The sequence below is a fragment of the Bombina bombina genome, chromosome 4, assembly GCF_027579735.1.
Source record: "Bombina bombina isolate aBomBom1 chromosome 4, aBomBom1.pri, whole genome shotgun sequence".
NCBI lineage: Eukaryota > Metazoa > Chordata > Amphibia > Anura > Bombinatoridae > Bombina > Bombina bombina.
The window spans coordinates 578,945,172-579,017,260 of NC_069502.1; positions in this window are offsets into that span (position 1 = coordinate 578,945,172).

Genomic DNA, 72,089 nt, shown 5'->3' on the forward strand with positions numbered 1-72,089 from the left:
AGGACTGTCTTTCACTTATGAACTAAGTAAAGAAAAAATTTATTTTCTTGATCTTGACATTATATTGGAAACAGATAAATTTACTACAAAAACCTTTTTTAAGAAAGTTGACTCAAACAATTTCATACATGCAGATAGCTGCCATTTGCCAAAATGGAAAAACAATATCCCTAGAGCGCAGTTCCTACGAATAAGAAAGAACTGTTCAAGTATAATAGACTATGAGGAACAAGCAAAAATCTTGAGTTTAAAATGTGGTGAAAAAGGATATGAAGATAAACTAATAGAAGACAATCTTGAGGAAATTAGGCTTACAGATAGAAATCAGCTATTAAAATATAAAAACAAGACTATAACAGAAACTAAAGATACTGACGAGATAATAGTCCCCTTTATAACACAATACAATGGAGAACATAAAAGAATAGAGAAAATTATTAGAAAACATTGGCATCATGTCAGAGAGGACCCCATTATAGGAGACAAAATTTCTAAAAATCCTAAATTCATCTACAAAAAAGCTAGAAATTTAAAAACCTTATTAGCACCAAGTGAATTCAAAACAAAACACAATTTGAAAGAACAGGATCTATCAGGTAACCCACTATATGGATTTTTTCCATGCTATTGCTGTAGATCTTGCAATTATAGCAGCAAAACTAAACAATATGAGTCAACGCAAACTGGTGAGACATTCCCTATCAGAGACACCATACGCTTCACCGATAAGGGCATAATCTATTTACTACAATGTAGCTGTAAAAAACAATACTTAGGGGAGACCTCAAGAACACTAAGGGAACGAATAAGAGAACATCTTTGCAAAATAGAAAAAGGGAAAATGGATACACACTTGTATAAACATTTTAGAGATATACACAACAACAGAATTAAAGACCTTTCCTTTTGGGGTATAATGAAAGTGAAACCTGATTGGAGAGGAGGCAATTTTGAGACTAAGCTACTTAAAAAAGAGGCAGAACTAATATACAACATGAAGACCCTATATCCCTTAGGGCTCAATTCAGAATTAGATGTAACACCATTCATGTTTGATTAATAGGGTAATTATTTGAGCCTACTAACATATGCTTATAGGGTTAACATTATTTCTCTTCACACCTAGTGATAAATATTTTAATTCTAATCTATATATATATTTTTTTTATATGTTATATATTATATATATTTTCTATATACTTCATATATAATGCCTGTGTCTTTAGATGTCTACACTCTGCAAGCTATATATATATATATATATATATTTACAGACTCAAGAAAAAATAGAAAAAGAACTTCTTGGCAATAGGAATTGCCTGTATACATTGCAATAGTCCTCTCTGTTTGTATTACCCATATGAGTGATAATAGACAGTTTGAGGCTTATTAATACTGTTATATATGCAGAACAATTGTCTGTGTTTTAATATTAATATTCTTATTCTTAAATAAAGGACCTTTACTACTGTGTCTTTATGAAAAATACTGGCACCACCTTAAGAAGACCACACCCCTTATTTAAGCTCTACCAATCACAAATAAGAGGAGGGGTATTTAATAGCACCCAAGACTAACATCCAATACTTTTTGAAAAAGCCCCAAGGAAGGGGGGAAACGCGTTGAAGTTGGCCCACTGCTTTATTACCAAAAGGCAAAGAACTTTGTTTTCCCAAGCGTTAATTAAAATATGTTTGGTGAGCCCTGCATCTGAATCGGACCCTTCTTGGATACAGTCCAAACCTGAGCCCAGCTGTTGACGACCGCACGTAAACCCCTATGACGTAAGCGGATAGGTCACTCACACAGCCAAGGGAACCGGAACAGCTCCAGCAATCTGCACCGCACCCGCTATCAGAAAGGACAGCGGTAAAGCAAGCGATCTGCGATAGGAGGAAAAAGACCCAGAGGATTAGAGTTCCAACAAGGGGATTTCCCACAGCACTCGATTACTGTTGAGAGTGCACGGCTCCTGGTAGCCGCCCCCACCAACGGATATTACGCCGGCCATCTACAGGTACCCCTCTCATATGCCTGATTGATCCAATACTCGCAGAGCAAGATCAACAGCATACGAGAGTGAACTGTTTACATTTTCCAGCAACTCTCGCTGATCGTATACAACTTGCCTTATAACCGGATAATCGTCTGGTTATTCCCAGTCTTTCAGATAGACTCTTATTTAATGTGCAGCTACTACTTGTGTAATAATTGGTTTTAAACTGTGTTTATTTTACTATTCACTGGACGTCCAGTCTGCTAGTAATTTTATGTATTTTTATCTGTAATAATATTATTCATAGTTCTAGTAGAGCTCTGTGACCACACTGCTACTACTGTCAATATTGCTCTTATTTATAATTTAGCAGTCACCAGTGTATAGGATAGTTTTATTACAATTACCTATTGTAATTTGCTTGTTCGAGCTCATCTTTAGAGCTAGGTTATTTAATATTATCCATTACACACCAGACACCTCCTGTGCAGTCCTATTTAGGTTTTATCCCTCTTTTAAATAAACATTGATGTTTTATTAATATTTTGACATCTGTCTCTTTTACTATTACCTGTGGAAAAAATCAATATTATATACACTATTGCTATTGACTGTAGAAAATTCCATTTTATATACATTATTGTTACCTTTTAATTTTACTTGGAAAGTATATACTTTCCCTTTCTTTCAATTTTTTTTTTGGGTGTAACCACTCCCTCATGTTTACTCTGAGAATTACTCATTTATTTGTTTGATCACTGACCTAGCTGTTAGCGCCAGTACTTTTTTTCTCTTCAATTTCTAACTACCTATTGGTCTCTGTGAGAGGGACCATTCTGTATTTGGCTGGTAGAAATAAGCGCTGATTCATACATCTTTCCTAAAACTGTCTGATATATCTTCCTTTGCCATTTTATAGAATTCCCAGGTAGACCATCCGGTCCCGGGGTTTTCTCTAGGGGCATAGCTTCAATAGATCTAATTACCTCTTGGGGGTGAATTGGGGCATTTAATTTGTCTCGTTGCTCTACATCTAACTGTGGAAGGGTGACACTTTGAGCTCCATATAAGTTGGAGTAATAGTCTGTGAATGCTTTGTGTATTTCTGGTTCCTGTGTAAGTAGCCTTTCATTTTCTCTTATGGCAGTAATAACATTAGGTTTCCTATCTAGCTTTGTAATTTTTGCCAATAGTTTCCCTGTACGATTACCATAACAATAAAACTTGGCTTGTAGGCGGTTCTGAGCAGAAACTGAGGTTTGTATTAAATAGGAATCTCTGAGGCCTTTAACTTCTTTGTATTTAGTCCTATTGTGTTCTGTTGGATGTCGCAAGTATCGGTTTCTGGCATTCAAGAGCTGCCGTAAAAGTAGTTCACCCCTTACTTTTCGTGATTTAGTCAGTCGTGCAACATATTCTGTCACCACCCCTCTCAAGACAGCCTTTGCTGATTCCCAAAACAGTGATATGTCATTCAAGTGTTCTATGTTCAACTCTTTATATGCTAACCACTCTCCTATCAGGTATTTCCTGAGATTTAGGTCATGATAAAGGTATGTGGGAAACCTCCATCTGCGAGCCTGTCCATTTACTCGGTCAGTGTCTAACTCCAGTGTAACTGGCGCGTGGTCTGAAATGGCTATGGGGTCTATGCGTATCGCTTTAACTTTAGGGCAGAGGTGTCTGGATATCAAAAAATAATCAATACTGGAGAGGGTAGTTTTAAAGGGGTGTAGACATGTGTAGTCTCTTGTGTCTGGGTTTTTTTCTCTCCAAACATCTGCAAGAGCAAGTGTATTTCTAAAGTTTTGCAGTATTAAAGTTTCTCTTTTCGAATCTGCCCATGGTTGTGATTGGTGCGTGACTGTGCTTGGATTACGAAACCTGTCTGCTGGCGTGTACGGAGCTATGTTATAATCACTACCTGCTACTATGGGGAGATCTGAGAACTGTAACAGCTGACTTTGTAGGTGTCTAAAAAACTCCCTTTTTCTTGTGTGGGGTCCGTACACTCCACAGAGTATCAAACATTGTGTATTTAGTTGTATCTTAACAATTAAATATCGTCCCTCAGTATCCTCAACTGTCTGTAAAATTTTATATTGTAGGTTTTTACGCAGCAGAATTGCTACTCCTCTTGCTCTCTTTGCCTCAAAGGAAGTAAAAAGTACTTCTCCTACCCAACTCTGAGTTTTTTATGTTCTGCTTGTGAGAGGTGTGTCTCCTCCAGTATTGCTATGTCAGTTTTTTTTGTGTTGAGCTGTCGTAGTATGGTTTTTCTCTTGATTGGGGATGTTATCCCTCCTACATTCCAGGAAGTTATCCTCATTCTACCTTCCTCCTTGGAGCACAAATCTGACCACCAGCTGTATGTCTATGTGTCAATGAATAATGTTGTTGTGTGTATGGCTCTGTGAGTCTACCAAACTCCCTTTCTTTTACTTACTTGCATGGTAGTCAGAGTTTATCCTCTATATATTTTCCTGTCCTCCCCCAGGGGAGCGCCTGAAGGTTGGGGGTTCACTCTGGTTATAGACAAAACAGTTAGAAAACAGTGGTATAACTATTAACTTACCCTTTCTGTCCACCCCACCCTGCCGATCAACAATAAAATACTTCTAAAGACAAGAAAGGAAAAAACCCCTCCCCCCCACTTGAAAAGGATATGGCTCTACATAGCCTATGCTGTAAAACGTTCAAAGTTCTGTGTTTAAAGCTCTGAGGTCCATTCTCAGGTTTCTGAGGTGGAGGGCGAACCCTCCTGATCCGTTCTTGACTGACGACTCTCCTCTCTTTGTAGATGCAGCTTGAGTTGCTGAGGGGACTCAAAAAACAGTGGTCCCTTCTTTGTGTGCAGGCGTAATCTCGCTGGGTAAAGCAAAGCTGCTGTTCTGCCCTGTTCCATTAGTTGCCTGCAGTAGGGTGAGAATTCCTTCCTTCTAGCTGCTACCGCCGCAGAGTAATCTTGGAACAAGTAGATTTTTTTGCCCTCGTATTCTAAGGATGGGATTTTTCTGTATGCCTGTAGTATGGTGATCTTCGCCTTAAAGTTGAGGTACTTCACCATTACTTGTCTCGGCTGTTGATTCTTGTCTCCTTGTCTTCTTGGATCTCCTATTCTGTGCGCCCTTTCTACTGTGCATGGCAAGCATGATCTAGGGACATGTAGTAAGTTGGGCAAGGTGTTTTCAGCAAACTCTATGAGCTGTGTCCCTGGGAGAGACTCTGGAATACCCCCTTTTCAAATGTTATTTCATCTCAACCTGTTTTCCAGGTCATCTATCTTTGCCCACAAACGGTCAGTCTGCTGTTGTAATGTTTGGATGTTAGATGCAGCTTCTCTGTGGCGGGTTTCCCCTTCTGCTACTTTCATTTCAACTTGTGTTAGCCTGCCATTGAAAGATTTTACGTCAGCAGTGAGGGAATCCATTCCAGTTTGGAGCTGGTCTATCTTCGGCAAAAATAGGGCTGATATCTGTGACACTATAGGGTGGGTGTCAATATGATTTGTATTCACCATATCTTCTGCACTTATTGCAATCTGTGTAGTTTCTAAGTGGGTCTTTTTCTTTTCTGCATTTTTGAGTCTGCTCGCCATAGTGTCCGTTGTTTTAGTGTAGGATTGATAATAGTTTTGCATACAGGTCCCAGAGTCTCTCAGTCAAGAATCCCAAGTGGATTAGTGTAACAGTCTTTGTTGGATTACTCAGGGCTTCCAAGTGTTGAACTGATCAGGGCTAGTAGAGAGGTCAGTATGCAGTGGGTGTGAGGGGAGGCATGGGGTCTAGCACCTAGCCTTGCATAGTATTAGTGCACACACCGCTATTGCAAAAGTAATATTTCCTGATGTAAGGTGTACTGGCAGTTCTAAGCGCTCTATGCGAGGCTCCTCAAGCTGTGCTCCCCCCCTCGCTCTGTTTAAAATGTACTGTTGCAACTGGGGGTTTATCTGTTTAGTTTGCTTGAATGAGGCAGCTAGATGAAGGCAGCAGGCCCAGGTAAGCTGATTATATCCAGTTTGTATTGTTTCAGGACGTGCTTGCTACTTCTCTGCTCTATGTGGTAGCTGGCTAGCTAGTGTGATCAGTCCGGCCACTCTAATGTCCCACTGCCTCAGTGTCGCTTGTGACTATAGAGTAGTATTCCCCTGGATTACCTTTGAGGGTAAGTGGAGCTAAGTGATAACCCCAAGGCCCCCAGTTACAATCTGTTTTGCAGTCTTTCTTATAGAAGGTGGAGGGGCGCTGCGACGCACTTATATTTGAGAGTAATGGCGGCTTTTCCCGCCAGTAGCTAAAGTCAGTTTGTTAGCTAGAGAGATGTGTAGGTGAGGTGAGCGTTTGTCTCCTATCCCCTTATGTAGTTGTGGGAAGTGACTTGCTTTATTTTGTGGTAAGTTGGGAGACAGTTACCTCTCTCTGGTAGCAGGGCTGCAGCTGCAGCTAGTCTCTACTTCTTCTTCCGTCTTGCGACTTGCGGCGGGGTAATCAGTTGGTAGATTCCTTGCTGTCCGATGTCCAGGCAGGTTAATACCTCTCCTGCCAAGGAATATAGCACTGTTTGGGGATGGTCGCTACAGGTAAATTGCAGTTTTAAGCCTCAAAGCTCTGGAGCTCTCTGTGTTGCGTCCAACACTTTCACCCGCCCACCGGAAGTCCAATAGTTTGGTATTTTATATGAATAAAACTAAAAAATAAGACCAAAAAATAGTCATAATGGCAACTAGGAACCAATTGATATGAAAACTTTATAAATTATAAAAAAGAAGAAACAGGGCTGTGTTAGTAGATCTAGTAAAAAAGGTGATAAAAAGTGGAATTAATAAAAGGGAAAGAGTGAATATTACTAATCTCAGCTGATGGGGCAACATGTTGGTGATAGCACTAATAAAACTAAGTTGTTAAAATGATAGCTATAGTTTCTGATGGGAATTTGGTAAAACGTTGTATGTATAAAAGTTATGTATAAAAAGGGAATTTGCTATTAATTGGTTTACATAAAAAAAAAAGGTATTAAAAAAGGGAGTGCTATTTAATGGTTTACATAAATGCCTGTAGATCCAGTTCTAAATTGAGACCAGCAGGGTGCATGGCATCCAGTTGGTATATCCAAAAGGATTCCCTGTGTCTTAGTGTCAGTAACCTATTTGGATATTTGTTTGGAGGGATCCAATCAATAACTTGGATTTTTAGACACTTAGGATCAGAATTGTGGTGTAATCTGAAATGTTCAGGAACACTGTGTGTTTTTAGACCATTTTTGATGTTATTAATGTGTTCATTCAGTCTAGTACGTATGTTCCTTTTGGTTCTCCATATGTACATCATCTTGCAGCTGCAGCTTAAAAGATACACTACATATGTAGTGTTGCAGTTGCATTTATATTTCTGTTTGAAGGTTTTAGTGCCTCCTGAACTGGTGAAATTGATATTCTTATCTACGTGTTTGCACATCCCACATCTTGCTGCCCCACATTTATATGTGCCAGGTTTTTGTTGTAACCATTGTAAAGTGGTAGTGGTTTTCTTTTGTTTCCCTAGTTCACGTAATTTGGTGGGTGCTAATATGTTTTTAAAATCAGTATTTTTCCTAAAAGTAACCAATGGTTTTTCTGATAACATGTTCCCTAGGATGGGATCTGCTTTTAATACCCCCCAATGTTTGCTTAGTATATTTTGGATATCTCTAGAACCCTGATTGTAGGTTGTTACAAATCTGATGTTATCTTTGTTAATATGTTGTTTTTCTAATTTGCGTGGTTGTAATAATGTTTTCCTGTCCATCAATTGTACCTTTTCTTTGGCCTGTTTGATAATACCTGCCTCATAACCTTTTTCTAAGAATCTGGCATCTAAAATGGTCGCTTCATGATTGTAATCGCTGACCCTAGTGCAGTTCCTTTTGATTCTCTGGTATTGACCCAAGGGAATGTTAGTTTTCCACCTGGGTAAATGACCACTTTTCGCATTAAGAAAGACATTTTTGTCTGTTGGCTTGCGAAAATTCTTAACTGCCACTTTATTATTGTCGTCTATGAAGAGTACTAGGTCAAGGAACTCGATCTATTTCTTATCAACCTTATAGACGAATTTGAGATTGAAAGTGTTGGAATTCATATGATTTATGAATTCTTTACTAGTCGTTTCACTACCTTTCCATACTATTATTACGTCATCTATATATCTGTAATAATGGATAAGACTATCAGTGTATGGATTATTAGACCAAATATATTGTTCTTCGAAATTATGCATATAAAGATTTGCATAAGATGGGGCAAAAGTCGTCCCCATCGCGGTTCCCTGTATCTGTTTAAAAAATTGGTCATTAAAAACAAAATAATTGTGCGAGAGTATAAAATTGATGCTTTCTAAAATAAATTCTAAATGTATTTGAGACGTAAAGTCTCTATTGAAGGTCTCATTTATTGCTTTTATGCCCAGATCATGTGGAACGCATGTGTATAATGAGGATACGTCACATGCAATCCATAAATAATCACTTTCCCAATTCATGCATTCTAAGATATTAATGGTGTGTATGGTGTCTCTGAGATATGTTCAAAATATGTTCAAAAGAAAAAAGAAAAAAGACTGTCAAATAATGTTCAAAAGAAAAAAGACTGATCTGATTTCACGGTTGGTAGACAGAGGCTACAATCCAGGTGACTTAAAGGAAATAGCTACTTTAGTTTCTGGATTTGACAGAAATAAATTACTTAGGGATAAACATAAACCAAGAAATAATGCTGGGAGTCAGCGTAACAGTGGTGTTAACTTTATAACAAAATTCAGCAATCAATATGATGCCATATGTAACATCATTAAGAAAAGGTCTTTTGGAAATGGATGAAGATCTCAAGTCATTATCAAAAAATGTTAAGTTTATCTCCTACAGATCAGACACTATAGGAGATAAAATCAATAAGAACTCAAACACTCATACCAATGTTAAAACTACAATAGTACCTGGAAATTGGCTTTCTAAAAAATGTGGCTTCTATAAATGTGGTGTGAGGCCATGTAAGAGTTGCGATTTTGCTTTGGTTGGAGACACTTTCCATTCAACAAACACCAATAAAACATATAACATCAGGGGACGTATTAATTGTAACTCCAATTTTGTTGTTTACCTTATCACCTGTTTACACTGTAATTTTCAATATGTGGGTCTCACCTCTAGGGGCTTAAAGGACAGGGTTAGGGAATATCTTTTGTCCCTAGAGGCTGAGGTACCAAAAACTCCAGTGGCTAAACACTTTTTTGAACATGTTGATAAATGCAGGTATTTCCGGTTTCAAGGTATTGAACAGGTTAAAATGAATACTAGAGGTGGGGACAGATATAAGGCTCTTAGCAAAAGAGAAATTTATTGGATCTACACTCTTAAAACAGGTTCCCCACTAGGGATCAACAAAATAAGTGACATTAAATTGTTTATTGATGCTTGAGTTTTTAATGTCCTATATCTGGTTTGTATAACTATATCGTATACATTATTTTTCAATTCATACACTTCTTATAGTTCCACAATTTCTTAATGTATTACAGTGTATTACTCTTTATGTCAAGTTGTTCCATTGTAACTTATCCCCATTATTGCCGTAATTTAATAATGTTTGCATTTGACTTTTATACTAATATGGCTACATATGTGTGGAGATTTGTTACTTTATTGCAATAGCAGTGACATAACATCTTAGCTTTAGGGTTCCGTTTTTCTAAACTTTGATTAAATTCATTTTTAGAATAAGTGCTTTATTCAGTTTTAACATGTATTGTTATTGTGTAATGTATATAGAGAATTTGTGACATCCTTTTGTTACTCTTATAGTCAGTTAAAACTTGTAAGCTCATGGAGTGTGAAAGGTTAAGTCGAAGGTGAGACCAGTGTTTGCTTATTGGCTATTCAACTGTGTTACCTGAGATTTAACAGCTGCTTGTAACACTTGTTCTCCCAGCTCTGATGAACCGCTTGTGAAGCGGGAAACACGTCAGCGGGGTTTGTTTGCTGTGCCTGTCATTATGTGTACGCTTTGGATATGAAATAAATAACTATTTTACTTGCAAATCTCTCCTGGTCATCATTTATACCACTGTTGCGATCCCTGTTTCGTCTCTGAGATATGCCCTGGTCTTTTGTACCACTGGTTGTAAATAATGGTCAATGTAAATCGAGAGGTTATTAGTCAGGGAACCTATTCCAGAAATTATTGGCCTGCCTGCTGGTGAGATTAAGGTCTTGTGGACCTTAGGCAGGTGATAAAATGTAGGTATAGATGGAAAGTTTTCAGATAAAACATCTGAAAGGGTTTTTCTTTCATCCATGGAAAGATTATCATTATATTTATTTATATTTATTAATAAATATAATGATAATCTTTCCATGGATGAAAGAAAAACCCTAAAAAACCTACAAAACAATCAAGACTTTGTGATCAGGGCGGCAGATAAGGGAGGGGGGGTGGTTATACAGAACAGAGGGGATTATCTAGTAGAGGCCTACAATATCCTCAATGATCCAACCACATATAAAAAACTTAATTTTAATCCCACTCTCAAGTACAAAAAGGAACTCAACACTATTTTGAAAGAAGCAAAAAATAATAACATCCTTAATAGTGATGAATTCCATTTTTATCTGAAAACTTTCCATCTATACCTACATTTTATCACCTGCCTAAGGTCCACAAGACCTTAATCTCACCACCAGGCAGGCCAATAATTTCTGGAAAAGGTTCCCTGACTAATAACCTCTTGATTTACATTGACCATTATTTACAACCAGTGGTACAAAAGATCAGGGCATATCTCAGAGACACCATACACACCATTAGTATCTTCGAAGTCATGAATTGGGAAAGTGATTATTTATGGATTGCATGTGACGTATCCTCGTTATACACATGCATTCCACATGATCTGGGCATAAAAGCAATAAATGAGACCCTCAATAGAGACTTTACGTCTCAAATACATTTAGAATTTATTTAAGAAAGCATCAATTTTATACTCTCGCACAATTATTTTGTTTTTAATGACCAAGTTTTTAAACAGATACAGGGAACCGCGATGGGGACGACTTTCGCCCCATCTTTTGCGAATCTTTATATGCATAATTTCGAAGAACAATATATTTGGTTTTATAATCCATACACTGATAGTCTTATCCGTTATTACAGATATATAGATGACGTAATAATAGTATGGAAAGGTAGTGAAATGACTAGTAAAGAATTCATAAATCATATGAATTCAAACACTTTCAATCTCAAATTCGTCTCTAAGGTTGATAAGAAACTGATCAAGTTCCTTGACCTAGTACTCTTCATAGACGACAATAATAAAGTGGCAGTTAAGAATTTTCGCTAGCTAACAGACAAAAATGGCTTTCTTAATGCGAAAAGTGGTCATTTACCCAGGTGGAAAACTAACATTCCCTTGGGTCAATACCAGAGAATAAAAAGGAACTGCACTATGGTCAGCGATTACAATCATGAAGCGACCATTTTAGATGCCAGATTCTTAGAAAAAGGTTTTGAGGCAGGTATCATCAAACAGGCCAAAGAAAAGGTACAATTGATGGACAGGAAAACATTATTACAACCAAGCAAATTAGAAAAACAACATATTAACAAAGATAACATCAGATTTGTAACAACCTACAATCAGGGTTCTAGAGATATCCAAAATATACTAAGCAAACATTGGGGGGGTATTAAAAGCAGATCCCATCCTGGGGAACATGTTATCAGATAAACCATTGGTTACTTTTAGGAAAAATACTGATTTTAAAAACATATTAGCACCCACCAAATTATGTGAACTAGGGAAACAAAAGAAAACCACTACCACTTTACAATGGTTACAACAAAAACTTGGCACATATAAATGTGGGGCAGCAAGATGTGGGATGTGCAAACACGTAGATAAGAATATCAATTTCACCAGTTCAGGAGGCACTAAAACCTTCAAACAGAAATATAAATGCAACTGCAACACTACGGCCTAGATTTAGAGTTGGGCGGTAGCCGTCAAAACCAGCGTTAGAGGCTCCTAATGCTGGTTTTTACCGCCCGCTGGTATTTGGAGTCAGTCAGGAAAGGGTCTAACACTCACTTTGCAGCCGCGACTTTTCCATACCGCAGATCCCCCTACGCCATTTGCGTATCCTATCTTTTCAATGGGATCTTTCTAAGGCCGGTATTTAGAGTCGTGGCTGAAGTGAGCGTTAGAAATCTAACGACAAAACTCCAGCCGCAGAAAAAAGTCAGTAGTTAAGAGCTTTCTGTGCTAACGCCGGTTTATAAAGCTCTTAACTACTGTGCTCTAAAGTACACTAACACCCATAAACTACTATGTACCCCTAAACCGAGGCCCCCCCACATCGTCGCCACTCTATTAAATTTTTTTAACCCCTAATCTGCCGCTCCGTACACCGCCGCCACTTACGTTATCCCTATGTACCCCTAATCTGCTGCCCCTAATACCGCCGACACCTACATAATATTTATTAACCCCTAATCTGACGCCCCCGCTATCGCTGACACCTGCATATTTTTTTAACCCCTAATCTGCCGCTCCGTACACCGCCGCCACTTACGTTATCCCTATGTACCCCTAATCTGCTGCCCCTAACACAGCCGACCCCTATATGATATTTATTAACCCCTAATCTGCCCCCCACAACGTCGCCGCCAGCTACCTACAATAATTAACCCCTAATCTGCCGACCGGATCTCGCCGCTACTCTAATAAATGGATTAACCCCTAAAGCTAAGTCTAACCCTAACCCTAACACCCCCCTAAGTTAAATATAATTTAAATCTAACAAAATAAATTAACTCTTATTATATAAATTATTCCTATTTAAAGCTAAATACTTACCTGTAAAATAAACCCTAATATAGCTACAATATAAATTATAATTATATTGTAGCTATTTTAGGATTAATATTTATTTTACAGGCAACTTTGTAATTATTTTAACCAGGTACAATAGCTATTAAATAGTTATTAACTATTTAATAGCTAAAATAGTTAAAATAATTACAAAATTACCTGTAAAATAAAGCCTAACCTAAGTTACAATTAAACCTAGCACTACACTATCAATAAATAAATTAAATAAACTACCTACAATTATCTACAATTAAACCTAACACTACACTATCAATAAATTAATTAAATACAATACCTACAAATAACTACAATTAAATAAACTAACTAAAGTACAAAAAATAAGAAAGAACTACGTTACAAAAAATAAAAAAATATTTACAAACATTAGAAAAATATTACAACAATTTTAAACTAATTACACCTACTCTAAGCCCCCTAATAAAATAACAAAGACCCCCAAAATAAAAAAATGCCCTACCCTATTCTAAATTAAAAAAGTTCAAAGCTCTTTTACCTTACCAGCCCTGAAAAGGGCCATTTGGGGGGCATGCCCCAAATAATTCAGCTCTTTTGCCTGTAAAAAAAAACATACAATACCCCCCCAACATTACAACCCACCACCCACATACCCCTAATCTAACCCAAACCCCCTTAAATAAACCTAACACTAAGCCCCTGAAGATCTTCCTACCTTATCTTCACCATGCCAGGTTCACCGATCCGTCCTCCGAAGTCTTGATCCAAACCCAAGCTGGCGATCCATAATCCGGCTGAAGTCTTCTATCAAGCCGCGGCTGAAGAGGTCCAGAAGAGGCTCCAAAGTCTTCATCCTATCCGGGAAGAAGAGGAGATCCAGACCTGCAACCATCTTGATCCAAGCGGCATCTTCTATCTTCATCCGATGGCGAACGGCTCCATTTTGAAGACCTTCAGCGCGGATCCATCTTCTTCTTCAGACGTCCAACTGAAGAATGAAGTTTCCTTTAAGGGACGTCATCCAAGATGGCGTCCCTCAAATTCCGATTGGCTGATAGGATTCTATCAGCCAATCAGAATTAAGGTAGGAAAATTCTGATTGGCTGATAGAATCAGCCAATCAGATTCAAGTTCAATCCGATTGGCTGATTGGATCAGCCAATCAGATTGAGCTTGCATTCTATTGGCTGTTCCGATCAGCCAATAGAATGCGAGCTCAATCTGATTGGCTGATCTTGGATGACGTCCCTTAAAGGAACCTTCATTCTTCAGTTGGACGTCGGAAGAAGAAGATGGATCCGCGCTGAAGGTCTTCAAGATGGAGCCGTTCATCATTGGGTGAAGATAGAAGATGCCGCTTGGATCAAGATGGTTGCCGGTCTGGATCTCCTCTTCTTCCCGGATAGGATGAAGACTTTGGAGCCTCTTCTGGACCTCTTCAGCCGTGGCTTGATAGAAGACTTCAGCTGGATTATGGATCGCCAACCCCCGCTTGGGCTTGGATCAAGACTTCGGAGGACGGATCGGTGAACCTGGCATGGTGAAGATAAGGTAGGAAGATATTCAGGGGATTAGTGTTAGGTTTATTTAAGGGGGGTTTGGGTTAGATTAGGGGTATGTGGGTGCTGGGTTGTAATGTTGGGGGGGGTATGTTGGGGGGGGGCATTTGCCCCGCAAATGGCCCTTTTCAGGGCTGGTAAGGTAAAAGAGCTTTGAACTTTTTTAATTTAGAATAGGGTAGGGCATTTTTTTATTTTGGGGTCTTTGTTATTTTATTAGGGGGCGTAGAGTAGGTGTAATTAGTTTAAAATTGTTGTAATATTTTTCTAATGTTTGTAAATATTTTTTTATTTTTTGTAACTTAGTTCTTTTTTATTTTTTGTACTTTAGTTAGTTTATTTAATTGTAGTTATTTGTAGGTATTGTATTTAATTAATTTATTGATAGTGTAGTGTTAGGTTTAATTGTAACTTAGGTTAGGATTTATTTTACAGGTAATTTTATAATTATTTTAACTATTTTAGCTATTAAATAGTTATTAACTATTTAATAGCTATTGTACCTGGTTAAAATAATTACAAAGTTGCCTGTAAAATAAATATTAATCCTAAAATAGCTACAATATAATTATTATTTATATTGTAGCTATATTAGGGTTTATTTTACAGGTAAGTATTTAGCTTTAAATAGGAATAATTTATATAATAAGAGTTAATTTATTTTGTTAGATTTAAATTATATTTAACTTAGGGGGGTGTTAGTGTTAGGGTTAGACTTAGCTTTAGGGGTTAATCCATTTATTAGAGTAGCGGCGAGATCCGGTCGGCAGATTAGGGGTTAATTATTGTAGGTAGCTGTCGGCGACGTTGTGGGGGGCAGATTAGGGGTTAATAAATATAATATATGGGTCTGCGGTGTTAGGGGCAGCAGATTAGGGGTACATAGGTATAATGTAGGTTGCGGCGGTGTACGGAGCGGCAGATTAGGGGTTAATAATAATATGCAGGGGTCAGCGATAGCAGGGGTGGCAGATTAGGGGTTAATACATATAATATAGGGGTCAGCTGTGTTAGGGGCAGCAGATTAGGGGTACATAGGTATAATGTAGGTTGCGGCGGTGTACGGAGCGGCAGATTAGGGGTTAAAAAAAATATGCAGGGGTCAGCGATAGCGGGGGCGGCAGATTAGGGGTTAATAAGTGTAAGGTTAGGGGTGTTTAGACTCGGGGTACATGTTAGAGTGTTAGGTGCAGACGTAGGAAGTGTTTCCCCATAGAAAACAATGGGGCTGCGTTAGGAGCTGAACGCTGCTTTTTTGCAGGTGTTAGGTTTTTTTTCAACTCAAATGGCCCCATTGTTTTCTATGGGGGAATCGTGCACGAGCACGTTTTTGAAGCTGGCCTCGTCCGTAAGCAACGCTGGTATTTAGAGTTGCAGTGGCGGTAAATATGCTCTACGCTCCCTTTTTTGGAGCCTAACGCAGCCATTCTGTGAATTCTAAATACCAGCGGTATTTAAAAGGTGCGGGGGGAAAAAAGCATGCGTAGCTAACGCACCCCTTTGGCCGCAGAACTCTAAATCTAGCCGTACATATGTAGTGTGTCTTTTAAGCTGCAGCTGCAAGATGATCTACATAGGGAGAACCAAAAGGAACATACGTACTAGACTAAATGAACACATTAATAACATCAAAAATGGTCTAAAAACACACAGTGTTTCTGAACATTTCAGATTACAACACAATTCTTATCCTAAGTGTCTAAAAAATCCAAGTTATTGATTGGATCCCTCCAAACAAATATCCCAATAGGTTACTGACACTAAGACGCAGGGAATCCTTTTGGATATACCAACTGGATGTCATGCACCCTGTTGGTCTCAATTTAGTACTGGATCTACAGGCATTTATGTAAACCATTAAATAGCACTCCCTTTTTTAATACCTTTTTTTTTTTTTTTTTTTTTTATGTAAACCAATAAATAGCAAATTCGCTTTTTATACATACCTTTTATACATACAACTTTTTACCAAATTCCCATCAGAAACTATAGCTATCATTTTAACAACTTAGTTTTATTAGTGCTATCACCAACATGTTGCCCCATCAGCTGAGATTAGTAATATTCACTCTTTCCATTTTATTAATTCCACTTTCTATCAACTTTTTTACTAGATCTACTGAAACAGCCCTGTTTCTTCTTTTTTAGAATTTATAAAGTTTTCATATCAATTGGTTCCTAGTTGCCATTATGACTATTTTTTGGTCTTATTTTTTAGTTTTATTCATATAAAATTCCAAACTATTAAGTCTGACATGCCTTTCTAGATCTAATGTAAGCAGGCTGACACCACGATGAAGCATTCTGTTTTTACCTAAATGTGATTTTTCTTTTTTTGTACATATTTTAAATGTTCACTTTCGAACAATGTTTTTTAATTACTTGCAACCAAGTACATTTTCTATGTAGCAAAGTTATATTGTTAGGCATATGATTACAGGTTATAGCACAGGTGGCACCTGATTGGTTGACATCTGAACCTCACCTGCACTAGCTCCTTTAAAAGCCGGTTGGAGCACCTAACACATTCACTTTTGACAAAGTCTGGGCGAACCCAGACGAAACGCGTAGAGACTCTTTTTTCAAGTTTTATGACTTTCTGCACATAAGTTCATCCACTGACATAACTTTGAAGGTGTCTTACCAGTAATTACCGCACTTGGTTACAAACTACGGCTGAGGTGGATGTTACAAGTTGGACTACACCCGTGGATTGTGGGCTTTTGCAGTGGTCTCCAGTTTGGAATTTGATTCCATAAATGCACAATATGTTTTTAAGTTTGTAAGTAGCCATCTGTTTTGCGCACTTACTGTATTTCACTTGAGTCAGGCTGCGCCTGTCCCATTCTTTTTTTTTCAGTACTTTCTAAGTCTGCACCTAACACCCTAACATGTACCCCGAGTCTAAACACCCCTAACCTTACACTTATTAACCCCTAATCTGCCGCCCCCGCTATCGCTGACCCCTGCATATTATTATTAACCCCTAATCTGCCGCTCAGTACACCGCCGCAAGCTACATTATCCCTATGAACCCCTAATCTGCTGCCCCTAACATCGCCGACACCTATATTATATTTATTAACCCCTAATCTGTCCCCCCCCAACGTCGCCGCCACCTACCTACACTTATTAACCCCTAATCTGCCGACTGGATCTCGCCACCACTATAATAAATGTATTAACCCCTAAACCGCCGCATTCCCGCCTCGCAAACCCTATAATAAATTGTATTAACCCCTAATCTGTCCTCCCTAACACCGCCGCCACCTAACTTCAAATATTAACCCCTAATCTGCCGACCAGACCTCGCCGCTACTCTAATAAATGTATTAACCCTAAAGCTAAATCTAATCCTAACCCTAACACCCCCCTAAATTAAATATAATTTTAATCTAACGAAATAAAGTAAATCTTATTAACTAAAGAATTCCTATTTAAAACTAAATACTTAAATGTAAAATAAACCCTAATATAGCTACAATATAACGAATAATTATATTGTAGCTATTTTAGGATTTATATTTATTTTACAGGCAACTTTGTATTTATTTTAACTAGGTACAATAGCTATTAAATAGTTATTTACTATTTAATAGCTACCTAGTTAAAATAATTACAAAATTACCTGTAAAATAAATCCTAACCTAAGTTACAATTAAACCTAACACTACACTATCAATAAATTAATTAAATAAATTACCTACAATTAAATAAACTAAACTAAATTACAAAAAATAAAAAACGATTACAAGAATATTAGGCTAATTACACCTACTCTAAGCCCCCTAATAAAATAAAAAAGACCCCCAAAATAATAAGGGTCCCTACCCTATTCTAAATTAAAAAGTAATCAGCTCTTTTACCAGCCCTTAAAAGGGCTTTTTGTGGGGCATGCCCCAAAGTAATCAGCTCTTTTGCCTGTAAAAAAAAATACAACCCCCCCAACATTAAAACCCACCACCCACATACCCCTACTCTAACCCAAACCCCGCTTAAATAAACACTACCCCCCTGACAATCTCCCTACCTTGAGTTGTCGTCACCCATCCGGGCCGAAGTCTTCATCCGATGGGGCAGAAGAGGACATCCAGACCGGCAGAAGTCTTCATCCTATCCGGGCAGAAGAGGACATCCGGACCGGCAGACATCTTCATCCAAGCGGCATCTTCTATCTTCATTCATCCGACGAGGAGCGGAGCCATCTTCTTCCCGCCGACACGGATCCATACTCTTCAACTGACGCCTACACGCTGAATGAAGGTTCCTTTAAATGATGTCATCCAAGCTGGCGTCCCTCGAATTCTGATTGGCTGATAGGATTCTATCAGCCAATCTGAATTAAGGTAGGAAAAATCTGATTGGCTGATTGAATCTGCCAATCAGATTCAAGTTCAATCCGATTGGCTGATCCAATCAGCCAATCAGATTGAGCTCACATTCTATTGGCTATTCCGATCAGCCAATAGAATGCAAGCTCAATCAGAATGGCTGATTGGATCAGCCAATCGGATTGAACTTGAATCTGATTGTCTGATTCAATTAGCCAATCAAATTTTTCCTACCTTAATTCAGATTGGTTGATAGAATCCTATCAGCCAATCGAAATTCGAGGGATGCCATCTTGGATGACGTCATTTAAATGAACCTTCATTCGGCAAGTAGGCGTTGGTTGAAGAGGATGGATCCGCGTCGGCTGGAAGAAGATGGCTCCACTCCGCTCTGGATGGATGACGATAGAAGATGCCGCTTGGATGAAGATGTCTGCTGGTCCGGATGTCCTCTTCTGCCCGGATAGGATGAAGACTTCTGCCGGTCTGGATATCCTCTTCAGCCCCATCGGATGAAGACTTTGGCCCGGCTGGGTGAAGACGACTCAAGGTAGGGAGATCTTCAGTAGTGTTAGGTTTATTTAAGGGGGGTTTGGGTTAGAGTAGGGGTATGTGGGTAGTGGATTTTAATGTTGGGGGGGTTGTATTTTTTTTTGCAGGCAAAAGAGCTAATTACTTTGGGGCATGCCCCGCAAAAAGCCTTTTTAAGGGCTGGTAAAAGAGCTGATTACTTTTTAATTTAGAATAGGGTAGGGACCTTTATTATTTTGGGGGGCTTTTATATTTTATTAGGGGGGTTAGATTAGGTGTAATTAGCCTAATATTCTTGTAATCGTTTTTTATTTATTTTTATTTAGTGTTAGTTTTTTTTTGTAATTTAGTTTAGTTTATTTAATTGTAGGTAATTTATTTAATTAATTTATTGATAGTGTAGTGTTAGCTTTAATTGTTACTTAGGTTAGGATTTATTTTACAGGTAATTTTGTAATTATTTTAACTAGGTAGCTATTAAATAGTAAATAACTATTTAATAGCTATTGTACCTAGTTAAAATAAATACAAAGTTGCCTGTAAAATAAATATAAATCCTAAAATAACTACAATATAATTATTCTTTATATTGTAGCTATATTAGGGTTTATTTTACAGGTAAGTATTTAGTTTTAAATAGGAATACTTTAGTTAATAAGATTTAATTTATTTTGTTAGATTAAAATTATATTTAATTTAGGGGGGTGTTAGGGTTAGACTTAGCTTTAGGGGTTAATACATTTATTAGAGTAGCGGCGAGGTCCGGTCGGCAGATTAGGGGTTAATACCTGTAGTTAGGTGGAGGCGACGTTGGGGGGGCATATTAGGGGTTAATAAATATTATGTAGGTGGCGGCGATGTTAGGGGCAGCAGATTAGGGGTTCATAGGGATAATGTAGGTGGCGGCGATGTGCGGTCGCCAGATTAGGGGTTAAAAATATTTATTATAGTGGCGGCGATGTGGGGGGACCTCGGTTTAGGGGTACATAGGTAGTTTATGGGTGTTAGTGTACTTTAGAGCACTGTAGTTAAGAGTTTTATAAACCGGCGTTAGCCCAGAAAGATCTTAACTACAGCCTTTCCATGGGCGGTAAGAGTCTTGTCGATAGAGGGTGTACTGCTTACTTCAGCCAAGACTCTAAATACCGGTGTTAGGAAGATCCCATTGAAAAGATAGAATACGCAATTGGCGTAAGGGGATCTGCGGTATGGAAAAGTTGCGGCTTGAAAGTGAGCGTTAGACCCTTTCCTGCCTGACTCTAAATACCAGCTGGGGGCCAAAAGCAGCGTTAGGACCCCTTAACGCTGCTTTTGACGGCTAACGCAGAACTCTAAATCTAGGCGATAATTTCTTCCTTCTCTTGGTATCTTTATTTGAAAAATGGAAATGTAAGCTTAAAGGGACATTAAACCCAAAATTTTTCTTTCATAATTCAGATAGAGATTGCAATTTTAAGCAACATTCCAATTTACTTCTATTATCTAATTTGCTTCAATCTTTAGATATCCTTTGTTAAAGAAATATCAATGCACATGGGTTAGCCAATCACATGAGGCAAATATGTGCAGCCACCAATCAGAAGCTATTGAGCCTATCTAGATATGCTGTTCAGGAAAAATTATCAAGATAATGAAGCAAATTAGATAATAGAAGTAAATTAGAAAGTTGAAAAACTGGGTTTAATGTCCCTTTAAGAGCCGACCCATTTTTGGTTCAGAGCCTGGGTTGCACTTGCTTTTCGGTGGCTAAATGTAGCCACCTATCACTAAACAATAGCCAGTGTGCTGAACCAAAATGGGCTGGCTCCTAAGCTTTACATTCCTACTTTTTAAAAATAAAAATCCACCTATCACTAAACAATAGCCAGTGTGCTGAACCAAAATGAGCTGGCTCCTAAGCTTTACATTCCTGCTTTTTAAAAATAAAAATAGCAAGGGAACAAAGAAAAATTGTTAACTTGAGTAAATTAGAAAGTTGCTTAAAATTGCATACTCTATCTCTGCCATTAAAGGGATAGTGAATTATTTTTTTATATCATGATTCAAATAGAGCATGTCATTTTAATCAACTTTATAATTTACTCCTATTATCAGTTGTTTTTCATTCTCTTGATATCTTAATTTGAAAAAGCAGATACGTAAGCTTAAGAGCCGGCCCATTTTTTATTCAGAACCTGGGTTGCACTTGCTTATTGGTGGCTAAATGTAGCCACCAACCAGCAAGCACTAGCCAGTGTGCTGAACCAAAATGGGCTGGCTCCTAAGCTTTACATTCCTGCTTTTTAAATAAAGATAGCAGTAGAACGAAGAAAAATTGATAATTTGAGTAAATTAGAAAGTTGCTTAAAATTGCATGTTCTGTCTGAATCATGAAAAAAAAATTGTGTTTAGTATTCCTTTAACCCGTAAGTGACCAGGCCACTTTTCAATTTGTTGACCATCTGGGACCAAGGCTATTTTTGCATTTCTGCGATGTTTGTGTTTAACTGTTATTTTCCTCTTACTCATTTACTGTACCCACACATATTATATACCGTTTTTCTCGCCATTAAATGGACTTTCTAAAGATACCATTATTTTCATCATATCTTATAATTTACTATAAAAAATTATAAAATATTAGGAAAAAATGAAAAAAAACACACTTTTTCTAACTTTGAGCCCCAAAATCTCTAACACATCTACAACCACCATAAAATACCAATGCTAAACAGTTTCTAAATTTTGTCTTGAGTTTAGAAATACCCAATGTTTACATGTTCTTTGTTTTTTTTGCAAGTTATAGGGCAATAAGTACAAGTAGCACTTTGCTATTTCAAAACCATGTTTTTTCAAAATTGGCGATAGTTACATTGTAACACCAATATCTGTCAGGAATCCCTGAATAACCCTTCAAATGTATATATTTTTTAAAAGAAGACAACCTAAGGTATTAAACTTGGGGTATTTTGACTTTTTTCATGCAACCATTTTACCACCAATCTATGGCAAAGTTTGGGGGGGGGAAAAATAATTAGATTTTTTGACAAATAGCAATTTAAGAATACATTTACTGATAAAATGGTAAGGGTTACTGCCAAATAACACCCTAATATGTCTTCAGTAGCATCTCCTGGGTACAGTGATACCACCCATGTATAGGTGTGTCGGGTTCTCTGTGGGCTAAAAGCCCTTATTTTTAGAGAGCGCATTCCAGTTTTTCAACTTGGAATTTTCACATCGGTCATCATGCACCCATGTCCTATTTGGGACATTTCTGAAGCTGGCCAATGGAATTTACCCCCATCAAACCATATATTTTTGAAAAGTAGACACCCTAGGGTATTTCAAATGCTGATATTTTAACACTTTCCATGCACTAATTCAACCACCAGTCTTTGTCAAACTTTTGGGTAGTCATTTTTTTGCATTATTTTTCACACACATTGTACTTTAGGCATGTATTTTCAGTTCCTGTTATGTGTTACTGCCAAAAACCACCTCAATATGTGTTCAACAATATCTCCTGAGTACAGTGATACCACCTATGTATAGGTGTGTCGGGTTCTCTAGGGGCTAAATGGCCTTATTTTTAGGTAGCACATTCCAGTTTTTCAACTTGGAATTTTCACATTGGTCATCATGCACCCATGTCCTATTTGGGACATTTCTGAAGCTGGCCAATGGAGTTTACCCCCATCAAACCATATATTTTTTAAAAGTAGACACCCTAGGGTATTTCAAATGCTGGTATTTTAACACTTTCCATGCACTAATTCAACCACTAGTCTTTGTCAAACTTTTGGGTAGTCATTTTTTTTGTGTTATTTTTCACGCACATTGTACTTTAGGCATGTATTTTCAGTTCCTGCTATGTGTTACTGCCAAAAACCACCTCAATATGTGTTCAACAACATCTCCTGAGTACAGTGATACCACCTATGTATAGGTGTGTCGGGTTCTATGGGGGCTAAAGGCCTTATTTTTAGGTAGCGCATTCCAGTTTTTCAACTTGGAATTTTCACATCTGTAATTATGCACCCATGTCCTATTTGGGACATTTCTGAAGCTGGCCAATGGAATTTACCCCATCAAACCATATATTTTTGAAAAGTAGACACCCTAGGGTATTTCAAATGCTGGTATTTTAACACTTTCCATGCACTAATTCAACCACTAGTCTTTGTCAAACTTTTGTGTAGTCATTTTTTTGTGTCATTTTTCACACACATTGTACTTTAGGCATGTATTTTCAGTTCCTGTTATGTGTTACTGCCAAAAACCACCTCAATATGTGTTCAACAACATCTCCTGAGTACAGTGATACCACCTATGTATAGGTGTGTCGGGTTCTCTGGGGGCTAAATGGCCTTATTTTTAGGTAGCGCATTCCAGTTTTTCAACTTGGAATTTTCACATCGGTCATCATGCACCCATGTCCTATTTGGGACATTTCTGAAGCTGGCCAATGGAATTTACCCCCATCAAACCATATATTTTTGAAAAGTAGACACCCTAGGGGTTTTCAAATGCTGATATTTTAACACTTTCCATGCACTAATTCAACCACCAGTCTTTGTCAAACTTTTGGGTAGTCATTTTTTTGTGTTATTTTTCACACACATTGTACTTTAGGCATGTATTTTCAGTTCCTGTTATGTGTTACTGCCAAAAACCACCTCAATATGTGTTCAACAACATCTCCTGAGTACAGTGATACCACCTATGTATAGGTGTGTCGGGTTCTCTGGGGGCTAAATGGCCTTATTTGTAGGTAGCGCATTCCAGTTTTTCAACTTGGAATTTTCAAATCGGTCATCATGCACCCATGTCCTATTTGGGACATTTCTGAAGCTGGCCAATGGAATTTACCCCCATCAAACCATATATTTTTGAAAAGTAGACACCCTAGGGTTTTTCAAATGCTGATATTTTAACACTTTCCATGCACTAATTCAACCAGCAGTCTTTGTCAAACTTTTGGGTAGTCATTTTTTGTGTGTTATTTTTCACACACATTGTACTTTAGGCATGGATTTTCAGTTCCTGTTATGTGTTACTGCCAAAACCCACCTCAATATGTGTTCAACAACATCTCCTGAGTACAGTGATACCACCTATGTATAGGTGTGTCGGTTCTCTGGGGGCTAAATGGCCTTATTTGTAGGTAGCGCATTCCAGTTTTTCAACTTGGAATTTTCACATCGGTCATCATGCACCCATGTCCTATTTGAGACATTTCTGAAGCTGGCCAATGGAATTTACCCCCATCAAACCATATATTTTTGAAAAGTAGACACCCTAGGGTTTTTCAAATGCTGATATTTTAACACTTTCCATGCACTAATCCAACCACCAGTCTTTGTCAAACTTTTGGGTAGTCATTTTTTTGTGTTATTTTTCACACACTCACACACATTGTACTTTAGGCATGGATTTTCAGTTCCTGTTATGTGTTACTGCCAAAATCCACCTCAATATGTGTTCAACAACATCTCCTGAGTACAGTGATACCACCTATGTATAGGTGTGTCGGGTTCTCTGGGGGCTAAATGGCCTTATTTTTAGGTAGAGCATTCCAGTTTTTCAACTTGGAATTTTCACATCGGTCATCATGCACCCATGTCCTATTTGGGACATTTCTGAAGCTGGCCAATGGAATTTACCCCCATCAAACCATATATTTTTGAAAAGTAGACACCCTAGGGTTTTTCAAATGTTGATATTTTAACACTTTCCATGCACTAATTCAACCACCAGTCTTTGTCAAACTTTTGGGTAGTCATTTTTTTGTGTTATTTTTCACACACATTGTACTTTAGGCATGGATTTTCAGTTCCTGTTATGTGTTACTGCCAAAAACCACCTCAATATGTGTTCAACAACATCTCCTGAGTACAGTGATACCACCTATGTATAGGTGTGTCGGGTTCTCTGGGGGCTAAATGGCCTTATTTTTAGGTAGCGCATTCCAGTTTTTCAACTTGGAATTTTCACATCGGTCATCATGCACCCATGTCCTATTTGGGACATTTCTGAAGCTGGCCAATGGAATTTACCCCCATCAAACCATATATTTTTGAAAAGTAGACACCCTAGGGTTTTTCAAATGCTGATATTTTAACACTTTCCATGCACTAATTCAACCACCAGTCTTTGTCAAACTTTTGGGTAGTCATTTTTTTGTGTTATTTTTCACACACATTGTATTTTAGGCATGGATTTTCAGTTCCTGTTATGTGTTACTGCCAAAAAACACCTCAATATGTGTTCAACAACCTCTCCTGAGTACAGTGATACCACCCATGTATAGGTGTGTTGGGTTCTCTGGGGGCTAAAAGGCCTTATTTTTAGGAAGCCCATTCCATTTTTTCCACTTTGAATTTTCACATCCCATGCACCCATGTCCTATTTAAGACATTTCTGAAGCCGGCCAATGTAATTTACCTCAATCAAACCATATATTTTTGAAAAGTAGACTTCCTAGGGTATTTCAAATGCAGGTATTTTAACACTTTCCATGCACTAATTTAACCACTAGTCTTTGTCAAACTATTGGGCATTCATATTTTTGTGTTATTGTTCACATACATTGTACTTTAGACATGGATTCACAGCTCCTGTTATGTGTTACTACCAAAGAAGACACCAATATGTGGTCACCAACATCTCCTGAGTTCAGTGATACCACCTATGCATAGGTTTGGTGGCTTGTTTGGGGGGTGCAATGCCAAATGTCTGACATGCGTTTGTGATTTTTTTTCACATTTAACATATTTTCTTTGCCTATCGTCTTTTTGGGGGGTCTTTTAACATACCCTAATTTATTTGTTTTCCATGAATGTGCATATATTTGAAAAGTTGACACCCCAAGGTGTATATGGTGTGCTTTGATGCCTTTGAAGCAACCGTTTTAGCCCAAAAAATTGGAGAAAGTGTATGGTGGTTATTTTTCAATTTTCATTTTTACAGATACATTGCTTTTTGACTATGATTTAGGAGAGACTGTTGTAAGTTATTGCAAAAGAATACTTCAGGTTGTTTTCTGCAAGGCACCCTGAGTACACCTATGCCCCCCATGCATAGGTTTGCCAGGATTTTGGGAAGGTTATGTTACAATTTTATGACTTGTGATTTTAGTTATTAACAATGAGAGTATTTCTTCTGATAGGCCTATCTTTAGTTTGTGGCCTATTGCATACCCCAATTTTATTTATTGCCATGAAAGTGTATATTTTTTAAATGTTGACACCCCAAGGTATTGTATATGGTGTGCTTTGATGCCTTTGAAGCAACCGTTTTAGCCCAAAAAATTGGAGAAAGTGTATGGTGGTTATTTTTCAATTTTCATTTTTACAGACACATTGCTTTTTGACTATGATTTAGGAGAGACTGTTGTAAGTTATTGCAAAAGAATACTTCAGGTTGTTTTCTGCAAGGCACCCTGAGTACACCTATGCCCCCCATGCATAGGTTTGCCAGGATTTTGGGAAGGTTATGTTACAAATTTATGACTTGTGATTTTAGTTATTAACAATGAGAGTATTTCTTCTGATAGGCCTATCTTTAGTTTGTGGCCTATCGCATACCCCACTTTTATTTATTGCCATGAAAGTGTATATTTTTTAAATGTTGACATCCCAAGGTATTGTATATGGTGTGCTTTGATGCCTTTGAAGCAACCGTTTTAGCCCAAAAAATTGGAGAAAGTGTATGGTGGTAATTTTTCAATTTTCATTTTTACAGACACATTGCTTTTTGACTATGATTTAGGAGAGACTGTTATAAGTTATTACAAAAACATACTTCAGGTTGTTTTTTGCAAGGCACCCTGAGAACACCTATGTCCCCCATGCATAGGTTTGACAGGGGTTTTGGTTAAAAAAAAATAACAGGCCCAATTTTAGAAAAAATAGAGTAGTGAAATGTAAAAATCTGGCACAGTAAAAGTAAAAAAAAAAAAAAAAAAAAACCCATCTAACAGTAAACATAACCAAAAAAAAAAATATATATATATATAAAACACCAAATGTATTTATTTTTTTAAAAATTGACCATTGTATGGTACCGCTTGAAGCAGTCCCCAATGCAGAGTGCAGGCTGTCCAGGGCAATCAGGACAGTGATATATGGTGTCCCTTCTCTTCCCCCTCTTGGTACAGACTCTGCATTTTTTTTGTGGTTTCTGCTTTGCGGCAGTAGGGGGGATTTTAAAAATAAAATGAGTAGCCCCAACTCTGCTCTCTCCCATCACCGCCCGGGGAGCAGGTGCATCATGGTACAAAATCCCAGTAATAATCTGGAGCTGAAACTGTAAAAAAGTTTTTTTTAACTCTGGGGTTTGCTTTTTTGAACAACAAAAACGCGTTGTGGGTTGCAATCTGCATTAGGTAAATTGCAACCTTTTTGTACCAGGCCCTTGTCTTCCGCATAATTCGGTAGGGCTGCAGTAGCTGATCAGCCAGATCAACCCCACCCATATGCCGGTTATAAGACTTGATGCACACTGGCTTCCTTATGATCTCAGCTCTGCCACGTACAGAAACCGCCACCGTCCTCTCTGTGTGGATGGTGGTAAGAAGGTATACATCCTTCTTGTCTCTGTACTTAAGTGCCAACAGCTCCTCTTGGCGCAGAGCTGAGGTCTCCCCCCTTCGTAGCCGTGTGCGTACAAGTTGTCCTGGGAAACCTGCGCGGTTCTTTTTAATTGTACCGCAAGCTACTGTATCAAAGCAATACAGTAGCTTGAACAAAAGGACACTTGTATAAAAATTGTCTAAGTACAAGTGATACCCTTTGTTCATTAGGGGTAATATCAGGTTCCAGAAAATCTTGCCAGTGGTTCCCATATGTTCTGGGCAACCTGGAGGGTCAAGGTGGCTATCCTTTCCCTCATACACCCGGAAGGCCTGAGTATACCCAGTCTCGCTGTCACAGAGCTTATACACCTTTACCCCATATCTGGAGCGTTTGGAAGGAATATACTGCTTGAATCCCAGCCTTCCCTTATACTTCATTAGGGATTCATCAACGCATATATTCCTTCCAGGTGTATAAGCCTCTGCAAACCTGGCAGAAAAGTGGGTTATCAGGGGGTGGATTTTATACAGCCTGTCAAATTGGGGATGCTCCCTAGGGGGGCACAGGCTGTTGTCGCTGAAGTGCATGAAATGCAGAATCATTTCATACCTCTTCCTCGACATAGTCTGGGAGAAAATGGGGGTAGAGCAGATGGGGCTACTACTCCAGTAGGAGCGAATGGAGGGTTTCTTTATGATGCCCATCAGCATAGTCAATGCCCAGAATTTTTTGAATTCTGGCACATTGATGGGGGCCCATTGCTGCTTTGCCAAATATGTTCCAGGCTTTGCAGCACGGAACTGATGGGCATATAAATTAGTTTGGGCGACAATGTTCCCCAATATATCATCGCCCAGAAACACTTCCAGAAACTGCTGGGGGCTAAAACCTGCTACATCTATATTTATGCCAGCATTTGCTGTGAAGGGTGGGATATCTGGCCTCTGGAGATGAGGCGTTACCCACTCTTCAGCAGCTATGGCAGCAACACGCCTCCTTCTGGCAGGGGGGCTAGCAGGGGGGCTGGCAGGGGGGTAGCAGGGGGGCTGGCAGGGGGGCTAGCAGCCACAGATACATCACTATCAGTTGAGACTGCATCTAGTGATGTATCTGAGCACATGGCAGGGTCAAAATTGGGGTCTGAGTCAGAAATAGAGGCATCTGACTCTGACGCAAGGATGGCATACGCCTCCTCAGCACTATATCTTTTCTGTGACATTTTTGTATCTGTCACAGAAAACAATTACTAAAAAAAATTAAATTAACTAAATTAATTAACTAAATTAACTAGCAAAAAAGTACAGCTATGCTACTGCCAGTGATTTATAGCGATCACTGGCAAGCTAGGGGTTAATGGCTCTGAAAATTAAATTAAATTAACTAAATTAATTAACTAAATTAACTAGCAAAAAAGTACAGCTATGCTACTGCCAGTGATTTATAGCGATCACTGGCAAGCTAGGGGTTAATGGCTCTGAAAATTAAATTAAATTAACTAAATGTTTCTGAAAAGAGCCTTTGGGTTTTTAAAAAATTACAACAACAAAATTAACCCCTAAAAAAATGCACAGACAGCAAAAAAGTACAGCTATGCAACTGCCAGTGATTTATAGCGATCACTGGCAAGCTAGGGGTTAATGGCTCTGAAAATTAAATTAACTAAATGTTTCTGAAAAGAGCCTTTGGGTTTTTAAAAAATTACAACAACAAAATTAACCCCTAAAAAAACGCACAGACAGCAAAAAAGTACAGCTATGCAACTGCCAGTGATTTATAGCGATCACTGGCAAGCTAGGGGTTAATGGCTCTGAAAATTAAATTAAATTAACTAAATGTTTCTGAAAAGAGCCTTTGGGTTTTTAAAAAATTACAACAACAAAATTAACCCCTAAAAAAATGCACAGACAGCAAAAAAGTACAGCTATGCAACTGCCAGTGATTTAATGCGATCACTGGCAAGCTAGGGGTTAATGGCTCTGAAAATTAAATTAAATTAACTAAATGTTTCTGAAAAGAGCCTTTGGGTTTTTAAAAAATTACAACAACAAAATTAACCCCTAAAAAAATGCACAGACAGCAAAATGCAGCAAAAAAAGTGCACCTATGCTACTGCCAGTGATATATAGTGATCACTGGCAAGCTAGGGGTTAATGGCTCTGAAAAGAGCCTTTGGTTCTATATTTTTTAACAAATAAAAGAAATAAATCTCTCTCTCTGCTAAATACAGGTCTCTCTCTCTCTCCAACAAAATGGCAAGTGAGGAGAGGGAGGGAGATCCACACTGATCAGTGTCAATATTTACAAATATTGATATGATCAGACAAATGGGGTATTTTATTATTATTATTTTGTTTAGGGTGGGAGGCTCAGATTGGGTGACCCTAGCTTGCCCCTATGATGATGCAGGCACTTAGCACACAAGCAGAGCATCGGAAGCGTGTCCGATCGCTTCCGATGCTCTGAAACACTGCCGGGCTCCACGTGGAGCGAAACCAGAAGTGATCACTCGTGGGGGAGTGATCAATCCGATCCCGGCACTCGATAACAGAATTGCAGGATGCCTAGACATCAAGGCAAGCCTGCAATACTGTTAGAGCAGCTGGAAGCGATTTCGATCGCTTCCAGTGCTCTGTTAAACCGACGACGTATGCCATAGGTCCTCGGTCGTTAAGTGCTTTTTTTTTGAGGACGTATGGCATACGTCGTCGGTCGTTAAGGGGTTAATGAACATACCTACCACATAAAGAATGCAGAGGGAAAACCTATTAAACACAAACGCCTAGATTACGAGTTTTGTCGGTAATGGTGTGCGGTGCTAACGAGCAGTTTATGCTCACCGCTAACTTACAGACAGCGCATGTATTATGGGTTTTTACAAACCCGACGTTAGCCGCAGAAAAGTGAGCGGAGGGCAAAATTTAGCTCCATATTTCACCTCAATACCAGCGCTGCTTACGTTAGCTGTGAGCTGGATAAATGTGCTTGTGCACAATTTCCCCATAGGAATCAATGGGGGAGAGCCGGCTAAACCGCACCCAACCCCCCACATCTCCGACAAGAATTAAACCTATTAACCCCTAAACCGCACCCCCCACACATCGCCGACACTAACTAAACCTATTAACCCCTAAACCGCCATTCCGAAACATCGCCAACACGAACTAAGCCTATTAACCCCTAAACCTCACGACCCACATAGTCGACACAAACTAACGCCTAGATTTAGAGTTCTGCGGCCAAAGGGGTGCGTTAGCTACGCATGCATTTTTTTCCCCCGCATCTTTTAAACAACGCTGGTATTGAGAGTTCTCAGAAGGGCTGCGTTAGGCTCCAAAAAGGGAGCGTACAGGCATATTTACCGCCACTGCAATTCTCAATACCAGCGGTGCTTACGGACGCGGCCAGCTTCAAAAACGTGCTTGTGCACGATTCCCCCATAGGAAACAATGGGGCAGTTTGAGCTGAAAAAAAACCTAACACCTGCAAAAAAGCAGCGTTCAGCTCCTAACGCAGCCCCATTGTTTCCTATGGGGAAACACTTCCTACGTCTGCACCTAACACTCTAACATGTACCCCGAGTCTAAACACCCCTAACCTTACACTTATTAACCCCTAATCTGCCGCCCCCACTATCGCTGACCCCTGCATTTTATTATTAACCCCTAATCTGCCGCTCTGTACACTGCCGCAACCTATGTTATCCCTATGTACCCCTAATCTGCTGCCCCTAACACCGCCGACCCCTATATTATATTTATTAACCCCTAATCTGCCGTCCCCAACGTCGCCGACACCTACCTACAATTATTAACCCCTAACCCGCACCCCCCATGTCGCCGACACAAACTAAACATATTATCCCCTAAACCGCACCTCCCCACATCGCCAACACTAACTAAACCTATAAACACCTGCAAAAAAGCAGCGTTCAGCTCCTAACGCAGCCCCATTGATTCCTATGTGGAAAATACATTTATGTCTACACCTAACACCCTAACATGAACCCCGAGTTTAAACACCCCTAATCTTACACTTATTAACCCCTAATCTGCCCTAATCCCCCGACATTGCCGACACTTGCATTATATTATTAACCCCTAATCTTCCGCTCCGGACACCGCCGCCACCTACATTATACTTATGAACCCCTAATCTTCTGCCCCCAACATCGCCGACACCTACATTATATTTATTAAACCCTAATCTCCCTCCCCTAATGTCGCTGCAACCTAACTACATGTATTAACCCCTAATCTGCCGCCCCCAATGTCGCCGCCCCTATAATAAACATATTAACACCTAAACCGCTGCACTCCCGCCTCGCAAACATTCGTTAAATATTATTAACCCCTAATCTGTTGTCCCTAACATCGCTGCCACCTACCTACATTTATTAACCCCTAATCTGCCATCCCCAACGTCGCCACCACTATAATAAATATATTAACTCCTAAACCTAAGTCTAACCCTAACCCTAACACCCCCTAACTTAAATATAATTTAAATAAATCTAAATAAATATTACTATAATTAACTAAATTATTCCTATTTAAAACTAAATACTTACCTATAAAATAAACCCTAAGCTAGCTACAATATAACTAATAGTTACATTGTAGCTAGTTTAGGATTTATTTTTATTTTACAGGCAACTTTGTATTTATTTTAACTAGGTAGAATAGTTATTTAATAGTTATTAACTATTTAATAACTACCTAGTTAAAATAAAGAAACATTTACCTGTAAAATAAAACCTAACCTAAGTTACAATTACACCTATCACTACACTATAATTAAATTAATTCCCTAACGCCTAGATTTAGAGTTCTGTGTTAGCCGTCAAAACCAGCGTTAGGGGGTCCTAATGCTGGTTTTGTCCTACCGCTGGTATTTAGAGACAGTCAGGAAAGGGTCTAACGCTCACTTTCCAGCCGCAACTTTTCCATACCGCAGATCCCCCTACGCCAATTGCGTACCCTATATTTTCAATGGGATCTTTCTAACGCCGGTATTTAGAGTCTTGGCTGAAGTGAGCGTTAGAAATCTAACGACAAGACTCCAGCCGCAGAGAAAAGCCAGGAGTTAAGAGCTTTCTGGGCCAATGCCGGTTCATAAAGCTCTTAACTACTGTGCTCTAAAGTACACTAACACCCATAAACTACCTATGTACCCCTAAACCGAGGCCCCCCCACATCGCCGCCACTCTATTAAAATTTTTTAACCCTAATCTGCCGACCGCACACCGCCGCAACCTACATTATCCCTATGTACCCCTAATCTGCTGCCCCTAACATCGCCGACACCTAACTTCAAGTATTAACCCCTAATCTGCCGACCGGACCTCACTGCTACTCTAATAAATGTATTAACTCCTAAAGCTAAGTCTAACCCTAACCCTAACACCCCCCTAAGTTAAATATAATTTTAATCTAACGAAATAAAATAAATCTTATTAAATAAATTATTCCTATTTAAAGCTAAATACTTACCTGTAAAATAAACCCTAATATAGCTACAATATAAATTATAATTATATTGTAGCTATTTTAGGATTAATATTTATTTTACAGGCAACTTTGTATTTATTTTAACCAGGTACAATAGCTATTAAATAGTTAATAACTATTTAATAGCTACCTAGTTAAAATAATTACAAAATTACCTGTAAAATAAATCCTAACCTAAGTTACAAATTAAACCTAACACTACACTATCAAAAAATTAATTACATACAAATACCTACAAATAAATACAATTAAATAAACTAACTAAAGTACAAAAAATAAAAAAGAACTGTTACAAAAAATAAAAAAATAATTTACAAATATTATTAAAATATTACAACAATTTTAAGCTAATTACACCTACTCTAAGCCCCCAAATAAAATAACAAAGCCCCCCAAAATAAAAAAATGCCCTACCCTATTCTAAAATAAAAATTGAAAAGCTCTTTTAGCTTACCAGCCCTTAAAAGGGCTTTTTGCGGGGCATGCCCCAAAGAATTCTGCTCTTTTGCCTGTAAAAAAAACCATACAATACCCCCCCCCAACATTACAACCCACCACCCACATACCCCTAATCTAACCCAAACCCCCCTTAAATAAACCTAACACTAAGCCCCTGAAAATCTTCCTACCTTGTCTTCACCACGCCGGGTATCACCGATCCGTCCAGAAGAGGGTCCGAAGTCTTCCTCCTATCCGGGCGATGTCTTCATCCAAGCGGGGGCTGAAGAGGTCCATCATCCAGCTGAAGTCTTCATCCAAGCGGGGGCTGAAGAGGTCCATCATCCGGCTGAAGTCTTCTATCAAGCGGCATCTTCAATCTTCTTTCTTCTGGCTCCATCTTCATCCCGCCAACGCGGAACATCCATCCTGGCCGATGACTTCCCGACGAATTCCGATTGGCTGATAGGATTCTATCAGCCAATCGGAATTAAGGTAGGAAAATTCTGATTGGCTGATTGAATCAGCCAATCAGATTCAAGTTCAATCAGCTTGCATTCTATTGGCTGATCGGAACAGCCAATAGAATGTGAGCTCAATCTGATTGGATAAGCCAATCGGATTGAACTTGAATCTGATTGGCTGATTCCATCAGCCAATCAGAATTTTCCTACCTTAATTCCGATTGGCTGATAGAATCCTATCAGCCAATCGGAATTCGAGGGACGCCATCTTGGATGACGTCCCTTAAAGGAACCGTCATTCGTCAGGAAGTCGTCGGCCAGGATGGATGTTCCGCGTTGGCGGGATGAAGATGGAGCCGGAAGAAAGAAGATTGAAGATGGCGCTTGATAGAAGACTTCGGTCGGATGATGGACCTCTTCAGCCCCCGCTTGGATGAAGACTTCAGCCGGATGAATGGACCTCTTCAGCCCGATGATGGACCTCTTCAGCCCCCGCTTGGATAAAGACATTGCCAGGATAGGAGGAAGACTTTGGACCCTCTTCTGGACGGATCGGTGATACCCGGCGTGGTGAAGACAAGGTAGGAAGATCTTCAGGGGCTTCAGGGGTTTGGGTTAGATTAGGGGTATGTGGGTGGTGGGTTGTAATGTTGGGGGGTATTGTATGTTTTTTTTTACAGGCAAAAGAACAGAATTCTTTTAGGCATGCCCCACAAAAGGCCCTTTTAAGGGCTGGTAAGGTAAAAAAGCTTTTCGATTTTTATTTTAGAATAGGGTAGGGCCTTTTTTATTTTGGGGGGGGCTTTGTTATTTTATTAGGGGGCTTAGAGTAGGTGTAATTAGCTTAAAATTGTTGTAATATTTTTATAATGTTTGTAAATTATTTTTTTATTTTTTGTAACGTAGTTCTTTTTTATTTTTTGTACTTTAGTTAGTTTATTTAATTGTATTTATTTTTAGGTATTTGTATGTAATTAATTTATTGATAGTGTAGTGTTAGGTTTAATTGTAACTTAGGTTAGGATTTATTTTACTGGTAATTTTGTAATTATTTTAACTAGGTAGCTATTAAATAGTTATTAACTATTTAATAGCTATTGTACCTGGTTATATATAAATCCTAAAATAGCTACAATGTAATTATTATTTATATTGTAGCTATATTAGGGTTTATTTTACAGGTAAGTATTTAGCTTTAAATAGGAATAATTTATATAATAAGAATTATTTTATTTTGTTAGATAAAAATTATATTTAACTTAGGGGGGTGTTAGGGTTAGACTTAGCTTTAGGGGTTAATACATTTATTAGAGTAGCGGCGAGGTCCAGTCGGCAGATTAGGGGTCAATACTTGAAGTTAGGTGTCGGCGATGTTAGGGAGGGCAGATTAGGGGTTAATACTATTTATTATAGGGTTTTTGAGGCGGGAGTGAGGCGGATTAGGGGTTAATAACTTTATTATAGTAGAGGTGAGGTCTGGTCGGCAGATTAGGGGTTAATAATTGTAGGTAGGTGGCGGAAACAAAGGGGGTGTCAGATTAGGGGTTAATAAATATAATATAGGGGTCGGCGTGTTAGGGGCAGCAGATTAGGGGTACATAGGGATAACGTAGGTTGCGGCGGTGTACGGAGCGGCAGATTAGGGGTTAATAATAAAATGCAGTGGTCAGCAATAGCAGGGGCGGCAGGTTAGGGGTTAATAAGTGTAAGGTTAGGGATGTTTAGACTCGGGGTACATGTTAGGGTGTTAGGTGCAGACTTAGGAAGTGTTTCCCCATAGGAAACAATGGGGCTGCGTTAGGAGCTGAACGCTGCTTTTTTGCAGGTGTTAGGTTTTTTTTCCAGCTCAAACGGCCCCATTGTTTACTATGGGGGAATCGTGCACGAGCACGTTTTTGAAGCTGGCCGCGTCCGTAAGCACCGCTGGTATTGAGAGTTGCAGTGGTGGTAAATAGGCCTGTACGCTCCCTTTTTGGAGCCTAATGCAGCCCTTCTGTGAACTCTAAATACCAGCGTTGTTTAAAAGGTACGGGGGGAAAAAAACACGCGTAGCTAACACACCCCTTTGGCCGCAGAACTCTAAATCTAGCCGTTAATTAACTACAATTAAATACAATTATCTAAAGTACGAAAAAAACACTAAATTACAGAAAATAATTACAAGTTTTTTAAACTAATTACACCTAATCTAATCCCCCTAATAAAATAAAAAAGCCCCCCAAAATAATAAAAAGCCCTACCCTCTACTAAATTACAAATAGCCCTTAAAAGTGCCTTTTGCGGGGCATTGCCCCAAAGTTATCAGCTCTTTTAGCTGTAAAAAAAAAGTACAATACCCCCCGAACATTAAAACCCACCACCCACACAACCAACCCTACTCTAAAACCCACCCAATCCCCCCTTAATAAAACCTAACACTAACCCCTTGAAGATCACCCTACCTTGAGAAGTCTTCACCCAACCAGCTGATGTCCTCAACGAAGCTGGGCAAAGCTGTCCTCCAGACGGGCAGAAGTCTTCATCCAAGCCGGGAAGAAGAGGTCCTCCAGACGGGCAGAAGTCTTCATCCAGACGGCATCTTCTATCATCATCTATCTGGCGCGGAGCGGGTCCATCTTCAAGACATCCGACTCAGAGCATCCTCTTCTTTCTTCCTCCGACGACTGAATGAAGGTTCCTTTCAATGACGTCATCCAAGATGGCGTCCCTTCAATTCCGATTGACTGATAGAATTCTATCAGCCAATCAGAATTGAAGGGACGCCATCTTGAATGACATCATTTAAAGGAACCTTCATTCAGTCGTCAGATGAAGAAAGAAGGTTGGGTTAAGACTTCTCAAGGAAGGGTGATCTTCAAGGGGTTAGTGTTAGGTTTTATTAAGGGGGGATTGGGTGGGTTTTAGAGTAGGGTTGGGTGTGTGGGTGGTGGGTTTTAATGTTGGGGGGGTATTGTACTTTTTTTTACAGGTAAAAGAGCTGATTACTTTGGGGCAATGCCCCGCAAAAGGCCCTTTTAAGGGCTATTTGAAATTTAGTATAGGGTAGGGCTTTTTATTATTTTTGGGGGCTTTTTTATTTTGTTAGGGGGATTAGATTAGGTGTAATTAGTTTAAAAAACTTGTAATTATTTTATTATTTTCTGTAATTTAGTGGGGGTTTTTTTCGTACTTTAGATAATTTTATTTAATTGTATTTAATTGTAGTTAATTTGGGAATTAATTTAATTATAGTGTAGTGTTAGGTGTAATTGTAACTTAGGTTAGGTTTTATTTTACAGGTAAATTTGTCTTTATTTTAACTAGGTAGCTATTAAATAGTTAATAACTATTTAGTAACTATTCTACCTAGTTAAAATAAATACAAAGTTGCCTTTAAAATAAAAATAAACCCTAAGCTAGCTACAATGTAACTATTAGTTATATTGTAGCTAGCTTAGGGTTTATTTTATAGGTAAGTATTTAGTTTCACATAGGAATAATTGAGTTAATTGTAGTTATTTTATTTAGATTAATTTAAATTATATTTAAGTTAGGGGGTGTTAGGGTTAGGGTTAGACTTAGATTTAGGGGTTAATACCTTTAATATAGTGGCGGCGACGTTGGGGGCGGCAGATTAGGGGTTAATAAATGTAGGTAGGTGTCGGCGATGTTAGGGATGGCAGATTAGGGGTTAATAAAATGTAACTAGTGTTTGCGAGGCGGGAGTGCGGCAGTTTAGGGGTTCATATATTTATTATAGTGGTGGTGATGTCCGGTTCGGCAGATTAGGGGTTAAAATTTTTATTTTAGTGTTTGCGATGTGGGGGGCCTCGGTTTAGGGGTTAATAGGTAGTTTATGGGTGTTAGTGAACTCTTTAGCACTTTAGTTAAGAGTTTTATGCTACGGCGTTAGACCATAAAACTCTTAACTACTGACTTTAAAATGCGGTACCATGCTTGACAGGAGAGGGTCTACCGCTCACTTTTAGGAAGACTCGTAATACCGGCGCTATGCAAGTCCCATTGAAAAAATAGGATACACAATTGACGTCAGTGGATTTGCGGTATTTTCGAGTCTGGCAGAAAAAAAGTGAGTGGTGAGCCTGTCATTTCAAGACTCGTAATACCAGCGGGCGTTAAAAAGCAGCATTGGGACCTCTCAACGCTGCTTTTAAAGGCTAATGCAAGACTTGTAATCTAGCAGAGTGTTCATAATTATTTCTAAGATCCCCATAACTGTAAAACAAAGTCCTTGAGGGTTAAAATAATTGATTGGATACCCTCCACATGTAATGACAGGTTACTTAGATTAAGACAACAAGACATACTGGATATTTAAGTTAGCAGTATGCATCCTTGGGGTCTCGATACATATATAGAAGCAAAAGAAGAGTGCACTCACCAGGACTTTTCAACAGTTTATTTTCTAAGTTGTTTTTTGCATGTCTGAGGAAGGGGCTAATTCCCCGAAAACGTTCACAACTTAGAAAATAAACTGTTGAAAAGTCCTGGTGAGTGCACTCTTCTTTTGCTTCTACATATACTGCATGTTGCACCCCAGGCATTTGTGACCAGTCATCTGGTGTGCTTGTCTTCTCTACAATTCATATATACTGTATATATATATATATATATATATATATATATATATATATATATATATATATATATATATATAACTCCTGTTAGTTTAAATTGCGAGATAAAGATGATTTATTTTTATTATTAGAGTTTGCCCATACATTTGTATTGTGTCCATTGGGCTGTCTGTGTATATATATAAATTAATCACAAGTGCACAATATATCAGTGTATATGTCACAATAATACACCATACACATTGATTCATGATATGTGTTAGGGGACACATGGGGATTTATCACACAGGTAGATTTTACTCTAGCATGATATATAAGAGTATGCTTAATGTGTGCTCCCTTTATATATTCACTACATTTTGATATAGTATGGTACACATATGATTATACTTAATATGCTCTCTTTGATATATTCACTATATGTTTTTAATTATGTGTTTAAAATGTACTGTCTGCAAGATGAGCAGCTGTTAACACTTGCATTGCATATGTTATTCATTAGGGATTTGAGTGTTGTTGAGGATCACTATGGTAACTATTTTTGGCGCAATTTTCACTGGGGGAGGGGCTTGTTTGTCTTTATATTTCAAGTCAGTTTTGGTTTGTGTTTGTCTGAGGAAGGGGAGTGTGTCCCTGAAACGTCATGCTTGATAATACATATTTGATGAAAAGACCAGTGAGTGCCTTCCTTTACCCTGTCTATATATATATATATATATATATATATATATATATATATATATATATATATATATATATTTATAATATATATATATATATATATATATATATATATATATATATATATGTTTATCTTTGTAATAATTGTATCAGTTGTTGGTAGTATGTTTGTATCAATTTTTTTAATACATTTTTTTATGATTTTTATGAAGTCTTGTAAATTGTATCTTTGTAAGCACCTTTTTACTGTAATTCTTTTAAAATCTTTTTTTAATTGACTGATCATTGTTTGATCTCCATATATGTAGCATTGTACAGCCTATTAGAATTTGAGTGGAGATTAGTTTTTTCAAACTAGACTGGGTACACATCTTATGACCTCTTATGAGTCCTGGATTCTCACCAGCACTCACAGACAGCTGCAAAGCTTGCAGTGGCTCAGGCAGTTAAACCCAGACAAACCTGGGTGCAAATCCCATAGGGAAAATGACAAAACAAAATTATTAACACAATACATAGAAAGTCTGGCACTCTCTTGCAAGCGCACAGCTAGATTAAAAGCAAAATGAATGACTTAGTTACAGCATTTAGCCAAATGGAGATATGCCAGGACCCCTAACCTACAGCCACACAATGCATGCCTTAAACCAAACACACTGAGATAAAAACAAGGATGACACAGGCCCTTTGTAATTTTCCTAGAGGTATACAAAACATGGAAATGGACTTCACTCTCAAACCGAACTGGGTAAACATCCCATGACCAGGCAAAACTCAGAGTTACGGGTGCTAACCAGCTCTCATAGATTGCTGCACAGATTTTAGTGACTCAGGCAAATTAACCCCATAGGGAAAATTACAAAGCAAAATTAGAAAGTCTGGCACTCTCTTGCAAGCACTCAGCTAGATTAAAAGCAAAACGGAAGAGTTAGATACAGCATTTGGCCAAATGATGATAGGTCCAGGATCCCATCAAGATCTCTTCCTCCCTGGGTCCCTAACCTATAGCCACATAATGCAGGGCTTCAACCAAACACACTGAGATACATACAAGGGTGATACAAGCCCTTTGAAATTTCCCTAGACACATACAAAACACAGAAATTGACTCCATTCTCAAACATATACAAGGAAATTATCTTTTAAAACATCGCTATATTAAATAATATATAAATAAGAATAATCAAAAATCTATTTTTTTTGACAATGTATGCATGCTACTACCTCTGTCCAAACTTAGAGGCCTATTTATCAAAGGTCTGTCGGACCTGATCCGACAGTGCGGATCAGGTGCGACAGACCTCGCTGAATGTGGAGAGCAATACGCTCTCTGTATACAGCATTGCACCAGCAGCACTTGTGAGCTGCTGGTGCAACGCCGCCCCCTGCAGATTTGTGGACAATCGGCCGCCAGGGTGTCAATCAACCCGATCGTACTTGATCGGGTTGAATTGTGGCGATCTCTGTCCGCCTCAAGGGCGGACAGGTTATGGGGCAGCGGTCTTTAGACATGGGCGCCAGAAAAATGGGCCCACAAGCTCCATACAGAGCTTGATAAATGGGCCTCTTTCTCTTATTAGTATAAACAATCTATTTTTATAGTTCTCCCATTTATTTTAATTACTAAAGTCACTTGTCAGTTTATACTGACATGAAACAACTTATTTGAATGGTTGGCCTCTTAATATTGCCAGAACACCCAATATAGAGCTAACATTGGGCTAGATTACAAGTGGAGTACTAAATTATTGTCCGTTTGCGGGAGTGCAATAATTAACCAGCCATTACAAGTGGATGGTTATTGCTACCTCAAGCTCACGGTAGCAATTAACGCTCCGAAAATTAGATCTAAAATAGAGGACATTGTAGTTTTTAATTTTTTTTAAAAAGTAGCATTTTTTAAAATGAAAAGAACTGCTCTAGGCAGTTTTTGGGGTCTAAAGTTAGTGGGAGTAGGCTGTTAGAAAAAAAACGGCAGTGAAAAGTGACTTTACATTGCAGTGTATAGGAACTGTGTGTTCCCATAGACTGCAATGTAACTATATATGTATAAGCTTATATACACATATTAACACATAAATATATATGTATATAATCATATACATATATAGTATATGTTTAAGTTTGCTGCCCATGGCTGCGCTACTTACCCCCTTTGCTGTGCAAACTTTTGATGCCGTCAGAGAGGAGCCTATGGAAGCGCGCTCTCGTGAGCGCAATTCTTCCTAGCAATGCAAACACAAGCTCAAGTTCGCATTGTGATTTACTTGTAATACCAGCACACATTATTGTGTACTGGTATTCCAAAGTGGAGCGCTAATATCACTTGCTTGCAAGCAATATTTAGCTCTCCACTTGTAATCTGGCCCATTATAAGGTATTTTTCATTGATATGACAATTTGTTAGCAGCTGGAGGGGCACAGTACTCCTTTGAAAGATGGAGTTAGTCTTGGGAGAGAGAGTGTTGTGTTTTTAGCTGAGCTTGGTTTGTGTATGGCAGTTTCAAATAAAGGGTATCAAATCCCTCAAATTAAATCAGAAGGGGAGATAGGGGCTGTGTAGTTGTCCTACTAGAAATTACTTGGATTCTAGTGGGGCAGTTGATCATTTTTTTAAAGGAGGTTCGTAGCATCATAGGAAGCAAGGTAGCAATTGAAAGTGAGAAGTCTTCCCTTTTAAAGAGAGGTACATTTTTCTTCTAGAACAAACAGGGAAAAGCTAGGGGCTCTATTATAGCTTGCATATTGGGGTCTCGGAACTGACGGGTATTTGCATTTGCCGTGCCTACTAATATTTAAAGGCCACAGTGCTATTTGAAGTAAATGGGGCCTATCTATCAAGCTTCATATGGAGCTTGAGGGACCGTGTTTCTGGTGAGCCTTCAGGCTCGCCAGAGACACCAGTTATGAAACAGCGGTCTAAAGACCGCTGCTCCATAACCTGTCCGCCTGCTCTGAGGAGGCGGACAGAGATTGCCGCAATTCAACCCGATCGAATACAATTGGGTTGATTGACACCCCCTGCTAGCGGCTGATTGGCCGCAAATCTGCAGGGGGCGGCATTGCACCAGCAGTTCACAAGAGCTGCTGGTGCAATGCTGAATGCGGCGAGCGTATTGCTCTCCGCATTCAGTGAGGTCTGTCGAACATGATCCGCAATGTTGGATCATGTCCGACAGGCCTTTCATAAATAGGCCCCATTGTGTGAACAGACTGTACCTAAGAGGGCATCATCCACTTGTTTGGCTTATTAACCTTATATGGGGAATTGACTCTGTTACAAGACTGTTTGTTTGCTCCATCCTTATATTGTATCTAGATACTAAGGTTTGAATATCTGGAACACAGACGTATGCACAAATTGTCTCCCTACGGCTTTTTATGGATAAACTGCTACAGTATTTACAAGGTTGAATCTGACACACATGGCACAACTCTTAAGGTATAATACAAAGTAAATGTTTAAGAAGTTGCTTTTAATAATAGGCCATCCGGAAAGTTACTAAGTCAGATATTTACAGTTTCCAATCAGGCTTTTTTTTTATAATTATAACCTCTATTATAGCTGTCACATGATAAAGAGCATTTTAAGTGGTGCTGACAGTTTTTTACATTTTACAGCGATCACCTGCATCTTCTAGGAGAATAACTCCTCTGTTTTAAACAAAAATATCTGTTCTAAGGACTATTAGATTTTACTCTAAAATAGGCTTTTAAAGTCCTCCCCTCAATGGAAGGCTCACTAACAAGGAAATCCAAAAATCTACATAGACTTTCTTGTTCCTTGTGACATACACACGTATGCGCACAGCCAGAGATGGGGAAGGAGAATACAGTCTTCCTCCTGGGCTAAAGTGCAGGAGGTGCCCAAGATCTGGATTGGAAGTATGACTTCTCAATAAGACAAAACATTGTCCTCTGCACTCAGAACTCAATTTGGTTGACAACAACAGGGCATCATGTGCACTGTAGAGGTTTTTGGTTTGTTTTTAAGGTAATGTTAGCTTTAATTTTTTTCAGGTAAGGTTAGGCTTTTTTGTGGGTTAATTAATGGGTGTTCAATTAGGGGATTAGTTGGTTGGGGGGATTAGTTGTAAGTGGGTATTTTGAGGTGGTGGCTGTGGCAGTTTAAGGTTCAATAGAGTAGTGTGGTATTTTGGAATGTGAGGATGTGGTTGTTTAGCGGTTAATATTGTAGTAGGGACTTTTCAAGGGGGGTATTCTGCGAGTTATGGGTTATTAGAGTAGAGGGGACGTTGCAGTGGGCTATGAGGTGGGTTAGGGGTTAATAGTGTAGTGTGGACTTTAGGGGTTATTAGAGTAAGTTTAGGGGTTATTAGACAGTTTAGGGGTTATTAGAGTGAAGGGCTTATGGCGATTAGAGTTAGCGCTTAAAGCAGTTGCAATATTTTAAGATCTGCCCTTTGCGAGTGAGCAAAAAATATTTATTTTCAACTTATAATAGCATTGCTACACGACACACACGCTGAAGTCAAGCAGAGTTAGCGTGCGAGTGGGAGCGGTAATTATTCCATAATCTAACCCCAAAAAAGAAATAGAAACCAAATGTTCTCCAAAGAAAATTAACAGTCAAAAAAACAAAAAACAGACGACTAGATTACGAGTTTTGCATTATGAGGGGTGCGGTGCTAACTTGCAAGTTATTGTCACCGCTCACTTCCCTACAGCGCTGGTATTACAGGTTTACAAAAACCCAGCGTTATCAGGCAAAAAGTGAGCATAGAGCAAAATTGTGCTCCATACCGCACTCCAATACCAGCGTTGCTGAAAGTTGGTTTTATGTGCTCGTGCACAATTTCTCCATTGACATCAATGGGGAGAGCCGGCTGAAAAAAAGTCTAACACCTGCAATAAAGCAGCGTAAAGCTCCATAACGCAGCCCCATTGATTCCTATGGGGAAACAAAATGTATGTTTACACCTAACACGCTAACATGAACCCCGAGTCTAAACACCCCTAATCTTACACTTATTAACCCCTAATCTGCCGCCCCCGACATTGCCGACACCTACTTATTAACCCCTAATCTGCCGCTCCGGACATCACCACCACTATAATAAACATATTAACCCCTAAACCACCACACTCCCATATCACAAACACTAGTTAAATATTATTAACCCCTAATCTGCCACCCCTAACATCGCCGCCACCTACCTACATTTATTAACCCCTAATCTGATGCCACTATACTAAAATTATTAACCCCTAAACCTAAGTCTAACCCTAACACCCCCTAACTTAAATATAATTAAAATAAATCTAAATAAAACCTACTATCATTACCTAAATTATTCCTATTTAAAACTAAATACTTACCTATAAAATAAACCCTAAGCCATCTACAATATAACTAATAGTTACATTGTAGCTAGCTTAGGGTTTATTTTTATTTTACAGGCAAGTTTGTATTTATTTTAACTAGGTAGAATAGTGACTAAATAGTTATTAACTATTTACTAACTACCTAGCTAAAATAAATACAAATTTACCTGTAAAATAAAAACTAACCTGTCTTACACGAACACCTAACATTACACTACAATTAAATCAATTACCTAAATTAAATACAATTACCTAAATTACAAAAAAAGAAAAAAGAAATTTCAGATATTTAAACTAATTACACCTAATCTAATAGCCCTATCAAAATAAAAAAGCCCCCTCAAAATAAAATAAAAAACCCTAGTCTAAACTAAACTACCAATAGCCCTAATGCCTTTTGCAGGGCATTGACAAAAGAAATCAGCTCTTTTACCTGTAAAAAAAAAATACAAACAACATCCCCAACAGTAAAACCAACCACCCACACAACCAACCCCCCAAATAAAATCCTAACTAAAAAAACCTGAGCTCCCCATTGCCCTGAAAATGGCATTTGGATGGGCATTGCCCTTAAAAGAGCATTTAGCTCTTTTTCAAGTGCCCAAACCCCTAAAAATAAAACCCACCCAATAAACCCTTAAAAAATCCTAACATTAACCCCGAAGATCCACTTATAGTTTTTGAAGACCCGACATCCATCCTCAACGGAGCGGCAGAAGTTCTCATCGAAGCCGGCAGAAGTCTTTATCCAAGCGGCCGAAGTCTTCATCCAAGCCCGCAGAAGTCTTCATCCAGACGGCATAGTCTATCTCCATCTTCAAGACATCCGGCACGGATCATCCTCTTCAATCGAAGTTCCAATCAGCCAATAGAATGCAAGCTCAATCCTATTGGCTGATTGGATCAGCCAATAGGATTGAAGTTCAATCCTATTGGCTGATTGCATCAGCCAATATAATTTTTTCACCTTTAATTCAGATTGGCTGATAAAATTCTATCAGCCAATCGGAATTCAATGGACGCCATCTTGGATGACGTCATTTAAAGGAACCTTCATTCTGCAAGAAGACTTCGATTGAAGAGGATGCTCCGCGCCGGATGTCTTGAAGGTGGAGCCCCTCCACGCCGGATGGATGAAGACAAAAGATGTCATCTGGATGAAGTCTTCTGCGACTTGGATGAAGACTTCGGCCGCTTGGATGAAGACGTCTGATGGCTTTGATGAGGACTTCTGCCACTTCGTTGAGGATGGATGTCGGGTCTTCAATAAACTGTAAGTGGATCTTCGGGAGTTAGTGTTAGGCTTTTTTAAGGATTTATTGGGTGGGATTTATTTTTAGATTAGGGGTTTGGGCACTTGAAAAAGAGCTAAATGCCCTTTTAAGGCCAATGCCCATCCAAATGCCCTTTTCAGGACAATGGGGAGCTTAGGTCTTTTTAGTTAGGTTTTTATTTGGGGGGTCGGTTGTGTGGGTGGTGGGTTTTACTATTGGGGGGTTGTTTGTATTTTTTTTTACAGGTAAAAGAGCTGATTTCTGTGGAGCAATGCCCTGCAAAAGGCCCTTTTAAGGGCTATTGGTAGTTTAGTTTAAGCTAGGGATTTTTTTTTTATTTTGGGGGGGGCTTTTTTATTTTGATAGGGCTATTAGATTAAGTGTAATTAGTTTAAATATCTGATAATTTCTTTTTTTATTTTGTGTAATTTAGTGTTTGTTTGTTTTTTAATTTAGGTAATTGTATTTAATTTAGGTAATTTATTTAATTCTAGTGTATGGTTTGGTGTTAGTGTAACTTAGGTTAGGTTTTATTTTACAGGTAAATTTGTATTTATTTTAGCTAGGTAGTTAGTAAATAGGTAATAACTATTTAGTAACTATTCTACCTAGTTAAAATAAATACAAACCTGCCTGTGAAATAAAAATAAACCCTAAGATAGCTACAATGTAACTATTAGTTATATTGTAGCTAGTTTAGTGTTTATTTTATAGGTTAGTATTTAGTTTTAAATAGGAATAATTTAGGTAATGATAGTAGGTTTTATTTAGATTTATTTTAATTATATTTAAGTTAGGGGGTGTTAGGGTTAGGGCTAGACTTAGGTTTAGGGGTTAATAAATTTAGTATAGTGGCGGTGACGTTGGGGGTGGCAGATTAGAGGTTAATAAATGTAGGTAGGTGGCGGCAATGTTAGGGGTGGCAGATTAGGGGTTAATAATATTTAACTAGTGTTTGCGATGCAGGATTGCGGCAGTTTAGTGGTTAATATGTTTATTATAGTGGTGGCGATGTCCGGAGCAGCAGATTAGGGGTTAATGCGGAAGGTCCTTGGTTTAGGGGTTTGGGCTTTACCGCTCACTTTTTGGCCTCCCAGGCAGATTCGTAATACCGGCGCTATGGAAGTCCCATTGAAAAAGGACTTTTTGAAAGTTGCGGTAATTACATTGCGTTACAGCCAAAAAAGTGTGCGGTGCCCCTAAACCTGCAAGACTCGTAATACCAGCGGTAGTGAAAAAGCAGCGTTATGAGCCTTAACGCTGCTTTTTCACCCATACCGCAAAACTCGTAATCTAGCCGAGAGATTGTAGCTGAGAAATGGCTTTAAAAATAGTTTAAACGGTATCCATTTTTGTTGCTATACAATACTTAATATAAACCGAATAATTTCTGTCCTATAGTTTAGATTTTCTGTAATTTGTTTATTATGTTATGCAATATAATTGTCTCTTGTTGCCCTTTCTATTTTTTTACTCTTCATTTTTTAAATATGAGCTATTTCTACATATAATTTATCGTTATATTTTACAGCTGTTACTTTATTTAAGTTTATTAGATTTTTTTTCCCCTTACTGTCTACCTTGAAAAATAATGCTTCCACCCACTGTAAAAAAAAGAGCACATCCAGATTTATTGCATACTAAGATAAATAGATATTATTTAGACATTCATGACATTTCCATTGACTCAGGCACTGATGTCAGTCTAACATAATCTATCCAGATAATGATTAATTTCAATGATGTGATTCTAAAGCTGAAACTGTCTTACAATATTCAATTATCCAAACCATGTGGGTGAACCACGAAAATTGAAAATAAACCGAAAGCTGCTTTTATATCAAGAGAAGAGTTGATGAAATTATTGTGTTAAAAGAGTAAAGCCAGTAATTCTTTCTTTGATTTATGCTTCACTTGTAGAGTTTGCTTTATCATGAACTGTTCTTGGAAAAAAAAAAAATTGAAAATTCAATAATCTTATGCCTATTTTCTAAAGTCAGATCATACAAAATGCTGGTATGCTATTGGAAATGCATTATTTGTCATTCATTGCATTAAAGGAATATGAAACCCCAAATTGTTCTTTTGTGATTCAGACAGAGCATACTATTTTAAACAACTTTCAAATTTACTTCTATTATCTAATGTACTTCATTCTATCAGTATCCTTTGTTAAAGGAGCAAAAATGCACTACTGAGAGCTAGCCAAAAGCTAATGACAAGATGCAAATTTATGCAGCCACCATCAGCAGCTTCTCAGCCTACCTAGGCATGCTTTTCAACAAAGGATACAAAAAGAACAAAACAAATTAAATACATTTGAAAGTTATTTAAAATCACATGCTCTATCTAAATAATGAAAGAAACAAATGTTGCAGCTTATCATTTAAAAAAACACAAAAAACAAACATATTTGTACACCTTAATATTGGACATTTTTTTTAATCAGAAAAGAAAGTAAAATATTTAAAATTGCAAAAAAAAGCAAACACACTACTGAGAAAACTAAATTATTACTGTTTGTGAACTCAATGTTTATTCATGAAAAATGTTTGAAACCTAAAGGGACATAAGTACTAAAAGAAATGATGTATTAGAACATTTTTATTGCACTATTGATTGCATATATCTATTTGTTTAACCTATCTGAAAATATCTGATGTGCTAATGACAAGAGGCGTATGTGCAGCCACCAATCACCTTCTAGCTTCTAGAAATCATTATGCTACATAATGTTGCAGAGTTATACAAATAAATGATGATAATAATAATAATAATAGTAAATTGAGAAGTTGTATGTATTACAATTACTGCTTTTTAATCTCTCCACAACCTCAGAGGTGGGGGACATACATTACCTGTTTTTGGGGTGGTTGGTTGCACAAAAGCAGGAGAGGCTTTCTTTCTTCTTCAATAATAAATATGGGCAGCAAATGGATAGTATCCCTTGCCCCTTACTTCAAAGACAGGTGGACAGGTTCTAAGGATTAATAGGGCCCCTGTAAGTGTAATTTGTGTATGTCCCTTTAATATGGCTGATGTATCCTAACCTTAGAAAGATTATTAAATAGCTATTCCAGTATATATATATAAAAAAGGTTTCTATAGCTGAATTTACATTACTAGTACTAAACAGAGATTCATAATGTTGCTGTAAAGTATTATTTGTTCTGTTTGCGACTAGGTTAACATACTTGCTCATTCAATACTCCAAAATGTAGTCACATGTAGTCCTAAACCCATTTTTATTTAACTTTTATCAGCTTGGTAGTTTTTAGAAATAAATTAACATCTCTTGGTATGTTACTTATCAACTGTAACCAACAGAATAAACAACGTGTTTTGTATTTGCCACTTTCACACAATTCAACATAATTCTTAAAGTTTCATGATTTTAATTACATTTTTTTTTTTTTTTACAATGCTTCAAATTTAGTAATAACTTAAACCTAGATTGCGAGTTTTGCGTTAGAGGCTATGCGGTGCAATACCAGCGCTGCTTACGTTAGCAGTGAGCTGGTGTAACGTGCTCGTGGACAATTTCCCCATAGGAATCAATGGGGAGAGCCGGCTGAAAAAAAGTCTAACACCTGCAAAAAAGCAGCATAAAGCTCCTTAACGCAGCCCCATTGATTCCTATGGGAAATACATTTTATGTCTACATCTAACACCCTAACATGAATCCCGAGTCTAAACACCCCTAATCTTACACTTATTAACCCCTAATATGCCGACCCCGACATCGCCGACACCTACATTATAAATATTAACCCCTAATCTGCCGTTCCGGACAGAGCTGCCACCTACATTATACTTATGAACCCCTAATCTGCTGCCCCCAACATCACCAAACCCTACATTATATTTATTAACCCCTACTCTGCTGCCCCCAATGTCGCCGCCACATACCTACACATATTAACCCATAAACTGCCGCCCCAATGTCGCCGCCACTATAATAAACATATTAACCCCTAAACCGCCACACTCCTGCCTCACAAACATTAGTTAAATATTATTAACCCCTAATCTGCCGGCCATAAAATTGCCGCCACCTACCTACATTTATTAACCCCTAATCTGCCGCCCCCAACGTCACCGCCACTATACTAAATGTATTAATCCCTAAACCTAAATCTAACCCTAACCCTAACACCCCCTAACTTAAATATAATAAAAATAAATCTAAATAAAAATTCCTATCAATAACTAAATAATTTCTATTTAAAACTAAATACTTACCTATAAAATAAACCCTAAAATAGCTACAATATAACTAATAGTTACATTGTATCAATCTAGCTTAGGGTTTATTTTTATTTTACATGCAAGTTTGTATTTATTTTAACTAGGTAGAATAGTTACTAAATAGTTATCAACTATTTAATAACTACCTAGCTAAAATAAAGACAAAGTTGCCTGTAAAATAAAACCTAACCAAAGTTACAATTACACCTAACACTACACTATAATTAAATTAATTCCCTAAATTAAATACAATTAAATACAATTAAATACAATTATCTAAAGTACAAAAAACCCCCACTAAATTACAGAAAATAATACACAAATTACAAAATGTTTAAACTAATTACACCTAATCTAATCCCCCTAACAAAATAAAAAAGCCCCCCCCCCCCAAATAAAAAAAGCCCTACCCAACACTAAATTACAAATAGCCCTTAAAAGGACCTTTTGCGGGCATTGCCCCAAAGTAATCAGCTCTTTTAGCTGTAAAAAAAATTACAAATCCCCCCCAATATTAAAACCCACCACCCACTCAACCAAACCTACTCTAAAACCCACCCAATACCCCCTTAAAAAACCTAACACTAACTCCTTGAATATCACCTTACCGGGAGAAGTCTTCATCCAACCGGGCTGAAGACCTCAACGAAGCTGACAGAAGTCTTCATCCAAGTTGGGCAAAGTGGCCCTCCAGATGGGCAGAAGTCTTCATCCAGACAACATCTTCTATCTTCATCCATCTGGCATGGAGCGGGCCCATCTTCAAGACATCCGACGCGGAGCATCCTCTTCATCCGATGGCTAAGACTGAATGAAGGTTCCTTTAAATGATGTCATCCAAGATGGCGTCCCTTCAATTCCAATTGGCTGATAGAATTCTATCAGCCAATTGGAATTAAGGTAGAAAAATCCTCTTGGCTGATGCAATCAGCCAATAGGATTGAGCTGTCATTCTATTGGCTGTTCCAATCAGCCAATAGAATGTGAGTTCAATCCTATTGGTTGATTGCATCAGCCAATAGGATTTTTTCTACCTTAATTCCAATTGACTGATAGAATTCTATCAGCCAATCAGAACTGAAGGGACGCCATCTTGGATGACGTCATTTAAAGGAACCTTCATTGAGTCTTAGCCGTCAGATGAAGAGGAGGCTTCGCATTGGATGTCTTGAGGATGGACCCGCTCCGCGCCGCATGTATGAAGATAGAAGATGCCATCTAGATGAAGACTTCTGCCCATCTGGAGGACCACTTCACCCGGCTTCGTTGAGGACTTCGGCCTGGTTAGATGAAGACTTCTCCTGGTAAGGTGATCTTCAAGGGGTTAGTTTTAGGTTTTTTAAGGGGGTATTGAGTGAGTTTTAGAGTAGGGTTTGTTGTGTGGGTGGTGGGTTTTAATGTTGGGGGGATTTGTAATTTTTTTTACAGGTAAAAGAGCTGATTACTTTGGGGCAATGCCCCACAAAAGGCCCTTTTAAGGGCTATTTGTAATTTAGTGTAGGGTAGGTCTTTTTATTTATTTTGGGGGGGCTTTTTTATTTTGTTAGGGGGATTAGATTATGTGTAATTTATTTATTATTTTCTGTAATTTAGTGTTTGTTTTTTTGTACTTTAGATAATTTTATGTAATTGTATTTAATTGTATTTAATTTAGGGAATTAATTTAATTATAGTGTAGTGTTAAGTGTAATTGTAACTTAGGTTAGGTTTTATTTTACAGGTAACTTTGTATTTATTTTAGCTAGGTAGTTATTAAATAGTTAATAACTATTTAGTAACTATTCTACCTAGTTAAAATAAATACAAACTTGCCTGTAAAATAAAAAAAAACCTAAGATAGATACAATGTAATTATTAGTTATATTGTAGCTAGCTTAGGGTTTATTTTATAGGTAAATATTTAGTTTTAATTAGGAATTATTTAGTTAATGATAGGAATATTTATTTAGATTTTTTTTAATTATATTCAAGTTAGGGGGTGTTAGGTTAGACTTATATTTAGGGGTTAATACCTTTAGTATAGTGGCGGCGACGTTGGGGTGACAGATTAGGGGTTAATAAATATAGGTAGGTGTTGGCGATGTTAGGGACGGTATATTAGGGATTAATAATATTTTACTAATGTTTGCGAGGCGGGAGTGCGGTGGTTTAGGGGTTAATATGTTTATTATAGTGGTGGCAATGTCCGGTTTGGCAGATTAGGGGTCAAAAATTTTATTTTAGTGTTTGCGATGTGGGAGGGCCTCAGTTTAGGGGTTAATATGTAGTTTATGGGTGTTAGTGTACTTTTTAGCACTTTAGTTAAGAGTTTTATGCTACAGCATTGTAGTGTAAAACTCTTAACTACTGACTTTAATATGCGGTACCAGTCTTGACAGGAGAGGGTGTGCCGCTCACTTTTTGGCAGACTCGTAATACCGGCGCTATGCATGTCCCATTGAAAAAAGAGGATACGCAATTTACGTAAGTTGATTTGCGATATTTCCGAGTCTGGCCACAAAAGTGATCGGTACACCTGTACCTGCATGACTCGTCATACCAGCGGGCATTAAAAAGCAGCGTTAGGACCTCTTAACGCTGCTTTTTAAACCTAACGCACAACTCGTAATCTAGCCGAAAGGCAGCAAAAAACTTGAGTACATTAATGAGAGCAAACAACCAGAAGGCCCTTTGGTTGGTTCAATGTAAGGTAGCATTTTTCAGTTCCCATTGATGTCAATCAACCTTCCCTTGTAGTGCACGGGCGAAAAATTAGTTTCGTCAGAAAGATTTGTTTCAGATTTTCTAAACATTTACGCCTAGATTTAGAGTTCTGCGGCCAAAGGGGTGCGTTAGCTACGCGTGCTTTTTTCTGGCCGCACCTTTTAAATACCGCTGGTATTGAGAGTTCACAGAATGGCTGTGTTAGGCTCCAAAAAAGGAGCTTATAGCATATTTAACGCAACTTCAACTCTCGATACCAGCGGTGCTTACGGACGCGGCCAGCTTCAAAAACGTGCTCGTGCACGATTCCCCCATAGAAAACAATGGGGCTGTTTGAGCTGAAAAAAAAACACCTGCAAAAAAGCCGCGTTCAGCTCCTAACGCAGCCCCATTGTTTGCTATGGGGAAACACTTCCTACGTCTGCACCTAACACTCTAACATGTACCCCGAGTCTAAACACCCCTAACCTTACACTTATTAACCCCTAATCTGCCGCCCCCGCTATCGCTGACACCTGCATATTTTTTTAACCCCTAATCTGCCGCTCCGTAAACCGCCGCTACTTACATTATCCCTATGTACCCCTAATCTGCTGCCCTAACAGCGCCGACCCCTATATTATATTTATTAACCCCTAATCTGCCTCCCCCAACGTCGCCTCCACCTGCCTACACTTATTAACCCCTAATCTGCCGAGCGGACCGCACCGCTATTATAATAAAGTTATTAACCCCTAATCCGCCTCACTCCCACCTCAATAACCATATAATAAATAGTATTAACCCCTAATCTGCCCTCCCTAACATCGCCGACACCTAACTTCAAACATTAACCCCTAATCTGCCGACTGGAGCTCACCGCTATTCTAATAAATGTATTAACCCCTAAAGCTAAGTCTCACCCTAACACTAACACCCCCCTAAGTTAAATATAATTTAAATCTAACGAAATAAATTAACTCTTATTAAATAAATTATTCCTATTTAAAGCTAAATACTTACCTGTAAAATAAATCCTAATATAGCTACAATATAAATTATAATTATATTATAGCTATTTTAGGATTTATATTTATTTTACAGGTAACTTTGTGTTTATTTTAACCAGGTACAATAGCTATTAAATAGTTAAGAACTATTTAATAGCTAAAATAGTTAAAATAATTACAAATTTACCTGTAAAATAAATCCTAACCTGTTACAATTAAACCTAACACTACACTATCAATAAATAAATTAAATAAAATACCTACAATTACCTACAATTAAACCTAACACTACACTATCAATAAATTAATTAAATACAATATCTACAAATAAATACAATGAAATAAACTAACTAAAGTACAAAAAATAAAAAAGAACTAAGTTACAAAAAATAAAAAAAATATTTACAAACATCAGAAAAATATTACAACAATTTTAAACTAATTACACCTACTCTAAGCCCCCTAATAAAATAACAAAGACGCCCAAAATAAAAAAATGCCCTACCCTATTCTAAATTACAAAAGTTCAAAGTTCTTTTACCTTACCAGCCCTGAACAGGGCCCTTTGCGGGGCATGCCCCAAGAAATTCAGCTCTTTTGCCTGTAAAAAAAACACATACAATACCCCCCCAACATTACAATCCACCACCCACATACCCCTAATCTAACCCAAACCCCCCTTAAATAAACCTAACACTAAGCCCCTGAAGATCTTCCTGCCTTATCTTCACCATACCAGGTTCACCGATCGATCCAGAAGAGCTCCTCCGATGTCTTGATCCAAGCCCAAGCGGGGGGCTGAAGATGCCCATGATCCGGCTGAAGTCTTCATCCAAGCTGGAGCTGAAGAGGTCCATGATCGGATCAGCCAATCGGATTGAACTTGATTCTGATTGGCTGATTCCATCAGCCAATCAGAATTTTCCTACCTTAATTCCGATTGGCTGATAGAATCCTATCAGCCAATCGGAATTCGAGGGACGCCATCTTGGATGACGTCCCTTAAAGGAACCTACATTCATCGGGAAGTCGTCGGTGAAGATGGATGTTCCGCGTCGGCGGGATGAACATGGATCCGGAAGAAAGAAGATTGAAGATGCCATTGATAGAAGACTTCAGCCGGATCATGGACCTCTTCAGCTCCCGCTTGGATGAAGACTTCAGCCGGATCATGGACCTCTTCAGCTCCCGCTTGGATGAAGACTTCAGCCGGATCATGGGCATCTTCAGCCCCCCGCTTGGGCTTGGATCAAGACATCGGAGGAGCTCTTCTGGATCGATCGGTGAACCTGGTATGGTGAAGATAAGGTAGGAAGATCTTCAGGGGCTTAGTGTTAGGTTTATTTAAGGGGGGTTTGGGTTAGATTAGGGGTATGTGGGTGGTGGATTGTAATGTTGGGGGGGGTATTGTATGTGTTTTTTTTACAGGCAAAAGAGCTGAATTTCTTGGGGCATGCCCCGCAAAGGGCCCTGTTCAGGGCTGGTAAGGTAAAAGAACTTTGAACTTTTGTAATTTAGAATAGGGTAGGGCATTTTTTTATTTTGGGGGTCTTTGTTATTTTATTAGGGGGCTTAGAGTAGGTGTAATTAGTTTAAAATTGTTGTAATATTTTTCTGATGTTTGTAAATATTTTTTTATTTTTTGTAACTTAGTTCTTTTTTATTTTTTGTACCTTAGTTAGTTTATTTCATTGTATTTATTTGTAGATATTGTATTTAATTAATTTATTGATAGTGTAGTGTTAGGTTTAATTGTAGATAATTGTAGGTATTTTATTTAATTAATTTATTGATAGTGTAGTGTTAGGTTTAATTGTAACTTAGGTTAGGATTTATTTTACAGGTAATTTTGTAATTATTTTAACTATTTTAGCTATTAAATAGTTCTTAACTATTTAATAGCTATTGTACCTGGTTAAAATAAATACAAAGTTACCTGTAAAATAAATATTAATCCTAAAATAGCTATAATATAATTATAATTTATATTGTAGCTATATTAGGGTTTATTTTACAGGTAAGTATTTAGCTTTAAATAGTAATAATTTATTTAATAAGAGTTAATTTATTTTGTTAGATTTAAATTATATTTAACTTAGGGGGGTGTTAGGGTTAGGGTTAGACTTAGCTTTAGGGGTTAGGTGTCGGCGATGTTAGAGAGGGCAGATTAGGGGTTAATACTATTTATTATAGGGTTATGGAGGCAGGAGTGAGGAGGATTAGGGGTTAATAACTTTATTATAGTAGCGGTGAGATCCGCTCGGCAGATTAGGGGCTAATAAGTGTAGGCAGGTGGAGGCAACATTGAGGGGGGCAGATTAGGGGGCTAATAAATATAATATAGGGGTCGGCAGTGTTAGGGGCAGCAGATTAGGGGTACATAAGGATAACGTAGGTGGCGGTCGGCAGATTAGGGGTTAATTATTGTAGGTAGCTGGTGGCGACGTTGTGGGGGGCAGGTTAGGGGTTAATAAATATAATATAGGGCAGTCGGCGGTGTTAGGGGCAGCAGATTAGGGGTACATAAGCATAACGTAGGTGGCGGTCGGCAGATTAGGGGTTAAAAAAATGTAATTGAGTGGCTGTGATGTGGGGGGACCTCGGTTTAGGGGTACATAGGTAGTTTATGGCTGTTAGTGTACTTTAGAGCACAGTAGTTAAGAGCTTTAGAAACCGGCGTTAGCCCAGAAAGCTCTTAACTACTGACTTTTTTCTGCGGCTGGAGTTTTGTCATTAGATTTCTAACGCTCACTTCAGCCACGACTCTAAATACCGGAGTTAGAAAGATCCCATTGAAAAGATAGGATACGCAATTGACGTAAGGGGATCTGCGGTATGGAAAAGTCGCGGCTGCAAAGTGAGCATTAGACCCTTTCCTGACTGACTCCAAATACCTGCGGTAGCCTAAAACCAGCTACCGCCAAACTCTAAATCTAGGCCTATGATTGGCTAAATATCAACCATGTGTTGCATTTGTTTCGGTCAAATATAGGATTCAGATTCATTGCTGTTATTCCCAATGGGAACAGCAAATATAGACAACTAATATTACACTATAGGATTCAAACAATTAAAAGAACCCATCTTTCAATGTTAACAGAACATACAACTTTCTGATTCAATGACTATCTTACAGATTCACAAAAGTCCCACAACTGCATGTTCCAATAGCTTTAGTCAAGCCTCCTCTTGTCTCCCACCTCCCTATGCTAGGTTAAGGCTTGATTGGACAAGACTGTATGACTAAACTCCAAAATTTAATGCCTGACTGGCTGTCCCAAACAATAGTCATAGTAATACTATGGCAGGATTGGCCAGGGGATGATGGAACCAGGAATGGTCAGGCCCCCTGTATATCATTACAAACAAAGGAGCTGATTAACCAAACAATATAACTCCTTCCCACTTCCTGCACCTTTTTTGTCACCAAATCAATTTCTTCAAGCAAAAACAAATCAATTTCTTCAAGCAAATAATTGTTCTTCAACTATTTTTGTCAACTTTGCATTTGTCCGAATCCTGAATGCAAATCTCTAGTAATTTTATAAGCAAAAAAAATATCTTACAGTTTTGTGAATTTACCTAATGTATTATTTTTTTGGAAACCATATTAATGGCTATCTCCACCATTTTAAGCATGGCTTGAGTTTGAGTCATCTTCATACAACAACATAGCCTAAACATTTAGGGCCATATTACGAGTACAGCTCAAATTAACTATCCCATATTTTGCGCTTGTCGGGATGCGCTCATATTACGAGTTGAAAGTAAACTGTTTTCACTCTCACACTAGCCCGGCAAATCCAAAAAGCCTAAATTAAAATATCACATGCGCATTCACGTATTCCACGATAGAAGTTAATGGAGAAAAATAAAAGTGGAAAAAAAAACAGTTTTGTGCAAACCTGATAGCATACTCCCATGAAAATTAAAATGTTTCACATTCCATTGTTCTTCAAATACAGGAATATGTTCTATTTATTCATAAATAAATATTTATATATTTATATATCTGATGGATTTTTGGTACAATATGTATCTATACCTATATATATATATATATATATATATATATATATATATATATATATACACATGATTATATATAGGTATAGCCATATACAGATACATATAATATAATATTTATTTAGAAATACATATATTGGAATGTGAAATATGAAATATTTACAGTAAATACACAGTATATCAGTGGTCGCAAACCAGTGGTCCATGAGAAGATGTTGGTGGTCCTTGAGACCATCAAGCAGGACTTAATCTCCTTGGATGGTGTCACACCCATTGCGCCGCAACTCCCTACAGTGCCTGACTGGACATCAGTGAAAACCAACGGAGGAGTTAAATTACAATCTCCCTACGCAACAGAGGTTGGTATAGTCTTGGCTGGAAATAGTGGAATTAAAGTATATAAAAAAAGAAAATCCTAAAAAAAATGTTTTCTCATATTTCATTAATTTTCTTCCCTTTACCTGTCTGTAGTAGTTTTCCTAATTCCTTCAGATGGATTTACAGTACATCACTGTTTGTCTTCCTCCCCTCCATCTACTTTTTTTAAAATTAAATATTAATTATTTTTCATTCTAATAATTTTCCCATGCACAAAGCCATTCCACCTGAATTCCAGTAATTGCCATCCAGTTGATCAGACATATCCCACCAGTATTATAGTCATTGCCAGTAACATCAGTTGTGGTTAGCTCACATCCATATTGAGAGCTTTCTGATATAAACTTAATTTGTGACTAAAATGTCTGTCCATGATCATAAGTAGTTTTGGATAATTCCTAACTGGGTAGGTAACTTAGAAGTCGTGTGGTCCTTTTAAACATAATTATTTTCCCCCCACTTTCTGCCTCTCTGTTTTCAGCTCAAAAGTTGGCACTCACCCTTCATCTGTCATTTGGAAGTATCCTCTCAGTTCTGTCATTCAGTTTGTTAATTCCAAAAAAGAATTCTTAAAAATGTGTAAATATATACATAATGTAAATGGTTATACTAGTTATGTACAGTATGTGTGTGTGTGTATATATAAGGGTCTTCTTGGATACTCACCTTGTAATGAGCAACACTGCTGATTAAACTATTGCATCAAGTTTTGAGTCCTTGGTCCCAGTTTTTTCCTCCTTTGGATATCGAGCCTTTCTGTATATATATATATATATTCACATAAACACACATTATAGAGGTTTGTTAGTGGTCCACGGGATTAAAAATTGTGAGTTTAGTGGTCCCTGAGGTCAGAAAGGTTGACGACCCCTGCAGTATATCACTTTATTAAATATGAATATTGCAAAAATATGATTTTACGTTTTCATCTGCTTAAAGGGACAGTCTACACCAGAATTTGTTATTGTTTAAATAAATAGATAATCTCTTTATTACCCATTCCCCAGTTTTACATAACCAACACAGTTATATTAATACATGTTTACCTCTGTGATTACCTTCTATCGAAGCCTCTGCAGACTGCCCCTTTATGGCAGTGCTTTTGACAGACATGCAGTTTAGCCAATCAGTGCAGAGTCCTAAATAACTCCATAGGAGTGAGCGCTATGTTGTCTATATGACACACATGAACTAGTATTGTCTAACTGTGAAAAACTTTCAAAATGCTCTGAGCTAAGAGGCGGTTTTCAATGGTTTAGAAATCAGTTTGAGCCTACCTAGGTTTAGCTTTTGAAAAAAAAAAACACCAAGGAAACAAAGCAATTTTAATAATACAAGTCAATTGGAAAGTTGTTTAAAATGTCATGCCCTAACTGAATCATGAAAGTTTAAATTTGACTAGACTGTCCCTGAATATTGAATAAATATGCTTTTACATGTTTTCATCTACTTAACTGCAAAGGACTCTAATGCACTTATATATATACTGTATATGTCTATATATGTGCACATATGTATTTATGTGTTTAGATGTGTATATATGTCTGCAAATACATATATACACATATAAATACATATGTACACATATATAGACATATGATATACAGTATATATATATATATATATATATATATATATATATATATATATATATATATATATATATATATATATATATTAAAGCCCTTTGGCTGCATTTTTTTTAACACCTGAAATCTGACATCTTTGAACCTTTATAACTAATGTGGGAAAAATTTGTGCAATATTTGTTTTGAATATTTTTTATTAGATGGTGTTATTATGAGTGTAAGTGTACTTGGAATATATTTTTTATGTGTTTTGTCCAACTTTTATGTTTTGCAAACCAGTTAACCCGAACTCTAAAGTTGCGGTAATCATTATAGCATAAATAGCGATTGCACTCAAGCGATCGTGTTTTCTTTCTACTGGTAATACCAGAAGTAAGCATTTATGCTCCACTCGTAATTTGGCCCATAGACAGCCCTGTAGCCATTAATATATTATAATCAGCTATTACATTTGTACCATTCAGAAACCGACCATCTTAAACACTTCAGTATCTACCATTTAATAGCATCAACTAATTCTTTTTCTCACCTAGATTACGAGTTTTGCGCTAAACAGGGTGTGAAACAAACACAACAAAAGTTGCATTATTTCACCCCCATAGCGCTGCCATTACGAGTTTCTGAAAAGCCTCCTTGTATGTGCGATATGGTGGAGTTAAGCTCCATACCGCACAAAAGCCAAGGACTGAGAATGCGTGCTCAGGAAAAAAGAACTAACACCTGAAGTGCGGAATAGAGATTGCTGTAATGCAACCCCATTGATGTCTATAGGGAAAAAATGTTTACATTTTGAACAGCCTATAGCATTTCAGTAGGTCTAATCCTATTGGCTGTTTTGAACAGCAAATAGGATTTCAGAAGGAATCAATAGGAATGCAAGGGACGCCATTTTGAAACAGTTACCTTGCATTCAACTTCAGTGTTCGGCGGTGACCGTATGAAGAGGATGCTCCACGCAGGATGGGATCAGCTTCCAGGATGGCTCCGCTCCGCGCCGCCTGACCGGAATGGATGAAGACCTTGCGGCCTGGATGGAGATGGATGTCCGGACATCAGAAACCGTGAGTAGATCTTCTGGGGTTCATGTTAGTTTTTTTAAAAACATTTTTTGGGTGTTTTTTTTTTTATTTTAGGTTTTGGGCTTTGAAAAAGAGTTGAATGGCCTTTTAAAGGCAATGCCCATACAAATGCCCCTTTAGGGGCAATGGGTAGCTTAGGTTTTTTTAGAGTTAGTTTTTTTATGTTGGGGGGTTGTTTAGGTGTTAATAACTTTATTTAGTTGCGGTAATGTCGGGGAGCAGCGGAATAGGGGTTAATAACTTTTTAATAGTGGTGGCGATGTCAGGGTGCAGGGAATAGGGGTTAATATATTTAAATAGTGTTAGCGATGTGGGTGGGTGGCAGATTAGGGGTTAATAACTTTATTGAATAGCTGCGATGTGGGTGGGCGACAGATTAGGGGTTAATAGGTTTAATATAGTGTTTGCGATGCGGGAGGGTGGCGGTTTAGGGGTTAAAAGGTAGTTTATGGGTGTTAGTGTACTTTTTAACATTTTAGTTATAAGTTTTTGTGAAACATTTTTGTTACACAAAATCCATAACTACTTCTCTCAGATGGCAGTATGGATTGTGTCGGTATAGGCTGTAACACAAGCTTTTTAGCCTCACCGCACAACCTGTAATACGAGAGCTATGGAAATCCCACGCAAAAACGTAATTTTATTTAGTGCGGGATTGATGTTGCTTACAGGCTAAAATGCTTGCGGTATAGCAATACCGATACGATTCGTAATATGCGTTTCTGGCCATTACGCTGAAATTGCCATTGCAATGCAAAACTAGAAATCTAGGTGTCTGGGAGCTGCTGCACTTAAAAGCAATAGTATCATATGACTATACAAATTAGTTGTACAGCTGATTTTTAGGTATCAAGCAAGAGTTTTTAAGGAAATAACGCTGTGTGGGTCTTTGGAACATACCTGGAGTAATCCTCTGTGGGAGGCATCGGTATTTAAAGACTCGGATTGCTAAGACTGTGTCTATTGGTCTAGAGGTTTCTGGATGGCATGTGATATGTGTTATAAGCCGGGAAACGTTGAATTAAAGATGGACAATTTTCCAACAGTAAATTAAAGTATTGGAGCAGAGGCCCAAAAGGAGTCAATTAAAATCATATGAGAGGTGGGAGGCGTATTGATAGTAGCGGGTCTAAAGTAAAAATCTGTTTTTTGGTACATTCCTCATTTTCTGTGGTCACATATTAGTACTGTGTACAGGCCTGCATAGGCCCCCAAGATTGAAGGGGAATACAGCAAGTGGTCCATGCTATATTACTAGCGGCCTATTTTGGTTGTACAACGGCGGGGAACCGTATAACAAGACACTAGCAAAAGAAAAGTTTCCCCTGCGGAATACAGAGTCAGAAAGCATCACCAACTATCCTAAAAAGTATATTTATCTCAGTATACCAGAGTCTGGTTAGCAGCTGTGCTTAGAGGAGGACGGTTAAAGGCTGAAAGCATGGACAATTTTTCTTTTATGTTTCTGTGTTGTTTTTTTCCTTTTTTTTTCTTCTATTTTTCATTGGTTTTAGGGTTAACCAGCTATGTGCATAACCATTTGAGATAAATATGCAATATTATATGTATATTGCTTGAGATACAGGTCCAGGGATCATAAGATTGTGGTACCTAGAAGGTTGATCACCAGTCTTCTTGAGGCTAGATCATAGAAGCTATTATTACCTGTTATAGTTTGTTAACATAATATCATGTAAGTAAAATAAAGAGCTTAAGGGCCAGATAGCATCCTTAGAGGTAATTGTCTTCCGGGATATATAGGTACCAGTTAGTACACGATATAGAAGTCCCCGACAGTATTAAGACAGTTTGGTAACCTGTTGAAGAAATAAGTTGTGGTAATTGGGATTAATACCCCTGTACAAAATGTTATTGGTTAACTGTTATTATTGTGCATTTTTTTTCTCTTGTATGAAATAATGTTGATGTCTTGCATGGCGTCATAATCACTGAAGATAGAGCCGTGATAGGCTCTTTGGAATAATGAATATTTTTGTCACATTTTACACAAGTTCACTTTTTTTTTTTGGCTTTTCACTTTAGAGGGTGTTTTGTTTACGTTATTGGTGGAACTTAGGACTCCAGGTGTAATAGTGTGTGTTGATAGGTTTATACACTAGTATTTAACTTTCTTTCCAATGGAGAGATTTGTCACTTTGTCAAAAGCTAAATCGCCAGCAATGCCACCTAAACAGCGTGAGAAAAAACTAAAAACCACTGATTTGGAACAGAGCATGAAGGGTCAGGTGCTCCAAGTGGGTAACTATGACGCACAAAGTTTGCTACATCAAATATCTGAATTAATACTACCACAATTTAATGCAATTAAAGCTGAGATATCAGGTCTCACGGATGAGATTAGACAGTTTTCTAGTAGACTAGGGGAGGCAGAAGTGAGAATATCTGAGCTTGAAGACCAGTTTGGTATTCAAAAAAAATTATATAAAGCACAGCAGGATATAATTAAAAATATGCAGTTTAAGGTTAAAGAGCTAGAGGACCGTTCACGTAGGAATAATGTGAAAATAATAGGCCTCCCAGATACTGTTCAGTATCAAGACTTAATTAAATTTACCTCCAAAGATCTCCCAGTATTACTGGGTCTACAAACTTCAAATGTATCTTTTCTGGTGGAAAGGGCCCATAGACTAGGTTCCCCTAGAGTAGATAGTAATGGTATAAATAAACCCAGGCCCATTATGGTAAAATACTTAAACTTTCAAGACAAATTAACAATTATGAGACAGTTCAGACAAAAAAAGTCCAATAATGATAGGACAGGAGAAAATTTTGTTATTTCAGGACTATTCCAGTGAAACCTCTTTGAAATGTAGAGAAATGTCGCCTTTCTGTACATCTATAATACAAAAAGGCGTTCAGGCCAGACTTATGTACCCAGCTAAAATATGTTTTAGGTATAATAAAACATAATGAAAATATTACTTAGGTCCCTATAAGTATGTCTTTGTCATACCAGTAACCTCATGTTAGATACTATCAGTAGTCACATTAGTACTATTACGCCTGTCACCTTAAGTAATTGCTACCTTCCGGTATAAATACTCAGCTAACCCTCACCTCTACGCTTGGTATTGTTAATCCTATCCGGTTCTTCGTGTCAAGTCCTCCTACTTTGATCTTCTAGGACCGTCAGTGTTTACGTGCAGTCTGCGTTCTCACGCTTACCGCTGTACCTCACTCTCACCGTCTCCAAACAGGCAACTTCCTCCAGCTGATCTCCAAGCGGTGACGTCACAAGCTGACCGCCGCTCCATTCCTCTGCTACCTACCGCACTTGCCCTGCTCACCCTTCTCGCTGCATACGATCTCTGCACAGGTTCAGTACTTTATCTTTCTTTGTAAACTTCCATGTTAATGTATATGAGACATCATCATTTAATGATATGAACATTATATTTTCCTACTGCCTCTATGATACCTTCTTGGACTATTTGCTTATTGCCATTGTTGTTTATTCTTCCATATTGCCACACAGATTCTTGCCTACAGAATACTTGATTTATATTTTTTCAGATATTTGTTTTTCAAAACATATTTAATATCTCATGAGTGTAAAGGGGCTTGGAAAATCATCTGTATAACAGAATGGTATACAGTGTTTTTCCCCTGCCACAGATTAACTTTTTGTATCCCAGCACATTTTTTCTGTTCTTATGAACAACTCTCACCACCTAGCTGGGAGACTTACATACACCCCTTATACTCTATATTTATATAGATCTGCAGTTGAGATCCACACATTTAATGAATTTTAACCTTTTTCACAGGGAGTACTGTGATAGAATACCAAGCCAGAAAAATAAACATGGATTTAGCAGACCTAGTAAAACATGTACAGGTCCTTACTGAGAGAGTTGAAACTCTCACTCAGGGCTATAATAATCTCCATCAAGAGAATACAAATTTGAAACTTTATATTAATGAGAAACTACAGTCTCTCAGTCCTACTAATTTAACACCTGATCCTCAACCCAGCCCCCCAGAAAAATTCTCTGGAGACCGTAAGCAATACAGAGAATTCAAGAATGCCTGTCTTTTGTATTTTGCTCTAAAACCTAGGACTTATCCTAATGACCATATCAAATTATCTCCTATCTAAGGGAGGAGCCACGCAGCTGGGGCAATACCTTTTTCAAGACTAGTGACTCCATTTTGCATTCTTTAGAAAACTTCTTTAATGCTATGAGTCAGCTATACGATGATCCTAATAAACAGCTCACAGCAGAAAATAATATGAGATCACTGAAACAAAATAAAAGACAAGTGGAGGAATATATCACCGAATTTAAAAAATGGTCTAAAGACACACTTTGGAATGACCTCTCATTGAGGAACCAATTCCGGTTAGGCCTTTCAGATTCACTAAAAGATGAGTTAGCTAGAATGCAGCTACCTGACTCATTAGAAGAATTAATAAATGTATGTATAACATTTGATAGGAGGATCAGAGAGGAAAGTTGAGAGATATCAGTCAGAATACCCAATTAGAAAAACTTATACTTCAACCTACCCAGAACAAGGCATGAAAGCAACGAATAAAGATTCATCTGAACCTATGGATTTAGGATTTCTAAGAGGACCCCTGAATCAACAGGAAAAGCTCAGAAGGTGCAGTAATAACCTCTGCATGTACTGTGGTGCACCAGACCATACAGTAAAGGACTGTCCTCTATTGCGCTCAAGGAAGGGTAAGCCAGTTATAACTTCTACCTGTTTATCAACTTTAAATAAACATTCAACTCACTGCTCACTATCTGTTCTTTTGCAGTGGGATCAACTTCAAGTGCAAACCCAGGCCATCCTTGACTCAGGGGATAGTTTAAATTACATTGATGTAGAATTTATTCATCATAATAAAATTCAATTAATTAAAAAAGCTAACCCAACTGTTTTACGTTTTATTGATGGCAAACAAATCTCTTCAGGACCCATACATTACCAAACTATACCTCTGCGTGTTACATCAAATCAGTTACATACAGAGTTTATAACTTTCAATGTTATACCTTCACCTCTTTATCCTGCTATTCTTGGAATTACTTGGTTATCATTACATGACCCTAAGATAATTTGGTCCATATCCACAGTAGAATTTAACTCTGATTACTGCAAAAACACATGTTTCCATTCACATGTATTACTTGCAGATTTACCATTAATTCCTCTGCAGTATAAGATATTTTCTGATGTTTTTGACAAAAAAGAGGCTGAAAATCTACCTCCCCATAGAAAATATGATTGTCCTATTGATTTGCTACCTGGCGTGGACATTCTGTATGGGCATATTTTCCCTCTTTCAGAATTAGAATTAGAATTCCTTAAAACATACTTGGAAGAGAATTTAACAAAAGGGTTTATTAGACCCTCGACCTCACCTGCTGGAGCGGGAATATTCTTTGTTCCTAACAAAGATCAGAGTCTTAGACCTATCGTGGACTACCGCGAATTAAATAAGCACATAGTTTAAAAATCGCTATCCGTTACTGTTAATACCGGATTTAATTGAAAGACTCCAAGGCGCATCATACTTCACAAAACTGGGTTTAAGGGGTGCGTACAATTTAGTCCGAATAAAATCAGGGCATGAATGGCTGACCACCTTTCGAACCCGATATGGGTTGTATGAATACACGGTGATGCCCTTCGGGCTATGTAATGCCCCCGCAACCTTCCAGTATCTAATCAACGATATTTTCAAGGACTTACTTGATATATTTCTTATTATCTACTTAGATGACATATTAATCTATCCAAAGACACTTGATTAACACATTCAACAAGTAAAAGTGGTTCTAACCAGGTTACGGGAAAATCAACTTTATGTGAAATTAGAAAAGTGTATCTTCCACGCTAATAAGATAACATTCCTAGGTTATACTATTAGTTCTGAAGGAATTAATATGGAAGATGATAAGATTTCTGCTATTTTACACTGGCCCAGACCTTCAAATAAAAAACAAGTTCAGAGATTCATGGGCTTTGCAAATTTCTACCAGAAATTTATACACAACTTTGCACATATAACTAAACCATTAACAAACTTAACAAAGAAAAACACTCCCTTTTAATGGTGAACAGAAGCACAAATAGTTTTTGACAAATTAAAAAAGTCTTTCACTATTGCACCCATACTACAATTTCCCAACCCTAAACTCCAATACATATTAGAGGTTGACGCTTCGAACATAACTATAGGAACAATTCTCTCACAGAGAGAGGATTTGGCAAAATCGTTACATCCAGTTGCCTTCTATTACCGTACTCTCACTCCAGCTGAAGAAAACTACCCTATTGGAGAAAAGGAACTTTTAGCCATTAAAAGTTCCATGGAACACTGGAGACATCTGCTAGAGGCCACAATAATCCCTATACTCATCTATACAGATAATAGGAATCTGCAGTACCTTAAAACAAACAGGGCATTAACTTCAAGACAGATTCGCTGGAATCTATTCTTTAATAGATTCAACTTTCTCATTACATACAGACCAGCCATAAAAAATCGTAAGGCCGATGCCTTGTCCCGTCAGTTTGATACCACATACAATCTTAATAAAGAGAGTACAATTATTCCTTCTGACCACTTCTTATGTCTTTCTTGTGATCAGCAAGAATTGTTTAAAGCTAAGCAATTAGCTGACCCTTTAATACCCAAATCAGAACTCAATCTTCATGAAGATGGGTTATACTATCACGACCAACAAGTGTATGTACCAGGAACTCTTCGGGAGATGGTAATTCACACAATACATGATTCAACACTCACAGGACACCCAGGAAGTAAAAAGACACAAGAGTTAACAAAAAGATTCTTTTGGTTGCCCACTTTTATCCATTATGTGACAGAATATATACAGTCCTGCAAGGTTTGTGTCACTTCTAAAAAGGGAAAGAATGCTCCCTATGGGCAATTACTACCTCTACCCACTCCAGAACGACCATGGCAAGATATTGCCTTAGATTTCATAGTAGATCTACCAGTAGCTAATAAACAAAATACAATAGTTGTAGTAGTTGACCTATTCAGCAAAATGGTACACTTCGTACCCTACCACAAATTACCTACTGCCCTAGAGACTGTTAACATAGTATTCAATAATATATTCAAATTACATGGTCTCCCAAATTCCATCACTTCTGACCAAGGAACGCAATTCACTAGCAGATTCTGGAAGGAACTCTGTATCAAATTTGGAATCAAAAGAAAGTTATCATCTGGGGGGCGGAGCTAGCCAGCATCGAGAGCAGACGTGGGTGCTTGGAGCTCCTCGGCTATAACTGATTAAACTGGGCAAATACCCAATTTTACTAAGGACTAAAACTTTTAAAATGCTCAGGGATTAAGGGTAATTACATCCTTTGGTCCTTTAAGGAGTAAAAAATCCGAACTGTGGACTTTAGAGCTGCTTTAGCAATATTGCGATCTGGGGCCTGTAACATCTCATGGGATAGCGTGGGTACGATTCCCCTAATATAACTACAATATCTGCGATATAAATATGGAGGTTACAATAAATAAGTTTGAAGATGAGGTCTGTGAGACTCTGAAAGATCAGTTTACAGGACTGAACCTGCTTCTAGCACAACTCCTCAAAAATGCATATACCTCACATGATATGCAAGATGGCGGCGAAGGAACAGGATTTGTTAAAGACAAGCCGGACCACTCGGCGGGGTATAAAAGATTCCAAAGTCAAACCACTACCAGCTATAGAGCAGATATGTTTGAAAAGTCGGAAAGCCAAGAGTGGGGACATATAGCTGTAGAGGAAATTGCTATCCGTCTGCAACTTCTTTACATGCTAGAGCAGCTTGTACTTACGGAAGCGGCTGACATTTTGCCAGGAGATGACGACCATCAGTGCAGCTTAGGTAGTGGAAGACTACAGGGCAGGCTGAAAAAGTTGTTCCTTCGATGTGTTGCACCGGTCTCAGAGGAAGTTGGGGGACTGAAGCTGATCACCAATGCGAATGATCCCACGGGAGGGACAATACTCATGCTGACCCAGACCCAGACGGCTGATTTTGCCACTCTAACTCAAAGACAGGTAGACGCTCTCCATTTCCCAAGTCCGTACCAAGGAAGCGCTATGCAGAACCTGTATGTCCAGTTTTATGTGCCCTGCGCTCAAATGCCGATACCAAAGACTAGGACAACATCTACTATGGGCATAGGTTAAATGACTGGGTTTTTATGGCTAGTGACAACAGCCTAATTTAATCCTCAGGAGATGCGTAGTGACACTTCTCTATTTGTTATTTTAATTTACTTATGAAGCACACCATCATTGTTTTCCATATTATTGTATGTTGGTTCAGTATGTTCAACTTGGTTTTGTTGCCATTTGCATGTTTTATATTGCGTATTCTGTACTTCTGGTCTGGTAAGAGAGATAGCTTAGATAGATAGCACGTTGTTAGATAAGTTGAGGAGAGCTAGAATACTAAGCCCTACGTAATGCCTTCTTTGCTTAATGAAACCATATTATGAGTTTTAGTTTATAGATTCACAATTATCTGTTAGTTGGTAAGCTGGTGCATTTTGGGTATTCTACATGGGAGCGAAGTTTATCCTATGCAGTGCTAAATTGTTTATATCCTTTGTGTTAGATCTTGAACATAAGATAGGGGTTTCCCTACACAAACCTTAGACACTGCTCTGCCAATATCTAATGAAAAACTCTGCTTTTCTGTTGGTGAACATACTAATATCTGCACATCCTATATATTACAGTCTATATTGCAGTACAAAAGTTGTTGAGAACTTCGCTAGGCTAATTAATAGCATATAGTTTTCTTATAAAGCAAAGATATAGTTCGATGTATACTATATTTTATCTGATACTTTGACCTTCTAGGCAACTCAGGCTCATATATTACACGAGCCACTGAACAATGCCCTGCTATGCTTCAATATCAATTTTACCCTTCTGTTATTTTATATTTATCTTGCATTACAGCTGACGTCATAGGATAATTCATTTATATATACTCTTGGTATACACAGATTTCTCTGATAAGAGGTTTGTAAATATTTGGGATCTAACAGGATTTCTAGGTATCAACACAGCCTAATTTATACTACCGAAGTCGCCATTTTCAAAATAATGTGATATTCTTTAGGACAACCTATATGTGTGTTAATGGTTGACGTTTATTGACTGAATGATAGATAAAGTAACCCAATGTTAATACTATCTAGGTCGGGACACGTGATCCGCCCTGTTGTGTGGTATAGGGCCCATGTCCACACAGTAGGGGGGTCTGATATGGTATAGATGACATTCACATATTGTACCACAGTTCTAACATGCAGGATATAATTCAGTATTTCTGTTGAAGGCCTATTTTGAATATTTTATTAGACTTCTAGTTTATAGCACACCTCAATGTGTCCTGCGATACTAAATACAAGCAGCTGGAACTTATATCCTGAACTAGATTATATTTCTAGTAGTCCCATAATATTATATACGGTTCAATGACAGCAGTGAGCAGCTTCTCCCTAATTCTGGGCTAAGGACATTCTTGGTCCGCCTTTCTTTTGCTTTCTCATAGTGATAGTGGGTCTAATCTTATACTTTTAGTTAGCGGGACCCGATTTCCCCCCTAAGGGTTTTCCCTTAGTAAATGCTCCACATTTTAGCTGCTTCACCCACTATAGGCAATGCTATATGATGTAATATATTTCAATGAGGTCTTACTAGGACCATTCTTACTTAACTCACTGTGCTCCTCTATATGATTGTTTTAATATGACAAATGCCACATTTAGTTATTGCCAAACAGAGTTAGCTAGCATTGTAAAGTCTACAATTGACATTGCATATTTTCCGGTGATGTTTTGGTTTACTAATAGTATAAAGTGTCTTCAGCTTAGCAGAACTGAGACTAACTAAATTATATTCTCTTCCCAAACATGAAAATTGCCAGTCCATATAGATAATTTAGATCTAGGTAAAGCAACAATGATAGCCCTTGGCTGCTTATATTTGGCTAGTTATTATCCATGTTACAGAGTGTAGGTATATGTGGTCTACCTTCATGGCCTCAACTGTCTAGTTATATATTATAAACTGGTTGGCTCCGATTACCCCCCTAGGGCTCACGCCTTAGTATATGTTTACTTAGTAAACCAAGGAACGTAGATTCCCTTGAATTTCACTTCTATCAAACACAAAACTGGTACAATGTAGCGGCTAGCGATATCCTTATTCAAGTATTACATAATAATAGTAATCTCCTTTCTCATTGTATTTTTTCTAAGGATTTAACTAGTCTACGGAGATTTCTATTTGTATGGGCTTAAATATGGCCCTATAGGCTATATCTTTGAATTCATTCATAAATCTTGGCAATTACAGCCATAATGGCTCAAAAAGGACCCCATATTTTTATTTGAAAATCTATCAAACACAAGACTGGTACAATGTAGCGGCTAGCAATATCCCCATTCAAGTATTACATAATAATAGCCCTGCTAATCTCCTTTCTTATTGTATATTTTCTAATGATTTAACTAGTCTAAGGAGATTCCTTTTTGTACGGGCCGAAATATGGCCCTATAGGCTATATATTTGAATTTTTTTTCATAACTTTTGACAATTATAGCAATATGGGCTCCAAAAGGGCCCTATAGTTTTATTCGAAAATCTGAGGTTAGTTCTTTTTACTTTTATTAACCACATAGGTAGAACTTCTTTACTAGTGTTTGGTTCAGTTTTTAGTTTTTGTTCTCTCTACATGTAGAAGTGCAAGACTTTATGTATGTTTATAGTATTGTGGTGATGCATGCTATATGTACGGTACTGTATACCTTATTATATATCCTCACGGGTTGAGGATTTTTCTAAATGATTGCTATGTACTGTTATATTCTTTACCTCAATAAAAAAATATAAAAAAAAAAAAAAAAAA